Source organism: Akebia trifoliata, chromosome 8 (genome assembly GCF_017979445.1).
Source record: "Akebia trifoliata isolate Shusen 1 chromosome 8, ASM1797944v1, whole genome shotgun sequence".
Classification (NCBI taxonomy): Eukaryota; Viridiplantae; Streptophyta; class Magnoliopsida; order Ranunculales; family Lardizabalaceae; genus Akebia; species Akebia trifoliata.
Window position 1 is genome coordinate 8,291,854 of NC_141382.1, and position 72,089 is coordinate 8,363,942.

At 34.4% G+C, this 72,089-nt stretch overlaps 3 protein-coding genes across 4 annotated transcripts; all 3 read right to left on the reverse strand.

Annotated features, from left to right (window-relative positions):
• Nucleotides 1-10,201: 10,201 nt before the first annotated feature.
• Nucleotides 10,202-12,617, reverse strand: LOC147395895 (gibberellin receptor GID1C-like). Its single transcript, XM_086451345.1, has 2 exons — nucleotides 12,252-12,617; nucleotides 10,202-11,760 (listed from the first exon to the last, which is right to left on the reverse strand). Exons 1-2 carry the CDS (start codon nucleotides 12,288-12,290, stop codon nucleotides 10,759-10,761), a joined length of 1,041 nt encoding a protein of 346 aa, XP_086307471.1. The 5' UTR covers nucleotides 12,291-12,617; the 3' UTR covers nucleotides 10,202-10,758.
• Nucleotides 12,618-29,648: 17,031 nt separating this feature from the next.
• Nucleotides 29,649-35,688, reverse strand: LOC147395896 (Major facilitator superfamily protein). 2 transcript variants are annotated; one of them, XM_086449863.1, is made up of 18 exons: nucleotides 35,364-35,688; nucleotides 34,452-34,514; nucleotides 33,091-33,180; nucleotides 32,453-32,512; nucleotides 32,271-32,336; nucleotides 32,115-32,180; nucleotides 31,947-32,022; nucleotides 31,798-31,862; nucleotides 31,313-31,405; nucleotides 31,163-31,243; nucleotides 30,983-31,067; nucleotides 30,849-30,895; nucleotides 30,659-30,721; nucleotides 30,513-30,572; nucleotides 30,371-30,424; nucleotides 30,209-30,268; nucleotides 30,011-30,125; nucleotides 29,649-29,919 (listed from the first exon to the last, which is right to left on the reverse strand). In XM_086449863.1, the coding sequence occupies exons 1-18, from the start codon at nucleotides 35,559-35,561 to the stop codon at nucleotides 29,801-29,803; spliced, it is 1,461 nt and encodes a 486-aa protein (XP_086305989.1). In that variant the 5' UTR covers nucleotides 35,562-35,688; the 3' UTR covers nucleotides 29,649-29,800. The 2 variants fall into 2 exon arrangements, with proteins under 2 accessions (XP_086305989.1, XP_086305990.1); XM_086449864.1 differs by having other exon boundaries at nucleotides 34,452-34,582; nucleotides 35,364-35,504.
• Nucleotides 35,689-42,694: 7,006 nt separating this feature from the next.
• On the reverse strand, nucleotides 42,695-60,443 carry SPL7 (squamosa promoter binding protein-like 7). The gene is made up of 10 exons (XM_086449741.1): nucleotides 59,729-60,443; nucleotides 57,907-58,079; nucleotides 56,504-56,724; nucleotides 56,340-56,414; nucleotides 56,125-56,232; nucleotides 54,787-54,904; nucleotides 54,151-54,286; nucleotides 51,440-51,620; nucleotides 49,987-50,562; nucleotides 42,695-43,406 (listed from the first exon to the last, which is right to left on the reverse strand). The coding sequence occupies exons 1-10, from the start codon at nucleotides 60,286-60,288 to the stop codon at nucleotides 43,089-43,091; spliced, it is 2,466 nt and encodes an 821-aa protein (XP_086305867.1). The 5' UTR covers nucleotides 60,289-60,443; the 3' UTR covers nucleotides 42,695-43,088.
• Between the last annotated feature and the right edge of the window lie 11,646 nt (nucleotides 60,444-72,089).

Below are 72,089 nucleotides of genomic sequence, written 5' to 3' on the forward strand. Positions count from 1 at the left end.
TAGGTTCCATATGGCAAAAAAACAACCTTTTGTCCAAAGAGACTAATTTTGAACCTTTAAATCATCTATGATCAAGTACATCATGATGACCTATTAAGGCCCAAATTTCATATAAAATCCCAATAGAGATCATGTTCAATAATCGAGCCCATGATAAAACCAACCTATCAAACATTTCATTTTTAAATTACAATCTGACATGTTTCGATTTAACCAAATCAAATGATGGCCAACCGAGGCCCATTCAAGTTAAGCGACTTGATACTCTTATTCTTCTACATTTCTAAGCATGTTATCCATCATTTTTCTCATGCCAACGATTACTTTGTGACATCGATGATCAAATTCTCAAAGGACAATTGTATTCTACAAAAGATCGATTATTTAATTTATTCAAATAAGTTCTTAAATCAAACAAATTCTTTTCGTGATTGGTAAATAAATCAGAATTACGTTATTAACCTTCAATTCAAGCAGAGGAGATAATAAAAATTAAAAGTTAAAAGTTAAAATAATGGTTTTTTTTTTTTTTTTTCATTTATTTATAAGAATCAATATCGATGATGTTGCATTTAACTGATCAGGATTCATGTTAGTGGGTGAAAATTTTTTACATCGACTATCAACCTAACGTAATACATTCCCCCGGGCTTTGGATGGTACGTAAATTGAATAAATTTTACTATGTTTCGTAAATAAACATTAAATATTTTTTAACAATCCATGTGATCCAAACTCTTGAATGCATAAAAGGTATTTTGAAAGAGAAAGACATCTGCCCTAATTGATAAGTTATCTAATTTTTTAGAGAATTATAAATTAGTTTTTGAATCGTTTAAAGCATCGAACGTTCTCAGATAGAAAGACAGTCCTCGGGATTCTCAACAGATCCCTCAAAGGCTGTATTTTTCCTTCCATATGAGGTACCCCCATGTATTTTCAAACTGATCACTTATCGTTTGACCTCGGTCTACACTTAATGAATGGTGATAAATGACTTAAATACCCTCATCTTCAATCTCTATAAAAAAAAAAAAAGAATCCTCAATTTTTCTCCCTAAAGTCCATCATTTCCAAGCTCATTAATTTCTTTTAAGAAATCCTCGATCCATTGATTTCAACCTCTTCTAAAAATACCTCTCTTTTTTTGATAAAAATTGTCGTTGAGGTTTAAAGGTTGTAGGAGATAGAATCTTAAGGTTGAAGATGAGGGTAAAAATTTTTAGATTGATTTAGACATAGCCCTCCATGTTTTGATGAATATTTGAGTTACCCCTATGTATCCAAACTGATGACATGCCCCCCTTGACCTTGGTCCTCTATAATGGTTTAATGAAAAATGACCTAAAAAGCCATCATTTTCAACTTATAACCAAAGAACTAGTTATCTTCAGCTCTAGGTAAAATATTTACTCTACTTTAACCTTGAAGCAAATATTTTGTATCCTATTCGACTTTAAGATTCTATTTATTTTGGGCCTTTAAAGCTCAACAAAAAAATGAAAATTTTGAAGTAAAAGATGATGGTATTTTGGATTGAAAAATTGAAGGTTTTTTTACAAGGATGAACACTTTGTTTGGATTGAGAGAAATGAAGAGAAAAGAAACTCATTAAAAGAAAATAAAACAAAGAGAGAAGAAATCTAATTTCTTTCCATCTTTTTTGGTTTAATAATAGAAAAACTTAAGTTTGGAGAAAAAAGGGTAAAGTTGTCATTTTCAGTGCTCTTATTAGTCATGAAGATTTCTTTGCTCTCCCTTTCTCTTCGATTTGGAGAGGAAAAAGTAGCTCATTTTTCTCTCCTCACTTAACAATCCAAACAAAAGAAATGGAGAGAACTCACTTTTTTCCTTTTCTTTTATCTCCATTTCTCTCAATCTAAACACACTGTAAGGTAAGGTTGAAAATGATGGATTGGAGCTTAAGTTCAGTAGAATACAAATAATTTGCCATAGTGGAGGTTGAAGAATTTGAAAATGACTGATTTTGGAGAAAAATCAAAGCTTCTTGCTTATACAAGTTGAAGATAAGGGCTTTTAGGTCCTTTATCATTAGTGTATTAGAGAGGACTAAGGTCAAGGTGACATGTCATCAGTTTGGAAACACATAGGGGTAACTCAAATATTCACCAAAACATGGATAGGTATGTTTAAATCAAGAAAAATTTTACCCTAGACATTGAAGATGATGTGTTTTGGGGAAAAAAATTCAAAAGGTTTTAGGTTGGGGGTTGGAGGTAAGGACATTGAAGTATTTTTGTTAGTCTCTTGGAGAAGACCTCAAGCAAGGGTGGTATGTGGGTAGTTTGAAAATGCAGGGGGTGTCACAAATATACACCAAAACTTCGAGGGGTTATAACCACAACACACACATAATTGAAGTGAAGTAATGTTCCATCTAGAAAAAAAAAATTCTAAATTCAAATCATATCATATGTTTGGGTTTATAATAATATCGAATATCATGGAATGCAAGATTAGTGGTCAATGATAAGTAGGTGAAAACGGATTTTAATTTCAGCCCACATCGTGGTAGCAACGCTCACAAACTTTAACCAAGCAAGTTGGTACCTTTAACCCCTCAAGAGGGTTGGCTCAACGGTGAAACTAGTGACAAGGGTTTACTCTTTCTGGTTGTGTATTTGAAATTGAGTGGCCTCTTGACTTACTTTGTTACATGTTGAAAAACTCTTGTAGGGTCAGGATATGCGACTACAGGGATTAGTCCCATACCAAAGGATGTGGAGATACATGATGATATAAAAGAAGAAAAGTTGGCAACTTCAATCGTCTTCGCCCACTAACATACCAAAAATGAGAGTATTTATGACTCTTTTATCATCTTTCTAATCTAAGGGAATGTTAAGTTCATATTGAAGAATTCGATTCTTACCCGTAATCGAATATTTTATGTTTGGATTAGAGTACTATATTTAGAAGTAAATCGCCAATAACAAGAATAAAAAATTGACAAAAATTGCAATATGCAATAGGATCCTTCTTGCATTTTTGTATCACAACTTTATAAAAAAGATCAACAAAAGGAGATTTTTGTTATTGATTCTCAAATCAATTTCTAGACACAATGAAACCATATGACGTTTCGCATTCCAAAAATCAATCTCCACAGTAGGGTTCTCAAAATCCAGAATCAGAATCTAAGAATTGAACCAAGTGCCCACTATGATTACTTGATTAGTATATCAACTAAATGTTCGAAAAACTCCAACCTTCAACTTGGATACAAGTAATTGAAGAGAACGAACAAGAAAACAATAACCAAGAAAAATCAACCACAAAATGCTTATCAAATCCGCTCCAAATCTGACCCAGTCCACATTGAATTGATCCCAAATCAATGTCGATCTGATCCTTTGACAGCCCTTTGTGTTACTAGGCATATGTAGTTAACAGGCCAAGCTTGGGAGACAGGCTAGTTGAGCGGCCCAATAATATTTATAAGATGGGACCGAAGGGAAGCTCTCAATAATTTAAAGATTGACTCCGCGTTGGGGAAGCTATTGTATCTTACCTAAAGGTAGGAGGGGACAGGAAGAAAGGCCGATTGAATACCTGATATTTGCAACGTTGATTTGAAGTCTTTTGGTACCCTGACTCGTGTTCAAACCCACCTTCACCTACTAATTACACGAGTGGAGGAATATGTGTCGTCAATTTGAAAACATAGCGACATCTTCAAGTTCCACCAATAGCTTGAGGTATTCAAAATTATACAAGTGGTACCGTTGTATAACATCTAACGATGACAATTTCACTTACGATGTGAATTTATAATATAATGATGTGTAGTCATGATTTCAAAACTTGTCTGAGACTGAGACGTATCGCTTGAGTCGTCTCGATATCTTGCATGGACAAGACTGACGGACAAGTCAATGTATTGGATGAGATTTAAAACCCCACGTTCATTTTTCTCATTGTTAAACAAGACATCTCAAATGTATCGGAAAACTCGTCCGAGACGACTTGCTCTCGTCCACGGTTGGGTCGAGACATCAAAACGAGTTTTAAAACCATTCATGCAGTACAATATTTTAAGTTTAGGGTATAATCATATTATTAAGGTGTGGTAATATCTTTTTTTGAAAGTAAGGTGTGGTAGTATCACAGTCCTAAATTTTGGATGAAAGTTCTCTTTCATTGATGTTAGCCCTTAATAGTAAATGAAATAGTGTTCATGTGAAAAGATTTGGAAAATGTCACACCTAGTCCAATAAAAAACAGGGCTCATGTGAAAAGATTTGTAGAGATGTTAAAGTATAAAATTTGTACCAGAAAACAACTTAATATTTTCATAGGAAAGAAAAGAAAAAAAACTAAATCTTAGAAGTTAATATGAAAATTCTTACTAGTTCTTATGAAAGCTAATTTTAATATTAGAGATACCTCGTCATCTCTTAAAACTGATGACATGCCCCTTGACTTCTGTCTTGCATGAGAAACTAATATAAAAGATCAAAATATCCTCGTTTTCAATCTCTTGCATGACAAAAACCCTGATTTTTATTTATTTTTCCTAAAAACCCATTGTCTCCAACCTCCAAGCTAATATTTTTAAAACCTCTTCAATCCATTATGTTGAGTCTCTTGATCGAAACCCTCGATTTTTCTTTCTAAAAGCCTATGACCTTCACTCTCCCCCCAAAACCCTATCTTTTTCTCAAGGTTTAATGGTAGAAGGTGATGGAATCTTTAGGTTGAAAGCAAAGTAAAAAATTCTATCCATGAAGACAAAGGTAAGAACAAAGGAATTTTAGTTATTTAAATTGTCTCCAACGAATCCATAAGTCAAGGGTCATGTCAACAATTTGAAAACAAAAAAGCATCTCTAATTTCACCAAAACATGGAGGATTCTTCAAAACTACCCAACTACAAATAAATGGTGTGGTAATATTATATTATAAATAAGTAATTTATATATGATATGAGTTTATAATAAAATGATATGTAGTTATTATATTATAATTTTGTGTGTTATTAGAGGAGAATGACATGGTTTTAGACATGGGATGTTTATCATAAAATCTCAATACTACGTTATTTGAAGTTGCCACCATTCTATTTTGAAAATGGATATGAATGGGCACTTGAAATGATTTTGAAATTGGTTTTATCATTGTAGTGACTCTCATATATGGATAAGGATATGGTCTATCTAAGATCTAAGTAGGAAAGTTCAATTAGAGGATAGAGAAGGTGTTAGGCACCTCATCCTCTCCATCAAAGGTGGTTACCTTAAAACTTGACCGATCTTTTGAAAAACTCAAAAAAAAAAAATGCATGTTTAAATGTGGAGTGCGTAATATGTGAAAATATACCCTTGAAGAGGACTTTGATGTCAATGTGAGATATTGAGAACATCCTATGAAAAAGGATAACCCATATAATCTACATTATTTTTATAAGTAAGAATATTGATTTGGACTTTTTAGAGAGATTTCATGGTGAAGTTTTATTAGTGCCATAATCTTACTGTATGTATGCAAGATTAGAAACTCAACCTCAACAAGAAGGTGATACATTTCTTCATTATTATCAAGCACATATGAGTAAGTGCATGATATAATATAATGCATGAGATATACTATATGAGAAAAAAGGCTCCAACCCTCACCCTTTCGACCAAATCAAAGTCCAACCTATCGGAAGTGGGAAAGGGTGTGCATTACATTCTAAAAGCTTTATATAACATAAAATAAATAAATGATTAAAAGTAAAAGATGCAAGTTTTTGAAATTAAAATTTTAATCTACACTCACATTGTCCTTTAATGTTATTGAATAATCTTGAGTCTTAAGAAAGGTAACTTGACGGTTGAAAATTTTAGTTGAGGATAGATGGTTAGAGGGATGAGGGTTGTTGGTTGCAGGTTGGGAAATGAATAGAAGTTCTTAAGTTGAGGATTGGGTTGAGAAAGGGTTAGAGAGGTAGAGTAGGGATTTTGATAGAATTTTAGGTTGAGAGATGGGGGTTTGAGAGCATGAATTGCTCATAGGAAATAAGATTATTTATAGAGTTTTTAGATAATTTTTTAAGGTAAAATGGTCCAACCTATCAAATAAAAAGAAATGACATAAGGTTTAGGCTATTTGTTTTTGGATTTTTTCATTTTTATGAGAATAAAGATGAAAATTGTAAGAAAAAATCCTAAAAACATTTTTTATTTTTGATTTTTTGGTAAATAGAAGTGAGAGAACAAATGTGTTTTAGGGAGGATGAGTGAGAGAATGATATGTGTAAAAGTGAAGTGGTAGGTAAAAAGTAGATTTTGGTTCACTTGTAAATAACTCATAAAGCAAGGGTAGATGTATATTTTTTAAATGGACTAATGAGAGAATTCCATATATATATTTGAAAATTCCTACCTGTTGAGGGTAAGATTAGAAGTTCTCCAAACTTTATAGATTTTTACCAAAAATCAAAATGCCTTTTTAGTTTGACCACACTTTTTTAGGAGGGCATTCTTAGGTTTTTTTCAAGAGAATAGATTCTCCAATTAGGTTGAAGCATTGTGACTTATGAAATACCACCATGTGTCATCTTTTGGGAAGAGTTGTAAGGCTATAGTATTAGAATGGGCTTAGTACAGACTTTGTTTTGGACTTAGTTTATGGCCTTAGGATGGTTTAAGTTTGGGTATTTGGGTTATAGACTTAGGATGGCTTAGATTTGAATATTTGGTTACGAACCTTGGATGGTTTATGTTTAGGTATTTGAATTAGACTTGGATGTGGGTTTAGTGTTGGATTAGGGTATGGGTGATGGATTGGTTAATAGAAAATGGGCTTGAATTGGGTCAGTTATGAAATTGGATTGGTTTAGGAAAGTGGGTATGGAATTGGATTTGATTAGGGACAAGATTTGTGCATGCAAATTAATATGAAATGATATATGTGTGCATGTATGCATAAATAAAAGTGACGAGTGACAATTATTATGCAATGCGGATTCGTTGAAAGGCTTTAAACTCTTAATTGAAATCAACTTGAGATTTAAAATTTTGGACATTTTCTAATGGGTCTGTGCAAATTAGGATGTTAACAATGGTAATATAATAGTTCTTATAATATCTTTCACAATCCCCGAGAGATAGTTCACTAATAGATTGGGGATAAGTAATTTGACTTATTGACATAGGGGAGGGGCTAAGATTTTCTTGTAGTGGGGCAAACTATAGTTGCCCGATAAGGTTGAAGATCATGAAGATAAGTGGTTTTGATGTAAAAATTCATGAATTTTTTGTTAGAGGTTGTAAAAAAGACATTTAGGTAATTTCTTATTAGTTTATGAGAAAAGACCTAAGTCAATGGGCAATATGATCAGTGGCGTGGGGGCAAACTCAAAATATTTCAAATTCTCAAGAGGAGAACGTAATTTTTTTTTCAAATTGTGGGGGCAAGTGCTCCCATTGACCCCATTGTAAATCCATCCAGCATTCACATACAAATCATGAATGTTTGGAATACATATTATGCAAGAAGACATTATTTTTGCTAATTTGAGTTGAAGGGTGACATTAAATCGATCTATTTTCAACTTCATATACATTTTTTTTTCTTTTGATATCATGGGTATCCCACCTAATCCCTCAGTCACACACATCACCCCTTGGAAAGTCCTACGTACAATAGGTTGAGTCGAGGGTTCACTGGACCCTGAAAGGTGGCTCCAAGAAATTTAGAGTTTCCTGAGGTTTCAAGCACTTGACCTACTCTTCCTAAGGAGCTTATCAAGGCTCAGCTTGCCACTAGGCCAACTCCTTGGAGTTCGACGTCATATACATATATATTATTAGTGTATTTGTTTTTTTTATCTGTAATAGTGTGAAAAGAAGACCTAACTCCAAGTTATTCATGACTAGTGAATGATGACGTTGAAATTTCTTAACCCCTTGTCTTGGGATTAGTCAGTTCTATTTCTCGACGAGGGCAGGGAAGAGATATAAATCGGCGGTATAATCTCAGTTATTTGACCTTTCCCATCATTGTCCCAATATTTTTATATGGTTTGAATTGTTGCTATTTTAAAAATACATGTTTTAGAACATCCAGAGTTGAGCAAGTTTTAGACTTTTAGGACCACAAATAGTTTAAATGTGGTCCAAAATGTGGGTTCCATTAAATAATCAAACAAGATTTAACAAGTTCTGAACAGAATCTGCCTCGACTAGTCCAATTTTTGGATTCGCAAACAGGCCCTAATCTTTTACCAAAACTATTATCCAATTTGTCATTGATGCTGTTGGTTTTTAGAACATTAAATATTTTTTGCTTATATCAAACCATAAAAATAAAAGATTATCGCCAATGAAGCATTTTAATTATCCATATTATACCAAAATCCCGATTTCACGTCTCATCTCTTCCACGAACAATATTGAAGCTGACTCAATGAGTCATCTCGAATGGCTCGGGCGATTTTTAAAACCATACAGTGTGAACAGAACTTAGGGTTTGACAATTACATAATAATCTAGCCTAATAGGTCGAATAACCTCTTGATTAAACAAGAACAAGTTGATGGAATTGACTTCATGTCTTATTAATTAAGAGAATATATTCCTACTCTAGACCCACAAAATTTAAAGACATAACTAAACCCTATCTTAATTAAATAATATTTAAATCTATAAGAACCCAAAACCAATTTTTTTTTAAAAAAATTCACTAATTTATTGATGTAAACAATCCAAATTCTAAGTTTGGTGTCTATAAAGTCAATGAAACAAGGTTCCATGTCTTTGTCTAAGCTTAGCTGTACCTACCATTTAATAGTCTGTAAAACTTGAACAAAGCCCTAAAGATTAGTAAGTTGTTAATGTGGTCCCTTGTAATACATTCAAGGCCAACTAGTAGTTGATGGGTTCCTCACAAAAGAAGCCAATTCTTGTATTTGCTTTTATCCCAAGCTCCAAACTAAATACCTAAAATAAGCAGTCAAGAGGTGACAAGAATAATCAAATTGATATCGAAAGATGGCGAAATCGATGATTTGGACTAATATCCAATCATATAACTTATGATTCCTTGTGGTGGATTGTTTGTGGGATTGGGTTTTTTTCTTTTTTCGTTGATATTGGATTTGATAGTCTGGTGCCGTTATGCGGTCTAGATCATGTTTAAGACTTTAATTAGACAATTGAGGAAGGATATAGCTTTTCTAATCATGGATATAACTTTTTTTTGTTAAGAAATGTTGTGGGTTTTAATCCGACATGGATTATTAAAAAAAAGTAAGCGAAAAGGTAGATAATGTCTACATTTCTTGATAATAATCCAACATCCGAATTTCCAATCACAAAACCTGCAATTGGGTCATGACTCACATCCCAATCTGCACATATGCTAGTAGGTGCAAAAAAATTCAGACTTCCACAAAAAAAAAAAAATAATAATAATAATTGGACTTTATTCTCAAAAGATATTTGGGAAAATGGATGAAAGTGGTTTGACATCAGATGGCATGGCTTTAGACAGAGTGGACATGGAGGAAACAAGACTATTTAGTCGACCCCAAATCTTTTGGAATAAGGCTTTGTTATTGTTGGTGACTGTTGGGCATTGAGTTGGAGAATTTGTCAGATTTAGATTAAGATTTTCAGAATCAGATTATGAAAAGTGATTTCTAGAGCCACCTAAGGGTTGCCAAGACCAGGCCTCACGAAGTGGAGTTCTTGAGTTTGAATCCCCCCCTTTCGGGCCATCTTCAGGGATTTATCAAAAAAATTACCTGGAGCTTGAGGGGGAAGGGAACTACACGTGCTCCAAGGATTAGTTGGAGAATCCAAAATCTCCTTTGGGTACATTATTTTTGCTGACACTGTTTCTTCAATTGTGGTGTGAAATATTACATACTAAGCACAAGAACAATATCACAAGGCCAACAAAAGATGAAAGAAAAATCTAAAGCAAGAAACAACATTATATGGCTAAAATCATACAGATCTCGCCTTATGTATGGATTTAGCCAGACTTCATATTCTGATTATGGGAGATGGGAGAACTACTTTCATAATCCAAACCAAACATAACATTGGATGCTAGAAAAAGATAATGAACAAGAATCAATTTCTAGAATTTGAACCAAACACCCAAGGTTTTCAGTTCATGCTTGAAGAACAACGTTGATGAAGTTGAAAATAAAGAATTCAGAATCATAGGGTAAATAAGAGAGAGCAAGTAAACAATTAAAAAGAGAACATTCTTATATATATATTCTAGAAACACAAGTATAAAATACATGTTCACAAACCCATAGATGTTTCCCATCTATGCTTTGAAATTAGCACTTATAACATTAGCCGAGGCACCCGATTGCTCCAATCAATCGAACACCAATAGTCGTTACCCCCACATTCCGCTCTCTCCTCCTTTGTAACGGGAAGTTAGAACAGCTAAACCTGTAACCAAATGACTCCTGCATTCGGTTAACAGCTTCACCCAACACCAAGTAACCAGAAGTTCCGACATGGCACATAACACATATATCAGTAGATGAGTTTCGATTCGACTAGAATATCTTTCTGCACCAAGGAAACCAAACCCAACATCTCTAACTGAAGAACAAACAGTCACCAAAGGTGCAGACCTCATCACCGCTAACGTCGATAACACAGTTTTAAGTAGTAATACCACAAACACTTATACACTGCACACATCACCCCAACGAAAAAAATAACCCCGAGTGAAATGTCAAGCTTCTGTTACGTATCGCTGCCTCTACGTAAAGTAAGTCTATCAACAATTAGAACTCACAAAGTTGTTTATCGCATCCATGACACTATAGAAATGATCGTTATTCGGTAACAAATAGAACCCAATCGTCACTTGTTCCAGATACATCAGTTTAACATCTTTACCGGCCTTCTTAAGCCCTTCTACATATGCCAATTGCCAGTCTTGTATAAGGTCTAGACCAGACACAACAACAAGGCTCTTCGGAAACTTAATATCTTCGAGGTTTATACCATTGGGTCCAAATGGATTACATGCCGGGTGGTCTCGATCAGCCCCCTCAGGAAGAAAAGCCCTCCAATACCAATCTCGATCCTGTAAAGTAACAAAATACTTCCCATCCAATCTCTTCTCCGATTCCTTTCGTTCTATCCCACTAAACATTGGGTTAAGTAGTATATTTCCCAATACTTCAGTACCTGATTCTACTGCCCTCAATCCGACATGGTGGGCAATGTTACCGCCCGAGCTATCCCCGGCCAAGTACACATGAACCTTGGAGTCTTTCCCACTTTGAAGCCATGACCTTGAGTGAACCCACTTAAGGGCAGTCCAACCATCATCATAGGCACATGGGTAACGGTTTTCGGGTGCACGCCTGTAATTTACGGAGACAACAATAGCCTTGCAATTGACCACAAGACGCCTACAAAGGGTGTCGTATATGGCGCTGTTGGCCGAAGAGTGAGCGAAACTTCCACCATGGAAGAAGATTATAACCGGAATGATCTCGGAACTCAACGGACGTTCGAGCTCTAAGATACTCAACTGCTGAACTTCATCAGCTGGGGGTGCTGGTCGATAAATTCGGCTAAGTAGACTAGTAGCCCTATCGATAATTACATCGAAGGAGAAAACCCCATCCACAGGGTTTGCATTGGCAGGGACTTTTCGATCAAGGAACTCTGCCAAGTGACGGTTGAAGGTCCCGTCGGGACGACGGAGGAGATTGTAGGCTAACTTGAAATTGGAGATGAGGATCCAAGTATTGAGAGGAACCACCATCTGACACACAAAATTACAGAGAACCGATTAGAAATTTCCCAATTTCTAAATAACAAGAACATCAAAATTTATATTATTTTGATTTAAACTCGTTTTCTGCTTCTATTAGTCTGTTAATCAAATCAAAAAGAGGGAAAAATTAGACTACTTTTGATAAAAAGTTAATAGAATCACACCCTAGAAAACCTTCAAAAACCATTTTCAGAACATAAGAAAAGCCAACAAACAGAATAATCAGCCAAAACAAAGCAAAATCCATCATAAACTCATCAAACCAAATTAAAACCCTAACAAAAATCACTCCCAAGTTGCCAAAATTTCAAGAACAAAACAACGAACACAGAATCACATTTCAAAACTCCAAAAAAATCCAACTTTAAAATAAATAAATAAAACCCAGTAACCAACTCAACATTAAAGCTCCAAAAACAAGAAAGCTCAACAGATTAAGAAGAAAAAATATTTAACAACGTAAAAATCGTACTAATTACCTTGGACTCATTGACGTTAATTTCGTTACTTCCAGCCATGAAATTAGCACTGAAAGATTCCCTTTAAAAAAGATTAAAACCCCTAAAACCCAGTACAGATCATATCAAAGCTTCCACCTTTGCAACTCCTCATTCTTCGAAATGGAATAAATCAAACCCTAATCCGAAATCTTCTCTTAATATTCCTCGTTTAAAGTTCTGAAGTAAATAGAGAGAACCCTCTGCAATAAAAGCAGTCGAGAGTCAGATCGATGAGAGAGAGAGAGAGAGAGAGAGGTAGTTGCGTAGGATAAGATGAGAGGCGCACGCTAGCTAAGGCGTATAGTCAAACGCTAACGAACGACGGGGGTAGACGGAGACGAAAGAGAAGACAAAGAAGGGCGGCCGAAATATACTGTTGTGTGGGTCCCACCTTCTATGATTAAATATTCTTAGAAATATATTAAATTTATGAAAAATAAATTAAAATACAAAAATAAAAATGAGAGAAAGAGAAAATTAAAAGGAAAGGAGACAAAATATTTTCCTGCGTGCGGCCGACGCCAAGGCGCGTGGCGACAAAAATGCGTCTCCACTCCACTAGTAATGTAGATTTACTAAATTATCCTTACTTTGTTGGTTAGTTTACGTAAATGCCATTGTAGGAGAGGTAGAACTACAAGTACCGTTTTTTGTCCTGTAACGGAAAGTGCCGTTTTTTGTATCGAGGAGGGGGCTTTGGATTTTGTCGTACTCCTCGGGTGTATTTTGTCTGATTGTTATTATACTTTCGCCCTTCCCTATACTTACACGTGGCTCGATGATTAAATTGGACCCACATATTTAATGTGGGCCCAATATTAGATATTCTATTGCTTTAAATGGCCAATCAATCACATTGATCCAATGGTGATTGCGGGATCTAGCAAAAAAAAATCGTGTTGATTCCTTAAAACATGTTGCCTTGACTTTAGGACATTAAAAAATAAATAAAAATTGTTGACTTTTGACCAGAGTAAAACATTGATCAATTGATATGTGGAATTAGGGTTTAGGGTTCTAACTCTAAGCACTGACTTAAAATCCACATTGAGTCGACTCGACCCAACTATCATATAAAATGGATGATGTTTAATACTCGAAAATTGATATATGTCAATATCTCACAAAATGCTACATTCAGTATGTCATGCAACATGATCAAGAACATGATTTAAAATCCCATTCTAATTTGGTGTTTTGATTTTTTTTTTCAAAATCTAAAATAACATCAACATATTCAAATGCATTAAACTAACAATTTAAAATAAGTCTTTGGGTATCTTAAATATCTATCAAAATATAGGATTTTTTTTAAATCTAAGTATCCTAATCTTTCAGAGAAGACCAAGGTCAAAGACATGTCACCTGTTAATTATAAAACCTTTGTTTTTTTCAGAAAAAAAAACTGAAGAAGAAAACACCTCGAACGTCTGATTGAATCCAACGACCTTACCCAGTTACATGTACATTCTCTCTCCTTATTTTCTTTTTCTGTGATTTCCTAAATAATATTTTCAATTTCACGATTATGACATTTCAAGATGTAAAAAATTAAAATATTTCATACGATATCACGAGACGATATTTTGAACCATGATAAAAAATAGCATAATTTACGACCCTCAATTATAGTTATCCAATAACTTTTTCATTTAAGATTTACTAAATGATCCTTCATGAAACACATTGAATGGTTTGATCTACTCCCTTCTACACTTTCCAAGTGTCACAATTTGAAGACTAGTATCTAACTGACCCACAACTTATTGGCTTGAATTGATGCAACACCAATAATGAAAAAGGACCACACATATAAAGTGTCATCAATGATGTGTCAAGGGGCTACTTTGATTAATTGACATGCTATAGTACCTTTTAAGGATCAAATGGGTTTATATGATTGGCCTCCATTATTTGCCAATTGGATCTTAGTTGGAATTAGAATTTATAGTATTTGAAATGTATTTATATGATAGTTTTAAGATGACAATGTTGATATACTATATATATATTAATCTTTTTTTCTTGTATATATCCATATACCATTTTTTTTTTTTAGGGTTTGGATATTGGAATCAAATTTTGTGTGACTAGACTTTAGTATTTGATGCTATATTATATTTTGATTACAAAATATAATAATAATAAAAAAAAATCCATCATTAGAAATAAAAGTTGCCTAAAATTATAATTAAGCCAAGATTGATCATTTATTTTTGAGAATCTATTTCTGGTGCTTTTGTATTAAATTGACTTAGGACACTTTCACTTATATTATTTCGAATCACATTTGTTAAAACAAAGTAAATAAAATGAGGTTTTAATTCTAATTTTAAAATCTTATCTCATGTAATCCGGATAATATCAACCATGGTGCCTTTTGATATGAGTGAATAACTAAACTCCCGAGAAAGCACCACAATACACACATTCAAATATAATGGTCAAAGAGACAGATCAAGATTCGTAGGACACGAGAAAAAGTTCCAATAAGTTAAAAGTCGTGTGGCAAAGGATAATCATGAATCACACTATATAAGAAAATAATTTTTTAATGACGAAATTCTCAAATCATAAAAAAAAAAAAAAAATTCAAATTTTTAGGGATTAACAAGGAGAAATTTATAAATACAATTCTGAAAAAAATAAAATAAAAAATATTATAAAATAATAATTATTATTCTATTAAAATTGATTTGAACTTAATCATCAGATAATTACTTTTTTTAAAATAAGATATAAGGATAGTAAATAAAGTTAATATCCTTTCTTATTTTCTTAGATATTATTATTATTATTATTATTATTATTATTATTATATAAAATGATGCATATAAAAGACAAAGCAAAATCCTTGTATTATGGTACAAGTAGTATTAAATAGTATTTAATCAGGACTTATCTAACCAGCTAACCCTAGTTGCTACCGTTTTGACAAGTATTTTAAATTAATTTCCTCATTTTTCTAAGGTTGCCAGCTATATATATATATATATCTTATTATATTTAAAATATGTATAAAAAAAGTACAAATAATTAGTAAAATTAGCACGCTTGTGCTTCATCTTTGGACGTATCTATTGTCCTATTTGAGTGTGGCTATACATGTGCCACGTGCCACGCACACACTCAGTCTTTCTCTCTCTAAGATTTCATTTTCTTGATGTCGCTTTCTTAAACCTCGTTTTCGATACTGTGCTTTGCGGCTTTTTCTATTATGGTGAGACCCCTCACGGCCTCACCCGTTTGGGAAGCTACCACGTTAGGTCAACAACTAGGAACAGTTTTTGGCTTCTTGTGTATATTGGGTCAATATATAGCCCTAAATGCGGACCCACACTTGGCTTTTGCCTTCTCGCTTCTCCGTTACTTATTACAAATAAGGACAAATTTTGTGGGCCCCGGATGCTGACAACCTAATCCTAACCTATTAGGGCTTTGGCCAGTAAACTTTACGTCTCTCTCCTTTAAGCATCAAAGTTTTGATGTCGTCTTCCAGAAATATACCACTTGGCAAACTAATTATGGCCCACCTCTCTTGTTTAATTTAATATTGATTTATGTGTTGATTTTGATTAGAGTAAGACTAGTCTTACTACCTTAGTAAAGGTCGTTGAGCTCACCTTGTGGCACCTAAATTTATGATCAAATATCACAGGGTTGTAGAGGACAAAATTCTAAGAACTATCAAAAAAAAAAAAAAAGTTAAAAAGTTAATTTTCATCATTGAATTTTAATTTTAAATTTGAGAATTCAATAGCAACCCATTTTAAAAATCTTAGTTGAGCTTGAAATGATTTTTTTATCTAAATTTTCTATGAAATCTAGAGGTTTATGGTGTTGCATTGCCAATGTCGTAATCCATTCGAGCTCCATGACCCTTAGTAAGAATTGAAATCTTACAAAAGTATTTTTTTTTTAAACTTATAATATATCTCTCCATTATATATATAGGGTCAGGTTCAAACGACAACCATTTCAACACACATATAGACAACGTGTTTTGTCTTATATGGGCAAAAATGTTTGGAATGGGCAGATTTTTTGTAAGGATGATCTCTGTGGTGAGGAGATCATCCTTGCCAAAAATCAGCTCATTATGAAATTTCTAGACCGTCCAATTTTTGTAAATCAATTTTGATCGGGTTACAAGTTTTGGAATGTGATGATTTTTTGCCAGGATTATCCCCACATCACAGAGATCATCCTCACAAAAAATCAGCCTATTCCAAATATTTTTGCCCATATAAGACAAACACGTTGTCTATATGTGTGTCGCAATGTGTGTCGCAGGAACCCGGGTCACGTTCCTAAGACTCATATTGAGACTCACATTGCGACACACCGTTTTGTCTTATATGAGCAAAAATGTTTGGAATGAGCTGATTTTTTGTGAGGATGATCTCTGTGATGAGGGGATCATCCTGGCAAAAAATCATCCCATTCCAAAACTTCTAACCCCATCAAAATTGATTTACAAAAATTGGACGGTCTATAATTTTTCAACAAAACTTGGACGGTCTAGAAGTTTCATAATGAGCTGATTTTTGGCAAGGATGATCTCCTCACCATAGACATCATCCTCACAAAAAATCAGCCCATTCCAAATATTTTTGCCCATATAAGACAAAACGGTGTGTCGCAATGTGAGTCCCAATATGAGTCTTAGGAACGCTGTTCATATATATATATATATATAAGGGAGTTGCTACTACTACTAGTACCAAAACTTTTACTTATTACACCCCCAATTTTTTAAATTATTTATCACACTCTAATTAATGATTAAAACACACCTTCAAACATTACAAAATATCCCAATTGTAAACAACGATTGAAATTGTTTGAATGTGTTATATTGTTGAAGTAATATCTTGAATTGAACTTTTGTAATGCTTGAAGATGTATTTTGAATTGAAACTTCTAACCCATACATTGAAAATTGTATATGGGAAGCGTTCGGAAATCCTAAAGAGAACCAAACATATACAGGTTAAAAGTTTCGGAATGGGATATTTTTTTGTAAGGGTGATCTCTATAGTGAGGAAATATCCTCACCAAAAATCAGTCCAATCCAAAACTTCGAACCCCAATTTACATGTTGGAGAATCATGGACTCTCTAATTTTTGTAAACCACTTTTAATAGGGTTAGATGTTTCAGAATGAGTTGGTTTTTTGTGAGATCGTCCTCACAAATAGTCAGTCAATTCCGAAACTTCTAGCCTATATATTAAAAAATGTTTAGCTCTTTTTAGGGCCTCTGAACACTCTCTCTCTCTCTCTCTCTCTCTCTCTCTCTATCAATATATATATATATAGGCTCAGGTTCAAGGGCCATATGAGAAAACATATGTAAAAACTTTCGTTTTTAATAAAAATTTTAAAATATGGGTTAGAAATTTTGGATTGAGCTGATTTTTTGTGAGAATGATCTCTATGATGGGAAGATCATCCAAAAAAAGATCAGCCCAATCTGAAACTTCTAACCCCATTAAAAGTGATTTAGAATGTGGACCGTCGATTTTTTACCAATTTTTATCACTAATTTGTAAATCACTTTTGATGGATTTAGAAGTTTCTGATTGAGCTGATTTTTTGTGAGGATGATCTTTTCATCATAGTGACCATCCTTGCAAAAAATCAGCTCAATCCAAAACCTCTAACTCTTATTTTGAAAAACAAAAGTTTTTTCATATGTTTTCTCATATGGCCCTTGCACCGCCCCCATATATATATATATATATGGAAAATGTTCGACACCCTAATATATATCCTACGTTTTGCCTTATGTGTTTTGTCCTATATGGGTTAGAAGCTTTGGAATGGGTTGATTTTTGGTGAGGATTATCTCAATGGTGAGAAGATCATCCTCACCAAAAATTAACTCATTCTGAAACTTCTAACCCATGTTTACAAATTGAAAAATCGTGGACCGTCCATTTTTAATATGGTTAGAAGTTTTGGAATGGACTGATTTTTGGTGAGGATGATCTTCTCACCATAGAGATCATCCTCACCAAAAATCAGCTCATTCCAAAACTTCTAACCCATGTAGGACAAAACACGTAGGGCGCCGAACATACCCCTATATACATAGGTAGCGTTCAAAGGCCCTAAATGAGCCAAATATTGTGCCAAACATTTTTTCAATGAATGGGTTAAAAGTTTCGTAATGGGTTGATTTTTGGTGAGGATGATCTTCTCATCAGACCATTTTCAGTAAAAATCAGCCCATTATGAAATTTCTAACCCCATCAAAAGTGGTTCACAAAAGTTAGATGGTCAACGATTCTTCAACTTGTAAACTAGAGTTAGAATTTTCGAAATGAGCTGATTTTTGGTGAGGATGATCTCTTCACCATAGAAATCATTCTCACAACAACAACAAAAATCGGCCAATTCCAAAACTTCTAAACTATATTTTGAAAAATATTTGGTACAATATTTGACTTTTTTTGGGGCCTCCGAACATTTTCATATTTTGAAAATTCTAACTCTAGTTTACAAATTGAAGAAACATGGACCGTCAATTATTTGTAAACCACTTTTGATGGGGGTAAAAATTTCAGAATTAGCTGAATTTTTGTGAGGATGATCTCCTCACCATAGAGATCATCCTCACAAAAAAAAAAAAAATCAGCCCATTCTGAAACATCTAACCCTTATATTGAAAAATGTTTGGCTTTGTTTGCGGCCTTCGAATGCTCCCATAAGAAGGAACATAAAAATACAATCGAATTTCTATATATACAAAATAAAAAATAAAAAAAATACATTGTATCTTCACCTTTTGGTTCGTCGAACTCAATGAAATAATTTAGTGAACCAAAATGTTTAGATTTTGAAATCTATTACTGCATTGTTCATTGTATTTGTTAATTAGATCTTTCAATTCTTTTCAATGCTTCTTTCTTTGTCTTTAAGCCTACGAATCAAAATGTTTAGATTTTGAAATCTATGATACAAAAATTGTGTCCTTTTGCCTATGAAAGTGATCATTTATATAATGGTGGTGGATCTGTGGCTCTATCAATTTTTTTTCCTATCAAAATCATTTCTATTGATCAGATCCCAATCATTTGATGTCCCTCTAGTAGATTTAATTGTATAGGGTTGGTCGAGTACACGCCCTAACTTGTGTCTCCCCTTCCCCAAACTAGTCAAGAATACACCTACAATTTACGTTATTAACGATAGGTTGCTCAAGCCACATGCAATCAAATTCCATCCTCTTCTCTTTTAATGAAATGTATTGTCATATTTCAGCTCCTTGTTGAGATCAATGATGGAATCTCCCAACAATCGAGCTTGGGGAAGGATCGAAAACTCATTCTAATCTGACAATTTAGCTCTTGTACTCTGGGAGAATTTGAAAACTCTTATTACCATGATAATACCTTATCTCAAATCCAAAAAATTAACACAAGTAACATTAACCCAAGCATGAGATCAATTTAAGCAACAACATGTTTAAGTACGCTGTTCATTTTAATTGCCAAAACATGTTTTTCTCGTGAATTTGTCACCTTTATAATCAACGAATTCGTTGATAAATAACCAACAACATCGTTGATATGAAAAAATCACTAGTATTTTACCTACAAAATTTGTTGATATTAAAAGTGACATACTCACGAGTTCATAGATTATAAAAGTGACAAATTCACCACATACCAAAAAAAAAAAAAACATCTTAAAATGAGCAGTATACCAAACTTGGAATTTCGTCAAGAATAATGATGAATGCATGCAGTTTTGGTAAGCAGTTGGATACATGACTGATGTGGCAAAAGCACAAAATCGCATGTCTTTTTCCTATGTATCCCAATGATAAAGATCTATAGTTATGTGCCCTTGCTACGACAACCACGTACCCAACCGCTTGCATTCATCACGACTCTTTCATCATAAAGTCATGATAATCTGACTCTCTTTTTTCATACGCCCCCCTCATAAAATCGTAGATCCTTTGCTTCGAGATACTTAAGAACAAGATTTTATGATTTTGTAAATGCTAGGTCAAGGAGTGTATGAATAGAGAAAGTCAGTAAACCACGATTATTTCATCGTATTTGACGCACGAAATGGAGATTCGCCATTTTCTTTACTTTTTATTGGATTGTAATAAGTAAAAAAAATTGGGGTGTCCATAGCAGTTTTCTCTCTCTCTTTTAGGTCAGTTTACCATAATTCAAACCTTGTAACAATCAAGCATTTAATTCTTTTAGTATAAAGAGCAAAATTAGGTGTCACCATATCATTGGTTCTATTAAAGTGAGTTTGAGTGAGTCACCTCATCGAGTCGAACCCATCTTTCTCTTACTCACGATTCCTTGCATTGTTTCACACAGTTTTGGATTTTGGAGACCAACTTATTTACCTCGTTAATTGTGGAATGACCACTTTTAAGATGACCAACTGAGTTCATGACTCGAACGATATGAGTCCTCTCTCACTTACTCAGTGATCCATCTTTCTCTCTCTTGACAACTTAGTACTTTGGAGGTACTAATGAAATTGAAGATGGAGTTCAGATTGCATGATGGGTCATATCAAAGCCAACTTTTGATGGTAAGACGTATTATTCTTCACCGTACACTCTCTCTCTCTCTCTATCTTTCCCTATCTGATAATACAAGACGCACCCAATTATTTACTTACCCCACCACTTGCCAGAGTCTTATTAGCTGTCTTGATATTATTTCCTCCAAAATACATCCACTCAGCTTTCTATGTTTATAATCAAAGATTCATCACTTTATTTTGTACCCATTTCTCTCATAAATGACTATAGAGAGAGACTCTTATGTAATTCATTTTGAAAAATTTATATTGCCACACCATTTTATTCTATTACTCCATAAAAAGGGAGAGGAATTATATATGGTACTGTTGTCTTTTCCTTTACTCTCTTCTTCTCTTCTCCATTTGTATTTTCCCTTCCTCCATCTTTCTCTCCACAATTTTTTTTTTTTTTTTTTAATTATTGAAGAGAGGAAAAATGAACTCTCATAATAAAAATTTAAAAGAAAATTATGTTCACATTGTCAAAATCAATTTGATTTAATAATTGAACTTGATGTCATAATAAAGGATTGGTGTGGGAACCAAAACTTTTCTCAAATTTAGGGGGATGTATGTGTTCATTTCCATTCTGATTAGTAATTACCTCAATAATGTTGTTAATTTGAGTATAAATTGGACATAACTTTTGATTATGTGTTTTTTGCATTAGTCATTTTTAAGAGTTAAGGGATCCTGACATTATATGTATAGGGTCAGGAACGGCAACCAACATTAGGGAGTTAGCATGATGTCAACACATTTGTCTTATATATAGAGGGTCAGGATCGGCAATCAACATTAGGGGGTTAGCACGATGTCAACACATTTGTCTTATATGGCTTAAACTACTTTTGATGGGGTTAGAAATTTCAAATATGATTGATTTTTTGTAATGATGATCTTCTCACCATAGAGAACATCCTCACAAAAAAAATCAAAACTTTTAGGTCATATAAGACAAATTTTAACTCCCTAAGATTGGTTGTTGAATGTTATTCATATAAATCAAAACTTTTATCTAAAGCTTCAATGTTTCTTATTTCTATATTTCGAAGTCATTCTAACTTGTTTAAATTTTAAACATCTCTGTAACTTCAACTACTCAATATATATTGTGTAATTTTTCTCTCATATATCTAAATTGTTCACCTTTAAAATATTGACAGTTAGAGATCATAATAATGGGTTTAGTTTTCTATTTGAAATTATACGTTATTTAGTCTTCCATATTATTTTGTTTTTAGTTCATAGCTTATTGAAATTAATAGGTTTTTGGTAAATATAATACAAAATTTAATAGTAAAAGTAAGGTGTAGGTTTAAAAATATATAATATTACTTGAAGAGTAGAGTGGGTTTTTACATTAATTTAAATAAAACTTTTGTTTTTAAATAACGAGTGTATTAATGATTTTTGTGATCACCTCGAGATTATCCATGTTCCCTATTACACAGAGTCTCTGATGTCTAAGTTAGATTCAGAAGGAATTTAATTAAGGTTCAAGTAGGAAAAAAATTACAATATTTAATGTGGGAGTCCCCCTTTATTTAGTGAGAGGGAGTTGTTATTTTGAACATTCCGTACCTTATCTCCTTCTATTTTAGGATTAGAAACATATGTCATCCCTCAAATAGAATCCTTCTAAAAAATGACACTGAAATCCTGAAGATCCAGGGATGTATGAGCTCTTCGCTTATGGAACTCTATTTTTTCGATCGCGATCCGAACCTACTCAGTCAATAACGCACCCGAGCATTTTGATAAAAAGGCCGGGATCTTACTCTTAGATGACATTCCTCATATTGAATGACACGTGTCGTGATCTTATTGGTCAAGGAATTTATCCCTCCACAATAGGTACTATTGCAACAATCTTTATAAGAGTTTTCAACCAATAATATTTCATGGCAAATAAATGTATAGATTAGAGTGTGTTGGTTGTTTGTTAAATACCTAGAATGAGAAGTGGCTTTTCGAACACTACGTGAAAATAGGAAAATTCAATCGGTCAAGGCTCATAAATTTTGGAAACTGAATTTTGACAATCTATGGCCATCAAAATTCTTGATGTTCCCAAGATTTGACGGTTTAGAGTCGTCGAATTTCTCCCATCCTTCATTAATTTGACTGCTTTGGCCCATCGAAAAAAAAATTGACAAAGAAAAATTCAATAAAAAAAATTCGACCCTTAAGTCTGTTGATTTTTATGAAATTCGATGGCCTTGGGCCATCAAATTTGAGTTTTTTTCACATTGTGGAGGCCACTCGTGAAGGTGTACCTTAACTTATTTGGTGCGTACGTTGTATGTGCCCAGGAGAGAGACCCATATGCCTTGGTCTAGGCACTGACTCACCCCGTCTCATTAATGGGACGTAAGTTTGGATAACCCTATTAACAGAAAAAAAAAAAAAAAATTTATAGTATTTTAAAAAATAATTATTGTTTGAGATACTAATATGGGAACAAACTGATTTTGTAAATTATGACCACTATGGACGACTTCTTTATTTTAAGGCTGTCAATGCAATGGCCAACCTGGCCCTTGGCATGGCCATAATTGAACACGATTCGCTTAGTAAAATAATAAAGGACGATTCATTTTCAAGCCAAACTAGGCCTCTAATGCTTTAAGGGTCTTAATCACTAATTTAATACTCAATATAATCCATCCACCCATCTTTCCTACTTTGTTGCTGTAAATAAGATTTCTTCTTATCCTGTATAAAGTGAGATCACATTGATGCTTTTAATAACTAAAGCAAATAACCTGCTTTTAGTTAACAAATAATGTATTATGTGTCAGCCTTCCCAATAAAAAAAATTAATAATCATGATTTTTTTATTTGAAAATTTTCATTCGTTCTGTATGTTGTTGACACGGCAAGCGCACAGAATCATAAATCTTTTTCTTTAGGATACACAAGAAAAACAATCAACGATTCTGTGTCCTTGTCACGTCAATCGAGTACACATCGAATGAAAAATTTTAAGTCAAAAAATCAAATCAATCCTTTAATCTTGGATTAGAAGGTAATGTATTAAGTCAGATTAATTAATTATTATTTTCACTGAGGTGATGTGAACCAATACATCTCATATAGATTAAAGTACCATTTTCTTTTATTTTTTGTTTTTTGTATGGTATTAGTTAGAACACGTTCACCTTTTATGCCCACTTGAGATGGTGATGTGTAAAATTCTAGCCTCCAACTTATGAGGAGACTGTGTGATGAGGTGGACATATTTATTTGGGACCAAGTTTTAACATCTCATCCCAAGATAAGATTGCGATTTGGACGAACTTGAGATAATTTTGGTTGCAATATTTTAAAATATTTCAAGATAATTCGAAATGGAACATTTAATGTTTTGAGATCAATATTTCGTCACAGATTCGATCAAAATCAAAATATTTCAAATAAATTGTACGAAACATTAAATCTTGTTTGAGATTTTCAATCAAACCCTTAGAAAACTTATACTAATCCCTTAAAATTTTGTATTTCTCGTCCTACCTCGTGTGTTTGTTGGATTCATTTAAGCCACTAACAACATGTCTTTTCTTCTTTTAAAATTCATAAAATTTTATGTTCTTTATTTAAGTGGCATCCAATTATGTTTCTGGGTGACTCGTAGACGCTCGGCCCATATAGATAAGTGGTCCTTCTTTATTTTTATTTTTTTTACGGGACACGTGTATCATCTAACCCGTCACGTGTATATTAGTTAAATAATCATTTTTTATTTTATTTTGTGGAGAGTATATAGAGAATTGAAGTCATGACCTGAAGAGCAAATCCATCCAGTCAATTTTGACATCTCAAGTAATCCTATGTCCTTTCAATTCCCAATTCTTTCTCAATTGCTTAATATTTAAACATCATGAGATTTTATTTGTGATCCAAGAGATGTATAATTATTTGGAGAGAACATAAATGATTAACCTTTTGTATATGAAAATAAAAATTTTAGAATCCTTAAACAGAGATACAAATAGGAAATAAAGATCGCCCTTGTGACATCAATTTTATTTATTTTTTAATCAAATTTTAAATATTAAAATTTTCTATCATTTCCAAAATCTTGGGATTAGGTAAGAGACAACCATTATGGTCTACATAAAAATAGGAAAATGTTGAAGGAACATTAAAATTGACATTGATTCTCACTTTGTTGACATGGATGTATCTACATAATCATAAATGCATTTCATCGAGATATGAGTGAAAAACATCTATGACTATGTGTGCACCTCCACATCGGCAATGTGAGAATCGATGTCAATTTTAATGTTACTCCAGCATGACTTATAAAATTATGAAGAGAGAAAAGGAGAAGAAGAAGAAGAAGAAATCCAAATCCAAATCCAAATCATTCTAGCTACTGGACCACCAGATCTGGTTTAATGGATCCAAATAAGGCTCAAATATTACAAGCCCATTTTCCAATATAGCCTGGTGTATTACAAGAGGACAGCTGGTCACCATTAAACCTTGTTATCACATTCTTTAGGAATCTATGAATTTTATCATAAAAAGCTTATAAAATTTTGGATTAATTTCTGACCTTCCCAACTAGAGGTAGCAATGGGTTGGGTCAAGTCGTGTTGAGATAAGGATATTCTAAAAATTTATCCAGTCAGAATCCGACCCATTTAATAAGAGTCATGATTTTTTGACTCCCACTTTGTCATACTTCTCCTCTACTCTCTTGACGTGGCATGTGCATAGAACCATAGATTTGTTCCTTGAGATACACAACTGCACATCCCAAACCACATCAATAGAGTAGATGGGGAGTCAGTTTATCATTGTTCATTTAATAATCCTGCCTAAATCTTATACAAGAACTTTACTTGTTTATTAAATTGATAACATGACATTACCCTTTTAATAAGAATAATGATGAATGCATGCGATTTTGGTACATGGCTGACATGGCAAGGGCATAAAACTGCACATCCTTTTCTTGTGTATCCCAATGAAAAGGATAAATGATTTTGTGCCCTTGCCACATCAGCTGCGTACCAAAACCGCATGCATTCATTACAGCTCTTTTAATAAATGTATTGGGTTGTATTAAGCTCAGGTTGATAGGCACAATCCATGAACAAGACACGAACGCAAACATGATTACAACCCAAACACGATTATAATTTTGTGTCCATCAACATAAATTTAATTTGAAATTACCAATACAAAAATAGAAACCAAGTTCTACCACTCAAAAAATATATTACAATAATTAAATGGACTATAAAGGGTTGGGTTGTATGTGGATCAATACGACATGTTAGTGATTCGAAATGTGTCAAAAATGTTAAATGTAATTCAGATACGATCTGCTTAATAAATGGGCTAGATTGGTTGACACAATTATTACAATCCAAACATGATTCGACTCAATCCAAATCCACGAACTTTGTGTTTTGAACTAGGGTTATCAATGGATCGGATTAGACCCGACATCCAATCCGATAATTTTGGGTTTGGATGACATTTTGGATTCCGATAAGGATTCGATCCAATATCTTATTGGATTGGATCAACCACTCTACAATCCCATAAGGGCTCAATCCAATAATATGTTAGAAAGTATATAAATTATAAGGGTCTGATCAGAGACTCATTGGAATAGTCCCGGATCCAATCTGATCTTTATTGGCTTGCTACCAAATCGACCACGATCCGACCCATACCTGATCCATTGACAGCCCTATTTTGAACTATGTTAGAATTGCCGCCCCTACTTCTCTCAAGCGATCTAAAAGTGATTCTCAACTCTGCTCACAATCGATTTCAAAAAATGCTTCTGCGCTTCTCTGCTCGCAGTAGTCGACTTCTCTGTTTCTTTTCATCTCTCTCTCGCTTCACATCTCAATCGTCTTCAAACCCTAACGTTAGATCTCCACCTCGCAAAGGGAGACAAGCTGTTCGACGAATTCTAAATCTCCTCTCCTCACAATCCCAAAACCCTAATCTCTGCGAAACCCTAAAAACCCTCGAAATATCTCCTGAAACTCTCTCTTCCTCTCAAGCGTCATCCCTAATTACCGCTATTTCAAACCCTCTCATCTCGTTTGATTTCTACCGATATCTCAAGTCCTCGAAACCGATCTTCAAGTTTGATTCGATTCTCTTCTCATCTTTGATCAGATCTCAGCTTCAATCCATCAATCCTAAGCTGTTCAAGATCCAGTATTACTTCAATGAAATGGAGAAACACAAGGTTTCTCTCTCAATCGATGATTTATGTGGCTTTTTTGATTTAGTTGTTCCTAAGTATGTTGAAATTGCAGAGTTTTTTATTAGTGAAGCGTTGGAAAAGATTGAATTTGATGAGGTTGGTTACAATTATGTGATTTCGGTTTATTCGAAACATGGGTTGTTTAAAGAAGCGATTTTGGTTGCAGAAAAGGCAAGAGCGAGATTTGAAAAACCCAGTTTAAGGTTTTATTCATGTTTAATGGATGTTTTTAGGATGAATGGGGATGCAAGAGCAGCAATGAAGCTGTTTTTGGAGATGGAAGAAAGAGGGGTTCCTGCGGATGAGGGAATTTTTGCAGTTTTGTTAGGTATTCTGGGTAGGGTTGGTTCGGTGAAGCTTTGTTTGGTACTTTTGGAAGAGATGAAGCGGGTTGGCTACAGACTTGATGAATGTTTGGGTGTGGATTTGACAAGGATGTTCATAAAAGAAGGTATGGTTTCAGAAGCCGAATTTTTTTTCAGAGAAGGGATTCTTAAGGATAGAGAGAGTTTTAATGTTCTTGTGGAGGCAATAACGGAGAAAGGGAGGCCTTGGGCGGCTCTTGATTTGATAAAAAACGTGCGCAAATCTGATTTGAATGTTGATGGTTCGGTTTATGCATCAGTGATTCATGGTTGTGGAAAGATGGGTTTGATTGAAGATGCCAAGAAAATATTTTCCGAGGTAAAATCTTTGGAGGTTGTTAAGAACAAAGAATTGTTGTATTCATCTATGATATATGTTTACTCGAAAGCAGGGATGAGGAGAATGGCAGAAATGATTTTCAATGAAATTGAGTCCCAAACGGGCTTTACAAGCGGTGGAAGCGAGTTCTTATACATGATGTCTATGTATGGGGCATTAGGTTTGGTTGATGAGGTAATTAGAATGTTTGATTATTGGAAGAAAACCAGTAGTGGTTGTACAACAAGTGTTGATGGTTATGTCATTTTGATAGATGCTTTAAGTAAGTCGGGCAAGATGAATCAAGCTGGAGACTCTCTCTTGGAAATGAGAAGTTTTGGAATCCATCCAACCAATTCAATTTATTCGGATTTGATTGAAGGATACCTACGAGTTGGTCTTGTTAATCATGCTATTGCATTGTACGACGAATATAAGATGTTGGGATTGGAAGCAGATGACATGGTTGCAAGTAGTATTCTTAGGATGTTGATTCAAGTGGGTCGATATTCAGAGCTTGGAGTTTACTTGGATAAACTTACGCTGCAAGGTATTAGAATTTCAAGAGAGAAGGGTGCACTTTTGGTGGAAATGTGTAGAGATGATCCTTGTTGTAGAAAGCTAGGCCAACTACTTGAGTAGGGAAACACCGGTGAAGGGGTATGGGTAGGCGATAAAATGGACAAATATCACTAGTTGAGCCGACAGTTGGATTCATTAGTCTTGGGACTTTTAACAGGCAGTGTTACACACCCCCGCCTTGCGACACACTAATCCTGAGGGGGGCGTGACTCTTTCCTCAAACAGTAAGCAATCACCAAGCAAATGTAACAATGAGAGTGAAGAAATAAATTAAAGAATTGAGAAGGAAAGATAACATGTGTTTGAAGTTGTCAATGTGGTACTCTGTACAAAGAGAGTTTATAGAGCAAGATAATAAATGGATTACACCAAGAACCTGAGATGAAACCGCCTCTTCTCATTAAAGATAGAGCACATAAACCCTGTTTTTATATAGTCATGAAGCTTTATATTTTTACAGGTGCCTTGTGTCGAGAAATATAACAAATATTGGAGGAAAGTAGTGTGCTTCATGAACTAGGAACAAGAATTTGATTGTATGAAGTGGTTAACCAGAACATCTAGTTTAATAGGTGTTCTCTTTGTAAATGTAAAGTGAATTTGTCGTGGATCATATGCTTTTACATTGTCAATTTTCAAGAGCTGTACGATTTCAAGTCCTTTCCCTTTATCAGATCTCCTGGCCATTTCCCAAATCTATCACTGAGGAGTTCCATTGCGGGTAACCTCAATCTTTGGCAGAAGAAAAGAATTCTATGGAGCCTCTCACCATTTGAGGTTTGTTGGAGTCTTTGGAAGGAAAGAAATGGATACATGTATGAAGGTTTGGAGAATACAATTCTGAATGTCTCTCTCTCAATGTTGGGTCTATTATTTTTTGGGTGCAATTTATTTGATGACTTAAAGGGGCCTCTTTTTAAGGGTTTTCTGGTTAGATGGGAACTTGTTTGTTGTAATGGGAGTGTAGACTCTTGTACTATCTTTCTGTACTTTTTCTCTTGTAGGTAACATGAAGGCCAAATTCTTGTAATGGTTCATTTCCTCGTTACCAAATCCTTACTCCAAAATTTTGGGGTGGGTTGTATGATATTGTTCCTCGATTCAATTTTCTCTATAAAGCCGTATCTTCTGTTAATTCATGTACGTTCATATCTTCCGTTATTACCCTCTTCTCTTTTAGAACTTTCAACTTGCATGTTCATTCTATTTGGGGCTGTTATTTATCTCTGTCGTGTAAGAACAAAAATCTCTAATCCATTTTTTCCCCCTTACTTTAACACCTATTGGGACTACTACATTTTCACAAATAAACTTTTAACATTAACAGAATGTGGTACAGGATGACAAATCTTCTTGTGTACAGCTTGAATTCCATCTCTAAAATCAAAGACACGCTAGAGGAATTGAAGTTTCAGAAATCTTTTAATGAAGCTTGAATTTTCTTCATTTTTAATCTCTGTTGATGGTGGTTTGAATTTCTTCTAATGTTCTTCCCTTGGTTTCTGGTACCATCTTAGCCACAAATAGAACAGTTATAGCACAAGCCCCCGAGTATAAGAAAAATGTACCTGAAAATAGAAAAACACAAATATGGCATCTACTGCAAAACAACGTGCACCCAAATTTTGAATTTGTAAAGTTGAAAAAATTTCTCTTCACCTGAGGAGCTCCAACTAACAAGAAAGTTGAAAGTGTACGAAACTGCCCAAGCGCCAAACCAATTCACTAGAGTTACCAAGCTTCCTGCCACTCCCTTCACATTTATTGGGAATATCTGCAACGAAAACAACATTCAAGTTAGTTATCTTACATCAGCTTTATCAGTTTTGATTGCTCGACGACAGTTATATATTATACCTCAGACATTATAACCCAAGGAACTGGTCCCATTCCAATTGAGAAGGATCCTATATAAATCTGATCCCATTCAAAAGACATAAATTACAAGGATAAGTTTTTCGGGGAAAAAAAGAGAGAGAAGAAAGAATCAAATACACTTTAATGGTTTGTTTGTGTTACCAGTACTCCGGCAAGGGCTAGTATCGGGACCCATTCGAGTAAAATTTCGTGAACCTGTTTCACAAAATGTGTTTCTGTTTGTAAGAAGAGAGAAAGATTTCAATAACCCATTTGTAAAATGGTGATAATTTTGATGGTTTACCTTGAGAAAGAAAGAAATCCCAGTTAGAAAAGAACCTACGAATGTTCCTAACGCAGAAACCTGAAATGCAAACCGTTTTCATTATTCATGAAGGGCCTTTAGCCTTATTGATTTGGAGAGGAAAGAACCATTATAGAAATACTCACCATTAGAAGAGGTCTTCTTCCTGAATTATCCATTAAGATTGCACCCAATATTGTTAGCGGGACCTGCAAATCAATTGTCGATGTTTGGTGTTCGTTGTGATAATCTAGAAGTTTGGGATAATTTGTTTGTTATATATATTACTATCAAAGATAGATTGTTTGCTTAGAGGGAATTGTGACAAATGAAAACCTGAACAGAAGCATAGGCTATTGTTCCAATTGTTCCTGAAGAAATTCCTACAAAAAAAACAGACATTACAAGTTAAAAAAGAATCCAAAAACTTCAACCCATTTTGAACAATGAAACTAGAACCATTTCTTTACCAGCTAATACAAAAGTTTCACTTGCGTAGAAACCGATCCCATTAATCCCTCCAAATTGTTGAAATACCATTAATCCCACACCAATCTGAAGATCAACACAATTCATTATGAGATCATTAGATGTAATAGAAACATTTTTGAAGAATAATTAGAGAACTCTATAGGAATAAAGGTGCTTACGATGATCGAACGAATATATTTTCTTTGAAACAAATCCAGTATTTTTGAATTGGGAAGGAATTGAAGAGATTCTATGTAATCCTGTCAACAACAACAATAGTGAGTCTTGGATTATTGGGCTTATTTGACTTTCAAATTGCATCTACATACTTGAATTTCTGCAGCTTCATGAGAAACATCAACATCCTTGCCACGAAGCCTTTGAAGTGCAACTTCGAACTCTTTTTTATGACCGTTCTTTGCCTGCAAACAATATATAATATGCTTTATTTTCCTTAGTTCACATACACCATGGTCAAAATATTTATTCGAAGGTTCGTGTTAAGGGTGCCCATTTTCACAAGGGCACCCACGTTTTATTTCCAACTTATTGCGTTTATCATGGGCACTCACAATCACACGTGCACCATTAATGAGAAAGTGTTTTTTAGGCAGTGTCGACAAGACCCTGTAGACACCATTAAGGCCATGTCAACAAGACCCTATTGACACTAGCAAACAAATTTTTTTTAAAAAAATTCCTCTGTCGACAAGATCCTGTCAAACACTAGCCAAATTTTTTAAAAAAATTGTGTGGGTGCCCAAATCTGACCCCCACTTAAGCAAAAAAATTATGTTTGAATATGTTTGCTTACGAGCCATCTTGGAGACTCTGGAATGAAGAAGAGACCCAAGAGCAAGACAACGCATGGAATAAGTCCTTCAAGAAAACCCAAATCATTAGTTCCTTGCAATTGTACTCATTAAAAGTAAGAACCTTAGATTAAAAAAAATGCATATTTACCTGTTAGAGCCAGTGTCCTCCATGTTACGACCGTCCCTAATAGGAACGAAACCGATGATCCTGTAACGATCATGAGCTGCAAAGAAGGTGTAGTATAGTTAGCTATGAATCTTGTACTTCTTGATCGATAACCCGTGCTTGTTATATTTTAGTTCCAAGATTTCCTACCTGATTGACAGCCGCGAGCCCTCCTCGGATATTCTTGGGTGCTATTTCAGCTATGAATACTGGTACCTATTTGATATCCACAAATTGAGATTAGCCCATTGACCGGAAAATCTACATTTAGGCGAAGAAGAGATTCGATTAACCAAATGCACATACCACAAATGAGAAGACTCCAATTCCATAGCCAAGGATGATCCTTCCTAAGTCAAGTGCCAAAGCTCCCTTTATAGATTATCAAACATCGATAAGTAATGCTAAACATATTAGTGACATTGCTTGCGAAGAGAAAATGATTCAAAGAGATGAAATTCCAAGTATTGAACTATCAATAGATGAACCTTAGAGAGGTAGACCGCTATCCATCCTGTAATGCAGAAACTAGCTGACATTCTCATTGCCTGATTACATGAACAAAACCAACAAGATTAGTGAGATATGGGAAACACTAGGCGTATTGTTATTAGGGGGGACTCCAAAACCATGGCATGTAAGACGCCCAAAGTTACCGTGCCATACACGTTTATAAAATATTTAGAAGAGCCCCAATCGACCCCCCACCCCCAAGGAATATGTGCTTCTAAAAGATCTTAGACATTCTATACTGACTTCCTAGGACAATGCATTCGACACTGAACTGACGTGGAATTGTGCAATGAACTGTTGATGCTTTTCCTTAGCATCTATGGTTCTTTGCACATATTCACGTACATCAACTTAGTGTCGAACGCAATGTCTTAGGAAGTCAGTTTAACATTTTTCTTTGTTTAAAGTTACATTTTAATTCATTTCTCTAACTTCTAATGAATGTTGTTATTAATTAAGTATATAAAAGTAATTGCAAGTACAATAGGTGCCCTATTTGGTAAAAAGATTTATTACTAATCAGGGGATACCCCCTATATGTTGAATATTTTAAAAACGTTTATGGCACATGGCTTCTCCCCCATCTTTATTAAATGTCTTTGCCTTTACATACCCCTTTTCGGCCAATGAAGTCTGCAATACGGCCACTTGTCATTGCACCAATCATCGCTCCGATGGTTAATATTGAGCCAAACATCGAGTACTGCATGGTGAAAGAAAATAACATGGAATTTGAAGGATAGATTTGGGGGTATGGATATGGTTTCTTGTATTAACCAACATGTTAACTAAAAAATTACAAGAAATTGGATTAAATTTTGCAATTTTTTTTTTTTTTTGTTTTGGATAATGGGGGTGACCAGACTTACGTCCGACTGGACCAGATGAACCAGGGCCGGAACCAAGGCATATGGGACCCTCCCATGGGCACGGACAATGCCCGCATATCACACGCGCCAGGTAAGTGAGGAAACGCCCCCACGGGTGGGCTCTAAGGAAATAATGCTCATATTGGGTATCGAACACCCAACCTACGGACTCTCACCACTTATTGGATTCGAAATTGCCCTTTGAATCATGGGCTTGGAACATAGTTCATGGTGTCTTGAGTTGCAATGAACTCCATTCAATTGGTTCGGTTAGCAGGATAAGCTGACCCGACCCATCCAGTAGTTCCAGTAGATGTCCATTAGGCAAGAGTGTTCTTCCCTAGTTATCTAATCTTTATAAATAAAGCTACTGTAGAGGTATGAAGATGGAGCGGATCCTTGGTATGGGTTTTAATATGTGTGGATCCGACCTGTACATTTGTTTGTACTCCATTAGGTTTGGTATGGATCATGTGAGATCAACACATATAAATGTGGATCCAAATCCAACCCATTTCAGCCCTGATAGGACAGGCCAACAAAAAGTCGGACTACACAACGCATGGACATTAGTAAACAATGGACATGAACACACTTGAATTAACAAAAGATATGGTTTTATACCAATATATCAAAGTCTAGACCAAATCAGTAGTCCAATTGGTTCGGTTCTAAAAAGATTCATTTTGACCTAATTGAATGGAAACAATTATAATCCCAAAATTTTGGGTTAAAAACTTTGATGATTTATATAGAAAATTTAAAATGCAAATAACTAGGATTGTCAATGGATCAGATCCAGAATTTGATCCAATAAACATCTGATCAGGCTCTTGTTGGATTGAATTATCCAAATCAGAATTTGATCGAATCTCAATATCAGGATCCAAACCAGAACCAGTAACAATAAGACCGGATTGGACCTTATTGGATCAGGACATGGTTGATCCAAAACCACACCAATGGATTATTGGATCATATCCTTATCGGAATGCAAATCCTCAATCCATATCCGAAGTAATTAGAAAGGAACGGATTGGTTTCGGGTTTGATCTGATCCATTTATAGCCCTAATAACAATAGTGATGAAATGCTATCAACTAACCTCAGCTAAAGAGAGATGAAGATCTTCTCTGATTGCAGACTGAGTTGGCGCGGAATATCCCACCTACAAAACCAACAACATTTGATGGAACACTGTTTTCGACTCGCCTGAGTTGACACAGTTGTGTGTAGCTAGTCATTGAGAAATATTTAAAAAAGAGAGATGTCATTGTTTGCTTTTAGAATAACTTCTCTTAATGATAGCTAAGTTTAAGCCAAGTTTCTGAAAGGGACATATTGACTCAACTGTTTCTGTGTTAACTCGGTGAGCCAAACCAAGGTTCAGCTCATTTTTCCCCACAAAAACAGCAAAAAAAAAAAAAAAAAATTGAGATTAATTCATTAAACATAGCTCTAAGAAAGCATGCCAAATAAACTATCTAACTAGGATGAAATCTAATGTAGTCTAGAGAAATTGGGGAAATTGCATTTTCGTGCCGCTTTCGAGCTTTTATTCTTTAGGTTTTTCCTTAAAAACACTTTTTGAAGTAAAATTATTATTTGGTATGCATTTGGCTTCAAGATTGTCATGAAAGACAACCTGAAAAAGGGTCAGAAGTTGAAGTTGTCCAGACCAACTTTTGAATTTTGAAAATCTAATCTAAATTTAAAAATAATTTTTCTAGATGAAAATGCCTATAATATATAAGTTAATAACCAAAATATCCACACCCAATAAATAACTTTGACTTTAAATAATTACGAAATATCAACAAAAAAAAAAAATTATAACTTAATGACCAAATTTTCCTACATGAAATGCCCCTTCAACTTCTCAAAATGATTTGATTAGGAAAAAAAAAGTTCAATCAAAACACATGTAAACCCCAAAAATTGCTTCCCTTAACATTGTAACCAAAATAATTAATTTTGCAATTATGATTTTCATAGAAGTGAGTTATTGATAACTTACACATGATCCAAATACAAAAGACCCGCAAACTACAACGAATGTACTAAACAAAACCATCCCCATGGATCCTCCATTGTTGCTTCTTTCAAGCTGATGTTCATCTTCATAAGCTACAATCTTCTCTTGTTGGATAAATGGCTCCATCATTGCATCAAATCCTCTGCTCTCACATTTTTCGATATCACCATTGATAGCCATATCTATCTATATATTTATCTCTATCTATATATTTATCTCTCTATATATAAGAGAAGAACTAAGTCTAATAAAGAGGGCTTTGAAAGATGAAAGAGAAGATGGTTTTCTTCTCCTTACATGAATGGGTCTCAAACCATGTCCTTTATATAGTAGTGAAATTTGATTTATTTTTGTTTATTGGTTTTTTTTTTTTTTTTGTTTAAGTGTTTGTTTTTGTTGTTGTGGGCAACTGGGCCAAATACATGTGGTGTGGAGCTGTCACTGACTGGGATCCAACCCAGCCCCATGATCCTCTTAAATCAAGTTGGTGTAAACCATCAAATAATAAAAATATATTGGTTGTTGGTCCAAATCAAGATATTTGTACCTTTGCACATATTTTTAGTTTGACTAGTAACATGTAAAGGTTCACAATAATTAGTGAAGGTGACCCCACCAATTTGATTGACATTTGTATTATTACATGCAATTATGAAAAATATCTTTATGGATCGTTCATGGTTGTGGCCGTTGTTTGAGATATTTTGATTCCAGATGAGATCATAACGAAATATTGATACATAATTATTCGATGTTTTAAAAATAATTTAAATTATCCAAAGATATTTTGTTATGTCTCGATCAAGATAATCTCAATTTTTTTTTTCTTATTTAGAGATTGTCTCGAGACAAGATTTAAACCTAGGACATTAGAATCATTGGATTATTCCTGTCTTCGTAACTCATAACAAAGATATCTTTATGGATTGCTCATGGCATGGCCGTTATTTGAGATATTTTGATTTTAGATAAGACCAAACCGAAATATTAATCCATAAATATTCTATGTTGTAAAAATAATTTAAATTATCTAGAGAACTTTTGTCATGTCTAGATCAAGAAAATCTCAATTTTTTTTTCTTTCCTTATTTATAAATTGTCTCGAAACAAGATTGAAACCTAGGACATTAGAACCACTGGATTATTCTTGCCCTTATAACTTGTAACAAAGATAATCTCAAAAAAAAAAAAAAAAAAAATTCCTTATTTTGACATTCCCTCGATACAAATTTTTAATCTTGAGTTATGAGAATCGTTGGATTATTCTCTTCTTTGTAACTCGTAACAAAGTTAGTCTCAATTTTTTTTTCTTTCCTTATTTAGACATTGCCTCGAGACAAGATTAAACCTAGGTCATTAGAACTATGGATTATTTCGTCTTCGTAACTCGTAACAAAGATAATTTCAAATTTTTTTCTTTCCTTATTTAGACATTGTCTCCAGACAAGACTTTAAACCTAGGTCATGAGAACCGTTCAATTATTCTTGTCTCCGTAACTTATAACAAAGATAATCTATTTTTTTTCTTCTTCCTTTATTTAGCCACAAGAATTGTTGGATTATTCTCATCTTTGTAACTCATAAAGAAAGTAATCTCACTTTTTTCTTTGAGTCGTGATGAATGCACGTGATTTTGGTATGTGGCTAACATGGCAAGGGTACATAATCATAGATCTTTTTCATCGGGATACACAATGAAAAAGATATGGGGTTCTGTGTCCTTCCTCGAGACAAGATTTTAAACCTAGGTCACGAGAATGGTTGGATTATTCTCGTCTTCGTAACTTATAATAATTGATTAATCCTATTATGGGACCCACCAGACATTCCAAACTGTAACCCATTGGAATATTTACCTTCTCTAGCAATTTAATTGATAGAATGAAAGATTAGACCTAAGTAACAACACAATCAAATAGAGACAGAGAGAAAAGAAGTTTTTAATTGTCTTTTGAGAATTAATATCTTCATTTTTAATTTAGATGATATAGCATTTGGTTCCCTTGTTAGGGTTTGAGGCCTAGAGCATACATGGATTTCTTCGAGATACTCAAATTTAGCATATGGAAGATCCCACACTAGCAAGTCAATTTGTGATTAAGGAGAAATACTACATCGTATTCATATCCATTATCATTCCATCAATTAAACCACATTTTTTTTTTATAATTGTCTTCATTTTATTTATTTTTTATTAATCGTGTAATCTGATTTAGTTTATTTTTTTCGATCCATCAAACTGAGTCATCGGATGCCCAATCAAATTGAATTATTAGAAAGATTGTGGACCCCAACAATGAGAAAATACCTAGAGAACATATAGACAAAAAAAAATGCATGAAAAACATGTCAAGTTAAAAATATAAAACATCCAAACCTTGTGTTCACATCACATGCTATTTACTCATAAGAAAACTTTATTGGTTGACTAATTCATTCATTTGATGTACACGTCTTTACTAATAATTAAAGGGTCTTGTTAATTTGTGCCCTAAGGGCACACATTCAAATGCATTAAATACACCTTGGGAACAACCGACTAAGGGTAATTTTGGTCAGAAAAAAAAAATTAGGACAATTTTGGTACAAAAATCAGATCCTAATGTATATTAAATGCACTTTAACGCACACATTAACAAAATCCATAATTAGAAGGGAAGGCAGATTGGAGGATTATTGACACCAAAATTTTTATTTTCAATAATAATGTCCTTGTGTTACATTTAAATTTATTAATTATTAGGATTTATATTTCTAACGAAAATAAATTACAAACCCACCATTCTTATAATCAAAGAAATTTTTTGCTCATTAACTTTTTCCTCACAATACCCACAAACTTTGCACAACATGAAGCAGAAGGAAAAAAGGTCTAATCGAATGGCTCTAATACCATATGAAGAACAAAATCAGAAGAAGGGAGGTAAGGAGACGAACGTGTGAGATTGTGACCCTCTTTGATTAGTGGGGAATCTACCCCAACGAGGATAGTTTTGTAAATTTTGGGATGCCCTCAATACACATGGGCTGATGTGATTGGTGGATCCAAGATCTTGTGATCAAATTTTTTTTCCTTAAAACCACAATGGTGAGCTTTCAAAATTACAAAAATATTCTTTTAATTATTACAATGAGATAAGTGCCTTATCTTTCTTAATTAATTTTTTAAAATTATGAAATATTTTTATAATACATTATATATTTACTATTATAATGAGAGAAGGCCACTAGAAGTGGTTCGACACAAAAATTTGGATTTCAAAAATACCCCCAATTAAATATTTAAACTTAATATTATTAAGGTCAAGATTTTGATCAAAACCCAAGAAAATTGCAATCCCACGTCCCTAAAATCACATTGGTTAATTTTTAAAATTACAAAACTATTATGTTTTACTAAATAATCTTCAAAAACCCCCCTTCTATTGATATTTCAAATTACAAATAAGCCCTTACATGTGTGTTTGCACATGCCACCTTCTAATATTAAATAATAAATTATGATCTAAAACTAGATTATTTATTTAAAATTTTTAATAATTATTTAAATTAATTATAAAAAATTGTTAATCTTACATAAATCCTAATTTTTGTAATACGTGAGCGAGTTTGCATGAGTAACCCTACTAGTAACAAATAATAAAAAATAAAAAATTATTTTTCATACTAATATCATTTTTCAATTTCCATTAATGTCAGATTGGATCAACAAAGTCAAACCAGATTTGTTTGACCATCCGATGGAGAAATCCATGTTGCCAACTGTTTTATAGATTCTTCTTCCAGCTTGAAATTATCTTATTTTAATAGAAAACATAACTTTAAATAAAATTAAAATGGACCCCAAATTATTTAAAATAAAGAAAGATTTTCATAAGTGATGAATTTGTCTCATTTGCAAAACAAATACCAAGTTGGCTGTGAAACTAATTGGGGGAGAAGGTGTTTTTCGGATATTTAAACATGCCCCCTTGCATTTTGGTGAATATTTAAGATACTCATGTGTGATTCCAAAATTGAGACACGCACCCTTGACATTGATCTTCTATTATGGATTAATGTTAAATGACTTAAATGCCCTCGTCTTTAAAATTGGAAAATGTAGTGGAGATGACTCATCAACCTCGTTTGTCACACTTGATATTATTTTGTGGTCTACTGGTTTATTTAGCCATCTTTTGTTTTCTTCATATTGGACCATCTCATGTCCCCACAAAAAGAAGATTATTTTTCTTACCTTTGATGCAGATAGTATTATTTTTTTAATTCATATTAACCAATTTAATAAGTCTAGTTTGGACTTATTATTATTTAAAAAAATTATCATTCTAGTCTAGGCCTACCTGTAAGGATTTGATCAAAGGTTTACAACAGCTGCCAACTTGACTTTAAATCCTGATTTTGTGATTTCGGTGAATATTAGCCAATGAAGAAGAAATTAAATCCCAACTCAGTAAAGATACCTAAATGACTCAGACGAGTCATCGTAACTTTAATCGATTTTTCAGATAATTTAGTGTCTCATCTCGTTTGTAAATGATACCCGACTCATCTCAATTTGGGGTGTGGGACCAGGAATGCACAATAGCTTTTAATTGACGGTGAGAGCTGAATATCAAGGTAAAATAATTAAAGATTCTTTAGTTGGAATGCATAGTTGAGGGAAGGACAGCCATGATTGAAAGGACACCCCACATCAAGATGGTTGTACCTCCCTCAAATGATTATGTCTCTTATCACTTGTATCTTTTGAGGGGTTATTTTCATAGAGGTTGGCGTGCCCATGAAACAAAAATTGATTTTGATTTTGGATAGTTCAATCTCATCTTCAATTTCTACCTTAGAGAATGCATAATTATGTGTTCAGAGAATCATCAAATTTCTTAAGAGTATATAACATTTATATATCGAGAAAAAGCATCTACGATTGTCTTGTACTTCGAGTGGTATTTCAAGTCACACTTGTAGCATTTTTCAAAGATTAAAGATTTTTGACTAATGATAAAACCGCGTGTTGACACATACACGGTTTGTATGTACACAACTGACGTGACAAAGGCACATAATCGTAGATTTTTTTTCTGTGTCTTTGCCATATGTCGACTGCGTACATTTTACTAGAAGAGAGGAAAAAATTACTTTGTTACAAAGTTCTGATCTACTATAATTTTCCAGTAATATTTTTCATTTTTTTCTTTTTAAATTTCTGCACTAACACAAACTGTCCCTACAAAATTTGCAGCAAGAGCAGGAAAACAAGAATAAATCGTTTTTAAGACTTGGGGGTGCAAATTCTGATTCAACTCCTTGCTCGATACTATACTCTTGAGTGTGCGAGATGGTACTTACAATCATGGTTTCAAAACTCGTCCAAGACCGAGACTTATCGCCTAAGTCATCTCGATATCACCTAACAATGAGAAGGATGGACAAGTCAATGCATTGGATGAGATCTAAAACTCAATGTTCATTTTTCTCATTGTTGAATAAAACGTCTTAAACCTATCGGAAAACTCATCCGAGACGACTTGGTCTAGTTCACAAATTAGACGAGACGTCAAAACGAGTTTTAAAATCATGCTTACAATTGCACTTAGACGATCAAGTTAAAAATAATTTTTGCAAAACTTCTTCTAATGGCACAAATTACATCTCAGTTTAATCCAAAATTTTCTCCCGTCCTTAAAATACAAGACTCATGTTTCTTCTGTTTAGAAGATGATGTACATGAAAGAGTTATGCTGGAGTGACCTCAACATTGTACCTCATAGAGATGCAACTTGTGCGGATTGGAGGGTCAACCCGAGCTCAACTCAACCTGACCATCAGGCTAGAGCTCAATAACCCAAGTTCAACCCGAGATTGAGCTTTTAAAATTGGGTTGAGCTTGGATTAGCACAAGTTAGGTAATTTTGGACGGGTTGGACTCATTGAGCATGTCTAATTTTTTTTTAATCAACACATAAATTTTATTTTATACATTAAAAAATAAATACAATATAAAAAGACAAAATCACTAATAAATAAATTTACACACAATCTCCAAATCCATTAATTTTTATATTATATTTTTTTTCTTCAATTTTACAAATATATTTAGGAAGAGAAAATTAATATTTTTTGAAAAAACTAAATAAAACTATTTATATGTAAATATATAACATCGGGTTTGGGTTGAGTCGGATTGCACAGAACCTCAACCTAAGATTTCCTAATCCAAGCTCAACTCATTTTCCATATAACCCAACCTAGACTGACCCATCAATCAGGTTGAGCCCAGGTTGAGTTCAAGTTAACCCGCCCAAGTTGCAGCCCTAGCACTACCTCATATTGCGCACCTTTACGTAAAAGTGTGTAGGAACCATAAATTCTTTTTTACTCATATCTCGAGGAAAGGCATCTATGGTTCCTACACACTTTCACGTCAAGCTGTGCAATATGAGGTTCCCGCTTGAGGTCACTTCAGCATTATTCTGTGTAGAATAATGCTGGAAACCCTAGTTATATAGTGTTTGAAATTCCAAGATTTACGGAAAAGAATAACCTAATTAAAAGAAGTGACAGTAGCCAGGGTCCGAAGGTGGCTATAACTTGAAGCAAGTTCTTATCTGGTATTCTTCCACTAATTAGTATGTTTTTTTCATAAACATACCAGCAGACAAGGGAGTTATTCTTTAGCTGTAAGCAAGGGAGTTATTTTCTCTTATCAGATCATGAATTAGAGTAATTCTTCTCTTATACCAAAGCAAAGCTCCCAAGCAATCAGACTGCAAGCAAGCTTCTTAATTCAAGCTATCCCCGGTGTGACCTCAAGATTGGACCTCATAGCACACATCTTGCCGTGAAAGTGGATAGGAACCATAGATGCTTTTCACTCATATCTCGAGGGAAGTGTCTTTGGTTCCCACACACTACCACATCAGAGTGTGAGATCCAATCTTGAGGTCACTTCAGCATTATTTGTTGAGGTTAATCCCACATCGGACACAAATTGCCTTGTCTCTCTCCATAAAAGTTCCTAGGCCTCTCCACTCATTGCCAATTGATTTTGAGTTGGATGGACCCCCAAATTTATCATGGTATCAAAACGGGCCTTTCTCTCCCTCACGTCACCTAGCTCATATCTACACATGCTTTGGTCTAGTCTGACCCACATGTGCAGAGGCGTATTGAATTTAGTCCCACATGGGACACAAATTGCTTTGTCTCTCTCCTTAAAAGCTCCTGGGCCTCTCCACTCATTGTCAATTGGTTTTGAGTTGGACCCCCAAATTTATCATTATTCAATTGTTATAAAAAAAAAAATCTTTGGATAGAGCAGGAAATTGTTCCAAGCTGATTGCAGAAAGCCCAGAAACAAATATAAATACTCAATATGTTGTACAAGTCATCCACCACGACTATGCAACACAAAGTCCATGAAAGAATTTATTTATCATCAACACAAAAATCAATTTACAGGAAAAAGGAGACTCACTAAAAGCTGCTACTAATCAACATTCCGTTAGAGTTCAAGTCATTGCGCTTGCACAGGGTTTCCCATCTCACTGACGACTAACAACTCATCAACCCCGTCCTTGCATATTCACACAAATACAATAAACTTTATGTTCATGGTGCTTCCATGCATGAACCCAATAGTGATGGTGAGATGCCTTCCATCACTTACAGAATGTGTAGGGCTCCAAACAGTTTGGTCATGATCATTTATGGATTGGTGTTGTTGCCAAACAAACATCTACGTATCGAAACTGCAAATTCCCCGACCTTGTGAGGATGGAGGAGAACAGCACATGCCCCAAAACACACAGCAACGGTAGTCATTATGAGAACGAGAGGACACGGGCTCATGATTGTTCTTGAAAAAATGCGACCACAGGACTTTTGTGGCTGTACCTTCATCGAGTGTGGCTGATGGTTCACATTCATAACAACCTCCCTATTTATGAGTGGTTCAGTTCCACTGCTGTGTTGGAAAGTTGATGTTGTCATTGATTCTAAATTTTCTTCTGCCATCTCCATATCCTGCAATGCCACGAATCCAAATTATTGATAAGTGAATGTGACGGACCCATAAAGTTTGGGGTAATAAGAAAGAAGAATCGATATGTTTAGAGCTTTGCCGCAGTTTGTCTAGTGTTTACTACCATCACAGTCAGGACATCTTGGTTTTTCAACTGCCCAAGATGTACCTAGAGATCCATACTTTAAACAATGTTTATTCTATAACACCAAAAGATTGGACAAGATCATTCTTCTTCTTTTTTCAAAGTGCCAGCAGCACGTAAAACCTATATTGCATGCTTCATTAATAGAGCTATCAGCTACTATACCTGCTGAAGCCTATTTTAACACAAACACACTTCTCAACATTGTTTCCCACAATAGAACCTGGCTATAACCTACTGAAAGAAATTTTAGTGAATTTTGAGTTGAAGGAAACATACAAGATGCAAGAAGCATGACCGAATGTTTTTGTAGCATACTAGTACGTCTAAATTTTGACGTAATAGGTTTGTAACACACTAGTATTAGGGGGAAATGTCATAATTTCTTCATGAGAGAAAAGGAATCCATAACGTGTTACCATGTATAGGGGTGAAAGTAGCGAATATTTGACTTGGTGTAGTGTTACATAGGGGTGTCAATGGATAGCCGAAATCCGAATTCGAATTCGAATTCGAATTCGAAAAATCGGATATTATCCGAAATTTTCGGATATCGGATTCGGATTCGGATGTCATTTTAACATTCGAATGAGTTTCGGATACGAATTCGGATATCGCAATATCCGAATCGATAATATCCGCTCCGATAATAATACATATATTATATATTTATGTTTTACAACAAAACCTTATATATGTAAATATATAGTCTATGTATTCGTGTTACACAACAAAACGTGTTTCAAATCTTTATCTTCTCAAAACGACATTCTTCTCTAAACACCAGACGACGTTAATGGTGGTGGGTTTCCATTTGATTGAACTCCGTTAGCACCATTTTCTCCGGCCGGTGAGCATTAGGTACCTACTCTCTCTCTCTCTCTCCTCTCTCTCTCTCTCTCTCCTCTCTCTCTCTCTCTCTCCTCTCTCTCTCTCCCCGATTTGAACCAATCGGAGTGGTTTTTTGAAGGAAATATGTGGGTTTCAAGTTCAACTGTGCGAACTCCGACACGTCTACTCCGGCCGACGAGCATTCAGGTACATACTCTCTCTCTCTCTCTTTCTCTCTCTCTCTCTCTCTCTACGATCTAAACCCGCCGGAGTGATTTTTCAGATGAAATCCGTGGGTTTCGACTGTGCAAATTTCGATCGGTCGGATATTATCGGATATCCGATATATATTTTCGGATTCGAATTCGAATGTTTGATAGAGATATCCGATCGGATTCGAATTCGAATTCGGATAGTATTTTTTTTTTTTCGGATTCGAATTCGGATATACCAGTATCCGATCGGATACCTATCCGTTGACAGCCCTAGTGTTACAAACAGGCAAGGCGGCATAAGGACTTGCTCCTAATCTCATTGAGCATAAATTTTTTAATACAATGATGTACATACATTGTTGTAGATGGTAACATCACTTGAACTTTTGACCTTTTCGCTCAAAGTGTTGAAGTTGATTCCAAGAAAGCAACGTAGTGATGATAAATGATTTTTTTTTTTTTTATAAGTACAATTTTATTAAGAAAAGAAAGGGTACAAAGAAAGAAAAGGCGGTCGAGATGACCAGCCACAAAGCAAACAAGTACTAACTATTACACAACGTGTCCCATCTAAAAACAAAATCCTCAAAAAACACATCTTTAAAGTCATGCCACAGTTTACACCAAAAGAACATTAGACCTAAGATGTTCAGAATTAACTCCTAGGTAGGTGTTTCCAAGCCTTCGAAGATTCTCATGTTTCTTTCTAGGGAAAATTATAAAATAAAATAAAATAAAACCTATTTAAAATAGTATTTATTTAAAAAGTAACAGTTTTTAAAAAATTATCGAAATGAACCAAATTCGACTTTTGAAGGGCCGGATTTTTTTTTAAATCAAAATTTCAGCTATTAAAGGGCTGAATTTTTCTTTTTAAATTTTTTAATCAAAATTCAGCACTTTAAGTACCTGAAATTTTTTAAAATAATTTTCGACACTTTTAAATGCCGAAAATGTATTTCCCTCCATTTTTTCGACCTTCTCCTCCTCTTCCCTCTTCTTCTCCTCTCTGGTTTTTCTCCATTTTTCTTTCTTTTTCGTCCTGGTTTTTTCTCCATTTTTGGACCTTCTCTTCTTCCTCTTTTGACCTTGGATCAAAGATCTACAAAGGTAAAGACCTAGTTTTTTTTTTTTTTTTTTTTAAGAATAATCATGATCATGATCAAGATCTAGATCATCATCTAGATGGAGAAAAAACTAGGACAAAAATAAGATAATGATAATCTTGATCTTGATCTTGATCATGATTATCTTATTTTCGTCCTGATTTTTTCTCCATCTAGATGATGATAATCTAAATCATGATCCGAAAATAAGATGATCATGATCATGATTTCGGATCAAGGTCAAGATGATGATGATCCGAAAATAAGATGATGATGATCATGATTTCAAATCAAAAAAATAAACAAGGTCCTTTCCTTTGTAGATCTTGATCCAAGGTAAGAAGAAGAAGAAGAGAAGGTCCAAAAATGGAGAAAAAACCAGGACTAAGAAGAAAGAAAAATGGAGAAAAACCAAAAAAGTGAACCAAAGAGGAGAATAAGAGGGAAGAGGAAGAGAAGGTCAAAAAAATGGAGGGAAATACATTTTCGGCACTTAAAGTGCCGAACTTCGATTAAAATTTTAAGAAAGAAAAATTCGACCCATTAATAACCAAAATTTTGAATAAAAAAAAAATCAGCGCTTTACTAGCCGAAATTTCAATTAAATAAAATTCGGTCTTTCAACAACCAAATTTGGTTTCTTTCGATAATTTTTTAAAAATTGTTACTTTTTAATAAATACTATTTTAAATAGGTCTTTTTTTATAATTTCCCCTTCTCTCTATTCATAACTCCTAAGTAGTAGCAAAAGGAAGAAGTCTCCAAAGAATTTTCATCCCCCCTGCGAACATAGACAAATCCCAACTTTGGAAGAGAGAGTCGAACTAGGAACCACCCAAGAAGTCTTGATAAAGGCCGAAGATATGGGACTACACGAGAGAAGAGACTTTACATCGAATTAATATGTAGTCCACTGATTCGCCATTCAAGTTGCAAAGGAAACCAAAGTTTTGAGTCACAAAACCCCTTCGAATTAAATGATCAAGAGTAGGAAATTTATCAAGCACGACTAACTGAGTAAAAAAAACGCACCTTGGGAGGGGATCTTTGAACCCCAAATGAGTGTTGTGGAAAAATGATCGAAAGAAATAATGGAAGTGTGCAATCCGAAAGCAAAAGACTTTAACAGTGAATATATTACTTCTAGTACGAATCCACTCCCTTCTATCGTCGTCCGTGAATGTCCATTGAACCTGATCAAGGTGAGTCGTCAAGTCTACCAAATCCTGAAGTTCACAATCATTATAGTCCCTCCTGAAACCTAAATCCCACATAGGCTCGAATCCCTCAAGGTTCAAGAAGGCAGTGCACGACATTCTTTTTCTGGAGGAGAGCTCATAGAGCCTTGGGAATTTATGGCACAAGGTTGAGGCACCACACCACCAGTCCTCCCAAAATCTCACCTTATTGCCCTTGCCCACCTTAAATCTAATCCACTTTCTAAAATTCTCCCCTACTTTCGAAATCCCTTTCCAAAGACTCAACCATACAATAATCTCACCTCCTCACTTTCCCAGTCAAACTGCTTCTCCCCATACTTAATAACCTTTCTCCACAGCAAAGAAGTTTCTACTCCAAATCTCCAAAGCCACTTCCCTAGCAACGCCCAATACGCTACCCTAAAACCTCTAATTCCTTAACCCTCATTCTTCTTAGATTCACAAACCACCTTCCAATTCACAAGATGTATCTTCATAGCCTCATTCTTGTCATTCCAAAGGAAGTCTCCAATCATTTTCTCCAATCCCACTCCACACTCCTAGGAATGGTAAACAAAATAAGGTGATAGATCGAGATGCTTGCCAAAGTACTATTGATTAAAGTGAGCTTACCTCCCTTAGATAGGTATCTCGCTTTGCAAAAACCGAGCCTCTTGTCTATGCATTCCAGTACTAAATCCCAAATAGATTTACACCTATACTCCACAAGACCACAGCTAAAGGCAAACCTAGGTAGGAAGTTGGAAGGGACTCCCTTTGGCATCCAAAGATTGCTACCCATCTAGAAACTCCCATATCAATCCCAAATATTTTGTTTTTCCTAAAGTTGATCCTCAGTCCCAACACCACCTCGAAACAGCACAACACCCCTTCAAGTACCTTACTTGGTTATCAGAAGTGTCCAAGAAAAATAAGGTGTCATCGACAAACTAAAGGAATGACACATTTGGGACTTCTACTCCTACAGAAATGTCGAAAATCTACCTGAGGTTCTTGGTCCTGCTAAGGAAACTGCCCAGCACTTCTACCATCAAAACAAACAACAACAAAGAAAAGGGTTCACTCTGTTTCAGACCTCGAGAAATTATAAAAAATCAGCCGGCTACCATTCACCAAGATTGAAAACAAGGTTGTGATAACACTCTTCATCACCTACTCTATCCAATTCTCCCCAAAGCCCATGCACTGCATCAAGTAAAAAAATTCCAGTTCACACGGTCGTAAGCTTTGTGTATGTCAAATTTGCACATTAGCCTTGGTTTCCTCGACTTTCTCCTAGAGTCAATGCACTCGTTTGCGATAAGAGCCCCATCTAGGATTTGTCTCATATTCATGAAAGCCCTTTGCGCCAGTCCAATCAGAGCCCCCAACACTACTTTCAACCTACTTATCAACACTTTTGCCACTAACTAGTAGGTTGACCCCACTAGACTGATTAATCTAAAATCTGCTAGGTCCTCAACTCCCGGGTTCTTTGGTAACAAAGCAATGAAGGAACTATTACGGTCGTAATCTAGGTACTTCCTTTCTTGAAAATCCAATCACATTCATAAAATCATCAATTAACGTGTTCCCACATCTCTTAAAGAAAGTCATGATGAAACCATCGGGACCTAGAGCTTTTTCCCCACTCAACGAAACTAACACACAACATCCTCCACCTCTATTTTCCTTTCCAACCACTCTCTACTCAACTGAAATTGAACCCAACTCTACGAGTTCTGACACATGCCGAAACTCTTGGTCCTCCTCGAATAGCTTCTTTAACATGTCCCACACATTGAGGCAAATTTAATTAACTGACCTCTGCAAGTTTATATCTAGCCTTAGTGTCAAAGAAAATTAATACACATTAAACGCAATTCATTTCACCCTCGACGAAGTACAATCATTGTATCCCCACACAACTCTGTTCAATTTTTCATATATATAGGGCAGTGTTTGAAGGCCCTAAAAAGAGCCAAACATTTTTCAAAATAGGGGTTAGAAGTTCCGGAATGGACTGATTTTTTGTGAGGATGATCTCTATGGTGAAGAGATCATCCTCATCAAAAATCAACTCATTCTAAAACTTCTAACCCTAGTTTACAAGTTGAAGAATCATCACTTTTGATGGGGTTAGAAGTTTAGGAATGGGCTGATTTTTGGTGAGGAGGATCTCCTCATCACAGAGATCATCCTCACAAAAAATCAGCCCATTCAAAAACTTCTAACCCAAACATTGAAAAAATATTTGGCACAACGTCTAGCTCTCTTTAGAGCCTCCGAACACCATCCATATATATATATATATATGGGGCATGTTCGGCACCCTACTATTTACCCTACGTTTTGCACTACATGTTTTGTCCTACATGGGTTAAAAGTTTTGGAATGGGCTGATTTTTGGTGAAGATGATGTCTATGGTGAGGAGATCGTCCTCACCAAAAATCAGTCTAGTCCGAAACTTCTAACCTCATCAAAAATGGTTTACAAAAAATGGACGATCCACAATTCTTCAACTTGTAAACATGGGGCTAGAAGTTTCAGAGTGGGCTGATTTTTGGTGAGGATGATCTTCTCACCATAGAGATCATCCTCACCAAAAATCAGTCCATTCCAAAACTTCTAACCCATGTAGGACAAAACACATAGGGCAAAACGTAGGGTGCGGAACATTTTCCTATATATATATAGCTCTATTCAACCATAGATCCAACCAGAGCTACCTATGAAAAACAGGTAGAACTCATCAAAATCTTGATTTCCATGGACCTAAATCTACCAAAAGGTAAAAATAACATGTATGTATGATGCGTGCATGGAAGATGTATAACATTATCGGTAAAACATGAAATAGTGGATGTTACTAAGGCTATGGTTCAGAATTCAAAACATAAGACAATTGCCACATTTTGACTTATAATGCCACTACTCAATATTCATAATAATGTCCACTAGAGACAAAAAGAAGCTTTTTTCAATTCAAAACAAAATATTTCATAAAAATTTTGAACTTGACTACTCAACCATAGGTCATCCTGAAAATAATTAGAAGTAAAAACTAAAGAAGTGGAAAGCTCACCTGATCGGCCACAGGCATAACATTGAGCATATCATTTTCACTGTTCCGAGAAACACAATCCAAACTCAACACTTTGTTTCCAGAATGCATTTCTAATCCCCCCATATGTTGAAATCTCCGATGGACAATTTCTTTAGCCTGATCTATATGTTTCTGAAACAGTTTTATATCAGCATCATTAGTCTCGGTAAAAGGGTTATGTAAGTTTTCTTCATCCATCATACTCCTCAGAGAATGTAATACTTTCTCCAAGACAACAGTGGACCCACTCTGTATTAGGAAATTTAATAAACAATTGAATCTCTGAATCTGTCTAGAAGTCAAAAGGTATTGTATATCTTCAAACTTAGGCTCCTTGAGCAACCACGCAATATCTAAAAGAAGTTCAGACATTGCTGTTTGCCTCAATTCAAAAGCCTTACACGACACAGACATGGCATCAAGATCTGCGAGTTGGCCCCCCCTTGACCAGAGAGATTTATCAAACCTCTGCCGCATTAACTGCATCTCTGAACATATTTGACTATCTCCGAAAAGAACAGGTATGAAGTTGGATAACCCGGACTCATTCTCAACCTATAAAAAATAGAAATCAAAATAAGCACTTTGTTTATACAGTAAAATGTAAATTAAATTTGTTTCCATGCTTCACAATGCAACAATTACTGTTTACCTCAAAAGATTGATCTGATGGGGAAGGCGCAACTATGAATATAAGAGGGTCACAGGTCGAATTGGGGCACGATACGTGAGCACGTGACACCCGGGAGCGGAGGCGGATAACACAACACCCAACACTCCCTCTCATGCATAAGCGTGGAAACTCCCTCGAGGAGACTCGAACCCATGGCCTATACAAACCTAGTGCTCTAATACCATGTGGACAATCATTTACCCCTAAAGACAGATCTGATGGAGAGGGGAAGAACTATGAATATAAGAGAGTCACGAGGCTTAACTGAGGTATGACACATCCAAGAGTGGAGGAAAATATACACTCAACACTCCCCTTCACCCATAAGGGTGGAAAGAATCGAACCCACCTGTGACCTATACATACAAACATAGTGCTCTGAGACCATTTTAACCAACCAACTACTCCAAAAGACCGATCTGATGGAGAAGGCGTAACTATGAATATAAGAGGGTCACGGGTCGAATTGGGGCACGATACGTGAGCATGTGACACCCAAGAACAGAGGTGGATAACACAACACTCAACAATTACAAACATTTAAACCAATATATGCTCTACATTTTATTTATATCGAAAAATCTTGAGTTTGGTTAAGTACTGCCAAACCCTTGATAAGAGATGCATCAACTGAAGCTGGTTCTATAAACCCATAGACTAGTATTGTGAAAAAGCAAATGTAGGTGCACACTTATCCCAAAAACATTATCAAAGCCTTATCCCAAAGATTTGAGGAACAATATTCTCAAAAGTACATACCTCAATAAATGCAGGGCCAAAGAGATTTGGCTCAGTTTTAGGAATATGTATCTTGTATATCTGGTGGCCACAACTCCGAATTGTGTCCTCTTCATTTCCATGGCATAATCCAGCTTTCTCATGAGGAATGGAAAGACAATAATCACATGCAAGATACCTCCCAGCAAAAGATACAAGAAACCTGACACAGCACCCATATGTTAAAACAAATAGAAATTATTTCTCATCTAGCTTAATTATGCCAAGCAATTGTATAGTATAAAGGCATGTTGACAAAAAGAAAAGAATATACAGTTGTTTGAGATTGTTGCACATAACAGGCTAAAAAAGCACAAAGGATACGGATACACATCACACAAGGGTGATGATAACTCTAGAGCACAGTTTTGCAACTCCGGGATACTAAAAATCAATTGCTTTGTTTGCCAAGGGGATCATAGGAAAAGACTGGCATGTAAAGGAATGGAAACAGATAGGTTTATTTGAATCATCTGAAATCAGCCAAGGACACTAGAATGCAATTGGATTGTTTTAAGGGGAGGAAATGTGATAAATGTAAGATCCATTTATAGGCTGTTGATGGAATGAGATGTTGTTCACAAAACTAGTATTGTCAGTAAAACCTTTTTTTTTTTTTTTTACAATAAAAGTCAAATGAGTTTAGAGAATAGGGTAAAATACAAGAACTCAATGCACTAGTGAGGGTGAGCTTCTTCACAAGAGCCTAGAGGAAAAAACATATGAACTCTAAAAACTCTTGACCATTTCCCAAAAATGGAAAACAATGTTGTTGAAGTGCAATCCACTGAATTTAATATGATACTAGGAACACAAGTATAGGAGAGCTTTAATCTTCAACAACTGCCCCTCCAAACAAGGTCTTTGACCTTGATGACCTGGCATTCTTTTCCTTCCATGTTGCCCAACAAAAGGCAAAGGGCACCTTCCATAAGATATTGCCTTTACAAGAGAATGCCTCAGAAGATCAGCCACTGTACTTAGAATTACAAAGAGAAAAAGAAACATATCCAGGGATCTCTGGCAACCAACAATGCAATAACAATGATTGAATGAATCATCTTTCATCTTGCACATGGAACCAATTTTTCTAAATGTTGAGGCATGAGACGAGGTGCCTCAATAGCCTAGACCTATGGTCTGAAGAGGAAAGAAGACTTCCAAGAAGGAAAAACAAAGCGACGGTAGGCAGTTGGTCTAGATGCCCCCTTTAGACTATCTTGAATTCAACAATTTTATCAATGAGGCCGCTGGGATTTGAGCCCAAGTCCCCATAGCCACAATGTAGAATTCCTATGAGTTACCCCTGAACTACAGCCTCTTGAATTCAATGTTGCTACAGTTTCCCTAGAACCCACAAGATCCAGTAGGAAGAATGCTTAAAAATGATTGTAACCTGAATGAAACTGGAATTTGAGGGTTCTTTCAGTGCCATAAACTCTTATGTAAGGTCGTGTCACAACGGAAATCAGAAGTCAAGATGAGAAGGCATCTATTAGGGTCGCTGGTCATCATGTATTTTGCTCCATAATATCCTCCATGGCACAAATGGGGTGGAGGATACCTAGGCTAACCCTTGGCTGAAGATACAGTAACATAAACCTTCTTTATTATGAAGATGGCTCCACCATACCCCCAGAAGAAATGTAAATTATTCACTCGTATCATTTCAACCAACAAATAGAAATGAAAATAAGACTCCAACTCTCTTTTTTTATAGGTAAAAGATCATTTCATTAGGCGGTCGAGAAGACCAGCGAAGAAATAATACAACGGAAAATTAAGAAAGTCAAGGGAGACCAATACAATAAATAAGCTCTCACCCAACTAAAAAGTCTTCAAAAAAGACACCTTTAAACTCCTTAAGGACCTTACACCAAAAAGATAGAAGCCCCGAGATCATAACAATGTTGTTATCCCCCGTCTCGGAAGTACCTTCAAAGACCCGGCTATTACGTTCCTCCATAGCCCCCAACAAATGGCGAATGGAATAACGCTCCAAAGAAGCCTCGTCGAGCTCCTAAACAAAGCCCAAGCCTCGAAAACCTCTTTGACCGACCACGGAACGCACCCCTCCACCCCAAATAGGCCCAAGAAGTGGCTCCAAACCCGGCTAGCGAATGGGCAATGAAGCAAGACATGGTTTGCATGCTCGTCACTCCCCAAGCAAAACAAACAAATACTCGGCCCCATCACCCCCCGTTTCATACATTGATCCATGGTTAAAATTCTACCCAGCGACGCACACAAAATCAAGAAAGCCACCCTTGATGGAACTTTGGGCCCCAACTGAAGAGGATGGAAACTTCGGCAAGTGTTGGTTTCCTAACAAGCCATAAAAACAATCTCACTGAGAAAGTCTCATTCCTTGCCCCCATCCAAACTCTTCTGTCCTGCATTCCAATCCTCATTCCTTGACTACAACTCTCTATTAATTGAACACACTGTTTCATGAAATATCACTGAATATTTGTTCCTATGCATAATCAGATGAAGGAAATTAATCTAAATTATAACATACAAGCAACTTTCGCCAATACTATATGTTGCATGAAAACAAGATGACTATAAAATTTCTAAGAAGAAATAATAATGTCCAGACTCAGTTATCCTTGCCAGGACACAATGCATAAGATATCAACGATTTCAAATATCCAGTTTTTCTATATGTCGTTGGAGTAGCAGTACAATACCGAAATTTAGGCTGGAGTAGGTTACTGCCACAAGCAACAAACTCCATAGGTTTTCCAGCTTCAAAACAAGTAGGGTGAACATAATGAAGTTTAGGAGCTTGCATCTCTACCTTAATATTCATCAATGAAGTTCCACCTACATCAAAGAACATACAAAAGACCAAAACAAGTTCAAATAAAATGAAGGTGAGTTTCAGCCAAACTGTCATATTACATGTCAAATTGTATACTTCCACCACGAGTTCATAAGATCATAAAATTTCCTTATCAAAAAAGATCATCAAACACTGGACCTCCAACCAAATATTCTCAAATCCACATAAGGAAGAATCCCATTTTCATACCAGACCATTTAAAGGTCCCAAAATTTGACAAGAAACTATGTGCATAGTTTAACAAATAAACTAAGAACCTATCGACGCATAGCATTACAAGACTCAATACAAATAAATTTCTATTTTATAGTTTTAAGTGTGAAGCCGGGTTTTGATTCCTTCCCCAATGCAAGAAAACTCATTCTCCGAAATGAAAATAGAACCAAGCATCCAGTTAAACAAGCTTCCTTCAAAGAAAATAATCAAATGAGTTCCACTTATCATAGCAGAATTGATCAAAACTTACAGAATATCAACTCACCCTTGAGAACCCGAAAAATCATGTCGTTAACATTAACGGTCATAGGACCTCTTCCAAATAGCATGCTTTCAGGGGTACTTACAATATCATGTATATAGGAAGCGGCGTCTTCAGTTAACTGCCCAATGAAACAAAATAGATTTACAAGTTAAACTCCTATGATTGAGCCGATAATGGAATAAAAACTCCAGACTTAAAAAAGAGAAACTTCCAAAGTATTTTTCTGCAAGTAGTTGCCTTTGTAATTGTATAGTAATATAACAGAAGATTAGAACAAGATAATTATTAAAAGAGAACAATGTTAAGCAGCACTCCAATATCCCCTGTGAACTCAAACATAATGATAAACAATTCAGTGCAGGTAGCACAGTGTCAATAAATAATTTAATACAATAAATTGAAATTGAGAACAGCTTTTTATAACAAGAAGATAGTTTCCATACCATGATAGCAAGCAGTGATAATAGATGGACTAAGGTCATGCCATAGAACCCTTCCCCTTGAACATAAAGCCAAAAACAAGGTCTATTTACTTGACTTCACAAGCCCAACTGGACTCGAGGTTGCAAACCAGATAGGTCAAATCAAAGCAATGCTAAGTACCCTCTCAGAAGACAAGATCAAGGCTTTACAGACTTATAAGGCCAACCAAATAAACTTAAATAAGGATACCAGTGGTTCAGCTCAATTATCAGATTCTAGATTAAACAAAATTTCTCACACAAAATTTCTAGAAAGGCCATCTGGTGGTTATCACTAACAAGAATAAACCATTGTACAACTTTAACCAAACAGAAAACAAAAGTTTCTCAGATGGGTTCAGCTATGAGAATGAGTGGAAAATATTATATGGTGTTTCATCTAATCTGGGTGATCAATGCTCAATATTTCATATACAGAAGAATGAAACAGGTGGTTTTACGCAAGGACAACTTGTAATTGGCCACTGATATAATTGTCAGACAGATAGGCTAGAAGAAACCACTTTATCAGCATATCCCCACAAATATATTACAATTGCAGCAAAAGGACCCAAATTGAATACGTTAATTATAATGCATAGCCTACAAATCTAGATGCATTTGTATGCTAATATCCATAGAAATGCAGATTAAGAATTATATTATCACATCTCCTTTGTTCCCCTTTCAATAAGTACCTAAAAAGGAGAAGGATTACAAAAATAAAGAATAACAATAACATTCCGATTTCCAACAAAATCCAAAAAAATGGGCATAAATCAGGTTGTAGCCAAATTTAAGCTCCACGAGCCTATTGGCTAATAAAAATGTATATAACTGTAACAGTGATTCCAACTACATCAAACAAAACTATCACCTTCTCCCACATAAACCGTGGCATGGCGATGAATACAGTCAAGATGATACAGCCAGGACGAATATAACCCTCCAGCTCAACTGGCATGCTGGACAACCATTGGAATATCTGTGGATTCAAAACATAGCACAAATTAATCAACTTTCACAGTTCTGATGAAACAAGCAATTTTTTCCTGTAAATACTAAACTGCAATGATAATCCTTTAGAAATACTTGGTGGCGAAGTCGTCTGGGAAATTCTGCGGGATTCCAGTCATATAGTTTGAAGGATATGCGACCTGTCGGACACTACAAACAAATTACTTCATTATCGTTCGAGCGAGGTAAGAGAAGATTTCAAGGGAAGAGAGGGGGGTCAAAGAGTTAGGATGGCTTACCACGGATGAATAAGCACTCTTAGTGTCCCAAAAAGACGAAAGAGTGCATTTGGAATTATCTTTTCCGCCTTCCGTCTGGGTTTCACCAGAAGACCCAAAAGACAAAACACTATCACCCCGGATATTCTGAGAGCTCGGAAGGGAACAACGTGGGGAAGCATGTCCATCTTCAGACTCCAAAACTACTTCATCCACTGTATGGTTGCTTGAGCATAAATTATCTGGGCAAAAACCAATTTGAGTAGTCCATCATAACATCACTGCCACAAAACTAAACAAAAGCAAAATCTTAAGTAGTAGCTTTGCTTTTTTTCATTTCATATGGAGATATATATTTCAGTATAGAACTCATGCAAGGTTTTCTTTTCTGGATAAGTAAATGAAATTGTATCGAAAAAATATATGGGATGGGACCTTCCATTCAAGAGGAAGAAGGAAAAAAGAAAAGATGTAGGGTGGATTACTCTCACACTCTGTTGGCAAAAGCCCCGCATAGACCCGCTTTTCCAACCTAGACTGAGCGGGATTTCAAAAAATGGGGTTAAAATGATACTTTTATGAAATAATTTTGTATAAATTGTATTTAAAATTTTAGAACATAAAGGACTTCTCAAATATTAAGCTAAACTTGTGAGGTGTCTCTACGATTAAAAAATACTAGAAGGTGGCTTGCAAACGCACATGCATGGAACAATTTAGGATTTATGCACAAATAAAAAATTACTTCAAAAAATTAATTTTTAAAATTTTTAAATAGATAATCTTATATTTTATAATTAATAAATTGAAAGTCTTTTTGTAATTTAAAATGTTAACTAAGGCTATTTCAAAGATAACATAATAAAAAGATATTGGAAACTAAAAACTAACTAACGTGGTTATAGGGTTGTGGGATTATAATTTTAATCATTTTGACAAGGGTGAACTTGATGATAATAAGTTAGATAAAAAGGTGGGGGCACTTTTGGTCTTCCAAACTTTGATGTCAATAAATATTCAACTTTTACCTTATTATAATAGAAAATTTTGGTGAGGGGCAATTGTTTTTATTTTTCTTACATATTAGTTGTATTGACTTACAAGTTTGCTTAGCAGTTGATAACTTATTATTATCTTGGTAATGGCATTTACATTATTTTTTTGCTCTGTTTTGTATGACCTTTACTACATAAAAAAATTGAAATATTAAGTTTTTTTGTCGCTTAAGCCCACCTAGTGCTTTTAACAACCTTGCTCTCACAAACAACCTATGTAACAAGGATATAAATATACTACAAGATAAACCATCAAAATCCAACACTATTTCCAGATTTATGTATTGTAATGCTGTTAGAAATAAAGAGATACTTGGCCTTCATCAAATATGCACGTATGGGAGCTGCATCAACTTGAATAAATGATACCTTTCCCTGCTTCACCATCGCAAGCAATATATTCAGCTGGATTGCTACTTTGAGTTTCCTTTTCAACCACATTTTTAAAATCTGTAGATTTTCTCCGCCGTCTCTTATTGTGGCGTTCTAGCTTTCTTCTACAACTGCGTTTACCTTCATCAAAATCTGGCAAGATGTGAAACCTAGAAATAGGGAAGCCACACCAATCAATATCTAAACGAGAAACGTAAAACAAAACATTCTTACACATCAACACTGAATGCATTTTTAAACCAGAGAGAGAAATTAGTTTTCACTGTAAGTCATTTCATGTGCATTGGAAATCTTTTTTACTTGATTTCAAGGTACAGGAGGGCCATCACATTCAAGTGTAGAATTGAAACCAAATGACCTACTCATCATCACCAACATCAAATCCTTATCACATAAATTTGGGGAAGGATCAAGGAATCTTATTCCTCCATTCAAATATATCTAAAACCACGTCTAACCAAATGACATACAGGAACATTCAAACTGTGTAGCCTCATAAAGTTAAGTGGTAGACAAACAATAGACATAGAATAAATGCCATCCACAATACATTTGCACAATATGAAATGAATCGTAATTCTTAACACAGTGTACAATGCTTAATTAGCTACTTCTTTTTATTCTGTGAAATGAAACACCTTACATTTATCAAATACTGAAATGTAAAGTTAATCCTCTGGCTCAAGAGTCCAAAGCTTAGATACACAAGTTGGGCTGAAAAACCAACCGCTGCCAAAAATCAAACTCAAAAGATAGATAATCTTAGCGTTTCCTATTATCTACGTGTTAGAGCTTTATATAAGTACTTTACAACTGCCTAGCAGTGTCTCATATTTAATTCAAGAAAAAAAAAATAAGATAACACAGCAACTAATGTTACCATGAAACTCATTTGAGGGAAAAAAACACACACACATGCACATGAATAAGTTGCCTCCAGAACACCATAGATAACATGCAGCAGAGATTCCCCAATAAGTACAGACTAACTCTAATATTCAAGATAGGGCCAAACACTCTAGCATTCCTCTCCTTCCAAATACCCCACTGAATTGCAAACATCAAGCGACTCCAAAGGATCCTACCTCTGGAATTAAAGGCATTACAGGACCACCTATGGCAAGATTATTCACATAAGACAAAGTCTCACATATTTGAAAGAGCAAAAAACAACAATAATAGTAGCAGCAGTAGTAGCAATAATAATACTTTTAGCATTTTTATTACATATATCTCAATTACCTTTCAGTTATTTTATCTCTTCTTAAAGTTACTTCTAAACTCCTTTTGACATGCTTAGTTCCGATTTTGTGTTTCATTGTGTCATAATTTTACCACTTACCCATCTCAATGTCCTCATCTTTGCTACACAATCAGCATACCATTTCTCAATTGCCCAAGATTATGCTCCAGAAAAAATAGTTAATATTAGTACTGTCTAGTAAAATCTTCCCATCATTAATCATGCCAGTAATATAATCCTCTGAAAAAGCATATCCACTTTAGCCTGTCTAACACCACTTCTAGCCTATACCCAATTTAGATAATCATTTAGGCATTAATTAACAGCTAAATCCCTAAAACTTCATTCACAAATGTAAATCAATATATAACAGTTTTTGGTGTAATAATCAATGGGCCTTGAACCTCATTCAACCTGATTCAAATACTTATCCGATTGATTCATAATCCTTCTCAAACATAAAAGTGTTTCGTTCTCTAATTTAAATTTAACAATCATGAACAATTCCCCCAGTCTTCTAGAACAAAACAACAATCCTACAAAAAACCAACTTACTTCCCGCATTGCTGGCAATACCGCTTCGGCTGCCCATCGAGAACAACAGTACTAGCATTGGCACAGTGGAGACAAACACGATGCCGTTTATGGTACCCTTTGAGCTCACTAATATCAACTTCACAACTCGGAACCTGACACCGAGCAATCCCCGCCTTCGTCACCCTTGCTCGCTTCTTCCCCACCTCTCCTTCCTCCTCATCCTTCTCATCAAGCTCGGGACACGAACATGGAAGCCTCCCAGCCAAGAAATTCTCACAAGTCAACCTCGGATCACGCTTACGGGTCCTCTCCGAACCATCAACACTATCCGATTCTCGATTCGATGGTCCTCCAACAATTTCCGAAGATGGAATCGAAACATCATCGACAATCAGATCTTCTGGACTCCATGAGATGTTTAATTGATCATCGACAGTGAAATCTAAAAGGTTTCCCCAATCCCAAACCGTGGATTGTTCTTCGAGAATCTGAGGAATCTGAGGGATCTCCATTTCAGAAACCCTAAACCTCTGATCAGAGAGTTGTGATGGTGATGGAGGCTGTTGTGGAGTTATCATTTTTGGGGAAAAAACCTAACCCTAGAAAAAAAAAAAAAAAATTGAAAGAGATTTGGTGCGAAGTTAGCGGAGAAGAGACGCCAGGGTCTGCACCAACTGTTGGTTGAACAGTTGGTGGGGGTTAGGTGAAATGGTGTGTCTCGAAGTCTACAATGGTGAAGAATGATATGGCGGCATCTCCCATAGTCTCGCTTATAATGATACGGACTCTATCTAAACCGTTGGATACGGAAATCGTGACATCATCATTTTGAATTATTGACGTTGACATAAAATTATTTGACAACAATGTGCACATGTTTTTCGCAAATTACAATAATGGCATTTCCTCCAACTTAGTGGGCGACAACTGAGTATATCCATATTCAGAATTCAGATCCGGACTTTTTTTGGATCCGAATCTGACTCATGTCTGAATCTCGGAATCATTATGTTTTCACTTAAAGCAGATCCGACCCGACCCAACCTAACCTCAATGGCTTGTTTCAATCAAGTTGGATTGGGTCAATCCAAACCGTTTTAACATTTTTTCAGTTTTACTTATGTGTAATGATTTTCTGACACCATCCCCCGACACACGTCCCCATCACAGAACTGTAAATCATTTTCTTATGTATCGCGCGAGGCAAATGATATACGGTTTCTGTGACGGTGACATGTGTAAGAGGAGAGCATCTTACTTTTTACTTATTTACTAATTGCTATATTATTCTATTTTACTATTATAAATATTTTATCTAATAAAAATCCGTATTGTATTAAAGATTTAAAGTAGTATAGTAAAATATTTTCAAAATTCTAAATTTGTAATTTTACAAATAATAAATCATTTGGATCTAGGTGGATATAAGAATGTACCTATATTCAACCTAGATCTGACTCAGAGCAAGGGACATCAAATCACATTCGATCCATTTTTTATTCAGATATGTTCCAAAGGTCCAAATTAAATGGATTTGGACTCTTGGAACAGATCAAATCCACTAAATTTGGCAATTCTCAGGCTCGATCAAATCAGTACATTGACAACTCTACTCCCATAGTAACTAGGTTTGGATTCGGTCCATTTTTTATTCAGATATGTTCCAATGACAAATCATTTCAATTAATTTGGATAAATTCGAAAAAAAAAAGATCTCTAAAATAAATAGAGATATTTTCATTCAATAAAATAGGCAAGTCGAAGAGATACAAGGTGAGAGAAAGTTGACTATTCTCATAAACTTGACTATTTTTATGTTGATCATTGGTTTTTCTTTAAACTACGGATTAAATGATCAATATTTGTTGACAAAACAAACATAAAAGGAAAGAATTTGAGAACCATTCAAATCTCACAAGGAAAAAGTCTGGCAATTATATTATAATCATTTAAATGAAATCAAAATTTTAATATACTTCTTTGACTGGTATTTTACAAATTTTAAATCAAAAGCAATTCCAAATCTTAAACACATACAAGTAATGAAAAAATTAAGTATTACTTGAAAACACCAAATGGTGTAACTGAGTAAATTCATCCCCCTGCCTAAGAAGAAATCATTCTACCAGTTAAAAGTTCTTCGATAGTAGGTTCTCCCTTCAAATCTGTCCTAGGGGAAAGAAAAAAAAAAAGTTAATCTCAAAGATGTAAAAGTTTAATAAAACAAAGTAATTATACAAATCAATTTCTACAAACAATTGGGGAACACATAAATAAGATTGAGAATAGCTCAAAAAAGTTCAATTGATAAAGACCAGAAAAATCCGGTATTGGTGAAATATCAATATTTATGCCCTATGAAATTCCTAAAAAATTAAGAATCAAAGTACTAGAAGAAACATGTATTTTTACAAGAAATAAATGAAAATATAAGAAAATTAGATTTAGGAAAAAATAAAGAATTAGCCATCATAGACCAAAATGATGAATCTACATCTAACTCGTATTGTTCTACACAAAAAATGGATCAATTCAAAGAAAGCCCATTTGAATTAAATATGGCTAAATATAATCCAAGAGACATGTTAGGCCAATTCTTCCCAATTATTACATTAGGCCCAGTCTAGTTGACACTCAGTATGAAGAAATAAACCCAATGACCCAATCAATTTATGATGGTAAATCTCTTTATGAATGGAACATATATGGTTTAACGGAATATATTATTCTTAATTTTCTTCAAGAAATGATAATGGTAATTACTGTTGCCCAAGTCCATGCTTTTGATCATCAAATAACACAAAGATTAGTTGCATGATCTATAGGCCAACTAAAAGGATGGTGGGGTAACTATCTTACCCCATCTCAAAGAAATTATATCCTCACTATAGTAAAGAAAAAAATGACATTGGATGATATTCCAATAAAAAATAAACAAGGTGAAGACATTCAAGATGCAATCTCAACATTAATTTATGCAAATACAAAACATTTTATACGTGATCATAATCCATATAGAGATAGAACCTCTGAAATTCTAAACAATTTAAGATGTCCAAAATTACGTGATTTTCGGTGATACAAAGATATTATCCTAACCAAAGTTATGCTTCGAAACGATTGTAACCAAAGTTTTTGGAAAGAAGAATTTATTATAAAACTTTATGAACTAAGTTAAGAACACACAATAACAATACAATCTCATATGATGATTTAATTTTAGTCAACTCATTTCTACAATTAATCCAGTAGGGCTATAGTTACAGGGGATAAACATCCCATTCAACTATAGTTTTGGAGTGGGATCCACACTACCCACGCCATTCCTCTTAATCTCTTTCAATTTTATTGTCTTTTTCTATCCCTCTCCACCCTCATTTTCAATTATATCCCTCCAAATTTTATCGAAAATTTGTTATATATTTTTAAAATATAGAATTCTTTTTCGTTGTTTCAAATTCACGTCAAAACTTACATATTTGATATGTTTAATTGTATTTTATAACAAATTATAATTGGGTTGGGTACTATGCACCGTTCAAATCCCGTTTTGATCTAAGTTTTGTATTTTTTAATGTTATTTTAAAAAATGAATTTCATAGTTAGAAAAATGATTTAATATTCAGTGAACTCATATTGAGTTGATGAATATCAGAAAGTGGATATTTTGTTTGAGAGATTGAAAACTGTAAAAATTGAAAAAAGGAAAAAATGGTATAAAACGGTAAAATGTCAGAGTCACACCCGGGGGGTGATGTCAACATTTTACATTGTTGTGTTGTGTGTAGGTTGGTGAACGGATATCTACGGATAATGTTACTAGTTGCATGTTTATTTACTTTCTATTAGTGCGATACGTTGTTTACTTTTTTGTTCTGTTATTTATTTTAGGTCGGGTGGCCACAATTGCATAATAGAAAATTGGATATTTATTCTCAACCTTGTATTATTAATTCTCTTTTATTTTCATATATATATATATATATATATATATATATATATATATATTTTTAGTTTTTAAATAATCTATGAATACCTGAAGGAATAGTGCGTCATATCATCCGGAGTGGTGTACTATCCTGGGATGTACGGTAGGGACCACCAAGCTCATACGTGGTATGGGACACGTATGAGAGTGGAGTCACAACTAGAATCTATGTTTATTTCTCTTTATCTTTATCAGTGTACTTGTAATGTAAAGGTGTTGTATATGAATAGTTTGTATATTTAGGAATCACATGCACGCCTGATAGGTATAGACGAAGATGATTAGTCAGTGATCACTAACAATCTATATTAGTCGAACGTTCTGACACATCGGAAAGAGGCCTATTGCTTATAGTTACGTCAAATGGTCAGCCTAAGTCGGATAAATGATCCTATAAGTGTGGTAAACAGCAAGAACTAATGCTTTATTATGAAACATCATGTCTCGACTATAAACGATCCAGTCGTGAATCTCAAGTCTCTAATTCTACTACTCCACCATTGTGTATTATGTATATGTTGCCCTATTTTGATATATAAAATGAAATGTATGTTTAATGTTTCTATTTGGTCAATTAGATTTGTATAAAAAATAAAATTTTATAGTGGGTACGGTTGATTGATGTAATGTGAGTTTTAAAATTTTTAATTGCTCATCCTTGGCTATATGTACCAGTTTATCGTTATTTTTTTCTGTAAAACTTTGCATATTTTAAAATGATTTAGTATGTTTATTCGTTTATGTTAGGAGAGGTTATCGGTAGAAATTGTTTGCTTCCCTATTGGGTAACCATTGTTACTCACCCTTTCTTGCTCCATTTTTTTTAATTTCAGATTCAGAGCTTAGCGAGATAGGTATAGAGCACGAATGAGGATCATCTGGTTAATCAGATAGACAACTAGAGTCCGTCACCTGGTGAGTACTGGGGCTATACCCCCTAGTGATGTCAGTTCCTCCAAGTAGTCTTATGAATTTTGTCTTGAGTATTAGGACTTCTGTTAAAGTGAGGAGTTTTGTATAATGTTATATTTTGTTACTCCTCTGTAGTATGATATGTCATACGTTATTATATGTATATAGGCTTTCGCTTGTATTATATTTTATAGGTATATATGCTGGATAATGTATGTCATTTATCAGGTACAGATTGAATGCCTTAGACTGCTAACATAAACAGAGGAGACGATGCCGAAATTTTGAGACGCCACCTAATGTCTCAAGATTTGACATGGAGTTTTGTGTTAGCGTTTGGCAGGGCGTCACAGTGTTTTAATATTTAATCATGGTGTGATAAATAATTTAAGAAATTTGGGTGTAATAAGTAAAAGTTGGGATGCCAATAAAAGCTCTCTTATTTTATGAGTCATGCTAGACTGACTTACTACAGCACAATGTTTACACAAAATCATTAATTTTCCTTGAGTGCACGACACTCGTATCTTGAGTAATATATATATATATATATATATTCCTTGTTGTTTAATGAGTTACACTTGTTGCTCCCAAAATGCTTTTAAAATGCATCAAATTTCAAAAATTAAAAAACGTACAAACCTAATAGTTTCTTTATTGAACCCATTCAAACCCAATTTATAACAAGTTGTCGAGTGGGTTCAATTTTTCCTTGGTAACTTCTTATAGGTTTGGGTGCATTTCAAGAAAATGGGAGAGCAACTAATGTGGATCTTTCTCAATATTTAACTTTGTAAAATATGGCAATCTATTCATCATCTTTGTAATGTTTTTCTTACCCCTTTACTTTACAAAATTCTAGATGTGATACTTTATTTTATTCACACTAATATAATTGATTGCATGTTCATCAATCTCGAATTTTTAAATTAGGGTTAAAGCTATAATGTACAACATTTGAGTGCTTTAAAACATTGACAAATACTTTTGAAAAGTATTGGTACATATGAAATATTCGTCATGGAATCTTAATGCTATGTTATTTGTGTTGTTTCTGAATACTGATTTCTTATGGCAGAAAGATGAGAAGTTAGAACAAATCTTGAATTTTTAAATTGAATGTAATAGAAAAATATTACCTAAAAAGAAATGGTTGAGGCGTGCACAAAGCACTGTCCTAAAACGAAATTCGCCCCTGCTATGGTATCACAGTCTGTAGGCATTCGTTCTGCAGGATTCAACAACCCACGTATCCAAAAGGATACTTTAAATTGGAACGTAACTTCGAACTCGACGATGTTGTGTGCTCTCACAACGAATAATAAATTATTGATATTCGAAAATATAAAATAGCAGAGAAAATTAAGTGGTTTAAATCGACTAAACAATTTGATATAAATAGAAGAGAATGTGACTATTTAGAACAGTTACAAATCTATTCTGAACAGACACATTGTGCTGGTTCAGAATAAACACATTGGTTCAAAACATAATTTAAATTTAAAAACGTCTAAATTTTTTTTAATAAAAGTAGGCTTTGAAAATTAAAGTAAAAACGGGCATTTGCGCGCACCCACGTGAGGTGTAAATCTCGAATTTTGCACCCCCCCTGCGCGCACGCATTAAGGTTTTCGGACCGCTGGATCCAAATTCCAATTGAAACCTTGGGTTTTCCTCTTGAGCCCCCGTGTGCGCGCGTGAGCCCACCCACTACTTTTATCCGTTTTAAAGTTATTAGAAACACAACTATTTAAGAATTGCAAATCAATTCTTCTCCTAGTCGATGTGGGACGAAAATTACTCAAGGCAAAAACAAACTATCAACTAAATATAAAGCAATAAAGTAAAAAAGCATAAAGCATAAAGCAAACATGAGATTGAAATACCCTATGGTTAATGACTGATTTACCATATGGTTAAAACTAATTGAATATTAAAGGATTTTCCAATTCAACCCTCTAAATTCCAGCAATCCCTCACATGAATACAGAAAATTCAAAATAAAAATATATATAAAATATTTAAAGAGAGAGCACTTTGAACAACCATGTTTCAGTATAGGTGTCTTTTGGACTTGAACCTTACCTAGTATAAGTCTATCGATTTACAAGTCGATCAGTGGACTTTAAGCCTTGAATTGTCAACCTTTAGTGTAAACCTAAACAATAGACTATACACACATGTTACTCAATCAACTATCAAGTTCTATCGATGGTGTTCATTTTGGCCCTGAACATATTCTGATATCATGAGTGCTTTAGAGAGCTTAGCCTTAACTCTCATAGAACCGGTCCAATTCTACACTCATTTAAGTGTGCCTATGAGAAGTACCCTGATATACTCCACTTTTACAAGTATAGGCAACATTAAGAATTATAATTCAACCTTTATGTTTTACAGGCAACATTAAACACTTCACAGGAATGAACTTGGAACACTCTGTTCCATTAGTGTTTTCTTTTTAAATTACATTCAACTGATTTTCCCATTGAACCTATTTTTTGGGATCTCCAATCAATTAGGTTGGGTTTCCATTGAAATAATTTTTAATCAATAGGCTTTAGGCCCATTCCCTTCGAAGTCGATGCAACTAACTCTCTAGATAATCTTTTTGTTAGAGGATCCGCCAAATTTTCCTTAGACTTTACAAAGTCAATGGAAATGATTCCATTAGAGAGTAGTTGTTTTACAGAGTTGTGTCCCTGTTTAATATGCCTTGACTTGCCATTATATACATTATTTTTTGCTCTTGCAATGACAGCTTGGTTGTCACAGTGAATATATATTGCAGATACTGGTTTAGGCCAAATAGGAATGTTAACAAAAAAATTCCTTAGCCACTCAGCTTCTTCACCAGTTTTGTCCATGACAATAAACTCAGATTTCATTGTGGAACGAGCTATGCACGTTTGCTTGGTGGATTTCCATGAGAATGTTGCACCTCCAAGTGTAAAGATATAGCCACTAGTGGATTTCGACTCTTCCGAGTCTGATATCCAATTGGCATTACTGTATCCTTCTAATATGGCAAGATACCTATTATAATGCAGCCTGTAACTCATGGTATACTTTAAGTATCTCATGATCCTTACCAAAACTTTTCAGTGATCATGTCTTGGGTTGCTAGTGTATCTGCTTAATCCATGTACTGAATACATAATATTAAGCCTAGTACAGTTCATAATATACATTAAACAACCAATAACTTGAGAATATTCTAATTGAGAAACACCTTTATCAATATTTTTCATCAATTTACAATTTAGATCAAAAGGTGTTTTTGCAGGAATACAATCAAACTGATTAAAACGTTTCAGAACATTTTCAATATAATGAGATTGTGATAAATCAAATCTATTATTATTTCTAAAAAAATTTATTCCAAGAATTACATCAGCAGGACCTAAGTCTTTCATGTTAAAATTTCTAGACAATAATTTCTTAATTTGATTTACAACATTTATATTAGATCCAAAAATTAGCATGTCATCTACATATAGGCAAATTATCACATAAGAATCAAAGATAGTTTTATAATAAACACACTTATCAACTTCATTGATTCTAAATCCATTTGATATCATTATATTATCAAATTTTTCATGTCACTGTTTTGGAGCTTGTTTTAAATCATATAAGGATTTAATTAATCTACAAACTTTATTTTCATGTCCTTTAATTACAAATCTTTCCGATTGATCCATATATATTTCTTCATCAAATTCTCCATTTAAAAAAGTAGTTTTTACATCCATTTGATGAATTTCTAATTTATAAATGGAAACTATAGCAATAAGAATTCTAATAGAAGTGATTCTAGTAACAAGAGAATAAGTGTCAAAAAAGTCAATGCCTTCTTTTTGCTTGTACCCTTTAGCCACTAATCTGACTTTATACTTATCTATAGTTCCATCAGATTTTAATTTTCTTTTCAAAATCCATTTACAACCAATTGTTTTATTACTAGGAGGTAGATTAACTAATTCTTAAGTGTTATTACTCATAATTGAATCCATTTTACTATTTATAGCTTCTTTCCAACATGGAGCCTCAGGTGTTGAAATTGCATATTTAAAAGTCTGAGGATCTCCTTCTAAGAGAAAACTAATAAAATCAGGTCCAAAGGATGTTGCTATTCTAGTTTTCTTGCTTCTCTTAGGTTCTATATCAGATTCTTGTTCTCTAGGTTCATTATTAGATAATTCAATGTGAGATTTCTTTAATGATTTTTCAATTTTATCCTTATAAGGATACACATCCTCAAAAAATTTAGCACCCCTGGATTCAATTATAGTGTTAGGATTAATATCATTTATATCAGATTTATAAATAAGAAATCTGTATGCACTATTATTAATGGCATATCCAATAAAAATACAATCTATAGTTTTAGGACCTAATTTTGTTCTTTTAGGTAAAGGGACAACCACTTTGGCTAAACACCCCTCCACTTTCATGTAATTAAAAGTAGGTGTTCTACCTTTCCAAAGTTCATAAGGTGATTTTTCATAATTCTTTAATGAAATTTTATTTAAAATATAACAAGATGTTAAAAGAGCTTCTGCCCATAAATTTAAAGGTACACTTGAACTAACAAGTAAAGAGTTTACCATGTCTTTTAAAGTTCTATTTTTCCTCTCTGCTACACCATTTTGTTGGGAAAATAAGAAGCAGTAGTTTTGTGTATTATTCCATTTTCTTGACAAAATATAGTTAAAGGATTAGATGCATATTCTCCTCGGTCAGATCTTAAAATTTTAATTTTATTTTCAAGTTGATTTTCAACTTCTGATTTATAAATTTTAAACATTTTTAATATTTCATCTTTACTACTTAAAAGATATATCATACAAAATCTAGTGCAATCGTCAATAAAAGTTATGAAATATTTTTTACCGCCTCTAAATTGAACGTATTTGAGATCACATAAATAAGAATATATTAATTCTAAAGGTTTTGTACATCTTTCAATATTTTTAAAAGGTTTTTTAGCAAATTTTGATTCAACACAAAATTTCACATTTTTTAGATATATCAATATGCATTTTAGGAATCATACCACTATTCATTAATTTGATAACTGATTTATTATTAACATGGCCTAATCTAGCATGCCAAATATTAGAATACTCAGAAATATAAGCAAAAGAATTAATATTATTAATAAAATCAGAAATTACATTGAGTTTAAATAATCCATCATATAGATAGCCCTTGCTCACAAACATTCCATTCTTTGTAATTATACATTTATCAGACTCAAACACCATTTTGAAGCCTCTCTTACTTAAAAGAGAACCTGAAACCAGATTTCTTCGAATATCTGGAACATGAAGCACGTCATTCAAAGTCAAAACTTTGCCAGATGTGAAATTCACATTCACTTTTCCTTTTCCAATCACAACGAATGTGGAAGAATTTCCCATGATTAATTTCTTATCTCCAACGTTGTTGTAAGAAGAAAACATGCCTCTCTCAGAGCATATGTGTTTGGTGGCCCGTATATCCAACCACCAATCATTGGTATTTCCTACCAGATTCACTTATGAAACAACCGCTCAGAGGTTCTGAGTTTTAGTCACATTGGCTTGTTTATGTTTCTGATGGTGTTGCTGATTTTTCCTTTTGCGACAGTCCTTAGCCCGGTGTCCAGGTTTATTACAAAAATAACAATTTTCCTTGATCTTCTGAACCCTCTAAATACATTGGTTCAAAACATAGACGTTTAAATTTAAAAACGTCTAGAATTTTTTAATAAAAGTGGGCTTTGAAAATTAAAGCAAAAACGGGCATTTGCGCGCACCCACGTGAGGTGTAAATCTTGGATATTACACCCCCCTGCGCGCACGTCGTACGTGCGCACACGCATTAAGATTTTCGGACCGGTGGATCCAAATTCCAATTGAAACCTTGGGTTTTCCTCTTTGGCCCCCGTGTGCGCGCGTGAGCCCACCCACTACTTCTATCTGTTTTAAAGCTATTAGAAACACAACTATTTAAGAATTACAAATCAATTCTTCTCCTAGTCGATGTAGAACTAAAATTACTCAAGGCAAAAACAAACTATCAACTAAACATAAAGCAATAAAGTAAAAAGCATAAAGCAAACATGAGATTGAAATACCCTATGGTTAATAACTGATTTACCATATGGTTAAAACTAATTGAATATTAAAGAGTTTTCCAATTCAACCCTCTAAATTCCAACAATTTGGAACGCCACCAATTTTTTTTTTGGTTGAAATGAGTGTAAATGGGCATCCAAAATGATTTTAAAATTAATTTTATCATTGTAGTGACTCTCGTATATAAAAAAAGGCATGGCTTACTTAATATCTAAGTAGGAAGGTCCAGTTAGAGGATGGGGAAAGTGTTAGGCACCCCATCCTCTCCACAAAAAATGGTTACCTTGAAACTTAGTCAATCCTTTTAAAAAAAAACTTAAGAATATAAAAAATGTATGTTTAGAAGTGTATGGAATAAGTGAATATGTTCTCTTAAAAATGAGTTTTTATATCAATGTGATATTGGAATGTTCTATGAAAAATGATGGTCTATCTAGTCTACATTATTTTTCATGAATAAAAATGTTGGTTTGAGCTTTTTAGAGAGACTCCATAGTAGAGTTTCCTTAATGCCACAACTTTAATACATGTATACAAAGCTAGAAACTTGGTATTTTAACCTCAACAAAAGAGTGACACATTTCTTTATCATTGTCAAACATATGTGAGTGGGTACATGATGTATAATATGATGCATAAGATATATTATAGGGGAAAAAATGCTTCAATCCCCGCCTTTTTAGTCAAACCAGAATCCAACCTACTAGAGGTGGGTGTGCATTAAATCCTAAAAGCTTTTTAGAAAATAAAATAAACAGAGAGTTAGGAGTAGAAAATGCAAGTGCTTAAAAATAAAAAAACTTAATCTACTCAGTATCCCTTAAGGTTCTTGAATATTCTCAAGTCTTGAAAAAAGTAACTTGATAATTGAGAATTTTAATTGAGGGTATATGGTTAAAGAGGATAATGGCTTTTAGTTGAAAATTGAGAGATAGATAAAAGTTTTTGAGTTGAGGGTTGGGTTGAGAGACGATTAGAAAGATGAAGTATAGATTTTGATAGAATTTTAGATTGAGAAATGGGGGTTTGAGAACATGAATTGATGGAATTAAGACTTAGTAAAAGAGTTCAAGTATTTTTTTGTGTTGGACTTGTATTGGGAATAAGGGAGATTTTATAGGATTTTGGAGGTAACTTTTAAAGGTGGAATGGGGTGAAGTAGTAAAAGAGAAAGAATGGTGTGACATTTTTGAATAAGATGTATGTAATTCAAGGATAGTGGAAGGGTATATGTGGAAGATGGTATAAATGGGTTATTTATGATTTAGATGAGTTGAATCTTTCAACCCATTTAGATTGAGTGTTAGATGAGTTGAATTGAGTGAATTTTAGTTAGAAGAATATGGATATAAGA

What these genes read in the sequence shown, in the direction of transcription:
- LOC147395895 (XM_086451345.1), bottom strand. Translation starts at nt 12,290, where the DNA reads ATGGCTGGAAGTAACGAAATTAACGTCAATGAGTCCAAG. An exon ending in TTAACGTCAATGAGTCCAAG is followed by an intron (nt 11,761 to 12,251) that starts GTAATTAGTACG and finishes TTTGTGTGTCAG; the next exon opens with ATGGTGGTTCCTCTCAATAC.
- LOC147395896 (XM_086449863.1), bottom strand. Translation starts at nt 35,561, where the DNA reads ATGGCTATCAATGGTGATATCGAAAAATGTGAGAGCAGAGGATTTGAT. An exon ending in ACTTCATTGGCCGAAAAGGG is followed by an intron (nt 32,513 to 33,090) that starts GTATGTAAAGGC and finishes TCATGTAATCAG; the next exon opens with GCAATGAGAATGTCAGCTAG. An exon ending in ATGAAGCTGCAGAAATTCAA is followed by an intron (nt 31,244 to 31,312) that starts GTATGTAGATGC and finishes TGTTGTTGACAG; the next exon opens with GATTACATAGAATCTCTTCA.
- SPL7 (XM_086449741.1), bottom strand. Translation starts at nt 60,288, where the DNA reads ATGATAACTCCACAACAGCCTCCATCACCATCACAACTCTCTGATCAG. An exon ending in CACGGTTTATGTGGGAGAAG is followed by an intron (nt 54,905 to 56,124) that starts GTGATAGTTTTG and finishes TTCATTGGGCAG; the next exon opens with TTAACTGAAGACGCCGCTTC. An exon ending in CTACTCCAGCCTAAATTTCG is followed by an intron (nt 51,621 to 54,150) that starts GTATTGTACTGC and finishes GTGCTGTGTCAG; the next exon opens with GTTTCTTGTATCTTTTGCTG.